Source organism: Aotus nancymaae, unplaced genomic scaffold (genome assembly GCF_030222135.1).
Source record: "Aotus nancymaae isolate 86718 unplaced genomic scaffold, 86718_ANA_hifiasm-v0.15.2.pri h1tg000011l, whole genome shotgun sequence".
Lineage (NCBI taxonomy): Eukaryota > Metazoa > Chordata > Mammalia > Primates > Aotidae > Aotus > Aotus nancymaae.
The window spans coordinates 24,896,861-24,968,949 of record NW_026988422.1 but is presented as its reverse complement, the minus strand read 5'-3'; the positions used below and the strand labels follow the sequence as shown (position 1 = coordinate 24,968,949).

Genomic DNA, 72,089 nt, shown 5'->3' with positions numbered 1-72,089 from the left:
TAAAATGTCAAGAAAGAACAAGAGTGGGTCAGGCATGGTGTCTCACTCCTGTGATGCCAGCACTTTGGGAGGCCAAGGTGGATAGATCGCTGAGGTCAAGAGTTTGAAAACAGCCTGGCCAACCTGGTGAAACTCCATCTCTACTAAAAATACAAAAACTAGCCAGGTGTGGAGGTACATGTCTGGCATCCCAGCTAATCTGGAGGCTGAGGCATGATGAGAGTTTCTTGAATGTGGGGAGGCAGAGGTTGCAGTGAGCCAAGATCATGCTACTGCACTCCAGTCTGGGTGACAGAGCAAGACTCCATTAAAAAAAAAAAAAAGAACAAGAATGGCCTAGACTTATCTTTTATATGGCCATCAATTCCACCTATGAGAGTAGAACCCTCATGGCCTAATCACCTCTCAAAGCTTTCACCTCTTAAAACTATTACAATGGGAATTAAATATCAACATGAGTTTTAAAGAGGACAAAATCAAACCAGAGCAGTAGCTAATATTATGAAAATAATATTCTCTACAATATGGAGAAATATATAACTGGAATTCTACATATTAATAAACAAAAATTATCTCTAGATGAGGACAACGGTGAAAGATTACAAAAATAATTTTAAAATTAGAAAATGTATTTGTGTCATAAAACTTCTTAAACAAAACTTCAAGAGTACAATGTATTAGGAAAAATCAATTAACTCAATTATACATATTTTTAAAGGATTTCTGTTTAATAAATCATGACAGAAAAATTAATAGGTTGTCTTTGTGTGGGTTCTTGCCACAAAGTAGAACTCGTGTACATGTAGTTTATTCTGTGAAGTGATGAAAAGGAATGAGTTCCTGGGAAGAGTAAAACAGGAAAGGAGTAGACATTCATACAAGCACATATTATCAGTCAGGCCACTGTCATGGCCTTCATTCTGTTGGGACCTTTTGAGGACCTGTGTAGAATGCATTTAAAGTTGTTTACACAAGAAAGATGTGATGATTAACTACATGCTTCAATTTGACAGGGTTAAGACGCCCAGATAGTTCATCAGACTTTTTTCTAGATGTTTCTCTTTCAGTGTTTTTTAAATGAGATTAACTTTAAATCTATAGATTGAGCAAAGCAGTTTGTCCTCCATAATGTGTGTGGTCTCCACCCAATCACTTGAAGGCCTGAATAGGACAAAAAGGCTAACCAGAATTCCCCTGAGTTAGAGAGGATTCCTACTGCCTGACAGCCTTCAAACTGAGATGCTATCTTTTTCTTCAAACCTGAATTAAAACATTGGCTATTCTGGGTCTCTAGACTGCTGACCTTTGGACTAGAACTGCACCATTGACTCTCCTGGTTCCTAGGCCTTCGCACTGGATTGGAACTATACTATTGGTTCTCTTTGGGGTCCAGCTTATCTAATCACCCTGAAGATTATGGGACTTGTCAGTCTCCATAACTGTGTGATCCAATTCCTTATAATAATATATATACTTAATAAAATATATAATGATATATATTTATAGATACATGCATCCTATACACATTCTATATCCTATTGGTTTTGTTTCTCTGGAGAACACTGGCTAACGCAGGTTTTTATGCCAAGAATGATTCTATAGGAACATAATTTTAGAAATGAGCCTACTGAATTGGTTCTAGAATTTCTGGAATTAGCTTTCTGATTAGATTTACATATTATTGCCATCACATGATATATGATTTGGCAATAGAGATACATAAAATATTACCCTCAGGCACTCTTAATCAAGTATTATAAGCAAATCTGAGCTACTGTAGACATGATATTTTCAAACATTTTCCTCAAACTAACTAATATAGTGAGATTAGCTGTTAGCTACTAATGTCATTAGATACAGTGGGAAAAGAAAAAGAGGAGCTCAGAGATTTGAATTTCTCCTGTAGCAACAGAGCTGAGATTAGCTAAAACCAAATTCAGAATCTCAGCCTGCAACTAGCTGAAATACAACACAGTTTCCTAGACTCACAAGGTGTCTGCTATTAAAGTGAGGGCAGTGATTGGCAAATAATGGGATCCTCAAAGTTGGATGAGGTTCTCTGGGAAGACCCTGATGAAGCTGAAGGCATTAGCCCCAAAATTGAGCGGAGTCTTCTTTGTCAATGGAAGCAGTCTCCCCACCTTGTGGAAGAGGGCTCTTCACCCAACTGGAAGCAGCCTCTCTACCTCCAGTAGAAGCAGCCTTTTCACCCCATCATAGGAGATTAATGCTGCATTGCCTGAGGAAACTGTGACCTCTCCTGATGCAGTTGCCACGAAAGACAATGCTGAATCTCCTCAGGACCCACTGTCTTCACCCATCCAGCTGCTCATACACCTCACACCTGGACATTTAACTAGACTCAAGTCCTACAAACCTCTAAAGGTGAGGTACAGAGCATGACTCAGGAGGAAGTACACTATGCTCCAAAAGAACGGAGTTTTCTAATTTAAACAAATAGGAATCTAGGGAACATTATTTGAAATGAATACTAAGGGTGTGGAATAATAGTGGAAGAAACACCAAGTTAAATCAAGCCAAATTTATTGATATAGGCTGCCCAAGCAAAGATTTTGCATTTAATATTGTAGCTCAAGGAGTTAGAAAGGGCTCTAACATTTTATTTGGTTGGTTGGCTAAGACAGGAACCACCAGTGAGAGAGTTACAAATGCCAGGCCCTCCTTGGTTAAATGTAAAGGAAGAGATTCAAAGGCTTAGGGAGATTGGAATGTTAAGAGTTGATTTGTCATTTAAAAGATCTACCTATGCACTCTAGAAGGGTCAGGAAGACACATCTTTCACCACGTCAGTGAGAAATAAATTTGTGGTGGGAGCCCCAGCAACCTGGAAGAGCTTTGTGATTACTCTTTTCTGTAGGCCAGACCTTCCAATAGGAACTATAGTTTGTAATGAATTGGGAAACTAAATGCTACCGAATTCATTAGATCCTGGGGAGGGTCAATGGAAGTAACTTGATCCTTAGGTCAAGTAGCAGCACGCAATTTCCAAAGGTGAAGCTATAGATGGAATGTTTGTGTCCCCCTCAAACATTTATATGTTGATCCCCTATCCCACAATGTGAGGGTATTTGGAGGTGGAGCGTTTGAGAGATAATTAGGTTTGGATGAGGTCACAAGGATAGAGTCCCTATGATGACATCAGTGTTCTCATAAGAAGAGAAAGAGACATAAGAGCTCTCTCTCTCAGGTACATGCACAGAGGAAAGGCCTTATGAGCACCCAATAAGAAAATGACCACCTAAAAGCAAGGAAAATGGCCACCACCAAGAGCCAAATATGCCAGCACCTGATCTTGGACTTCCCAGCCTCCACAACTATGGTAAATAAATGTCTGATGCTTAAGCCACCTAGTCTATGGTATTTTGTTACAGCAGCCCCAACAGATTGAGACAGACAAGGTGGGTATAGTTACTGTACTAGAGTTGAGTAGAGCCAAAGTGTCAATCAGAATACTTACTCATGCAGACTTACGGCATTGGCTAGTTGCTCACGGTCTTCCTCAACCTGACATAGGTAAGAATCCTACTAAAGTTTTCACTTGCTCTGTATAAGTGGAAAAGTTCTAGGTCAAGAGAACAAAAGTCTAATCTGAATCATTAAAACAGTCATGGCCTCTCAATTAATTCCCAGACTTGAGCCAGTTTGTAGACCTAGAACTCTTTGAATGAAGGGGTGGTCAGGTCCCTTGAGAAAAGACCCTGGGCACTGTCAAAAAATTATATCTTTCACTTGGCCATCCTCAAAGGTATCTATGGCCTTTTATCAGGGTCATCGTGCACTAGGGAAAAAAATAATCAGAGCTTTCATTGATTCTGAATTGACACTTATTTCAGGAAACCAAAATACCACTGTTGTCCATAACTCAGAGTAGCAGCTTATAGAGGTCAGAGTCAATGGAGTTTTAGCTCACAGAAGGTGCAGTGGGTTTCTTGAATCTATCCTGTGATTACTTACTCAGTCTGGACTGGGTAATTAGAATATATATATATATATATATATATGTATATGTGTGTATATATATATACACACACACACACACACACAACATTTGGCAGGATTCCCACATTGGTTCCCTAAACTGTTGAGTAAGGGCATTCTGGTGGGAAAGGCCAAATGGGAGCTGCTAGAACTGTGTCAATCTTGGCAAATAGGAATTTAAAAAACATAGTGCATTCCTGGAGAAATTGTAGAGATGAATGCCATTATACAGGACTTGAAAGGTGCAGAAATGATAATTCCCACCACATTTCCCTTTAACTCATCAATTTATTCTGTGCAGAAGACAGATTGATCTTGGAGAATGACAGTGGATTTTCATAAGCTTAACCAGGTGGTGACTCTAATTGTAGCTGCTGTGCCAGATGTGGTTTCACTGCTTGAACAAATTAGCACATCCCTTTACCTAGTATGCATCTATTGATCAGACAAGTGCCTTTTTCTTCATATTTGTTAAGAAAGATTACCAAAAGCAGTTTGCTTTCAGCTGGCAAGGCCAGAAATACACATTCACTGTCCAAACTCAGTGATATATCAACTCTGCAGCTTTATGTTATAATTTAGTTTACAGGGATCTTAATAACTTCTCCCTCCATATATTACACTTGTATATATATTTATGACATTATGCTGATTGGACCTAGTGAATAAGAAGCAGCAAATCTTCTAGATTTATTGGCAAGACACTTGTATGTGTTGGAAGGTGGGAAATAAATCCAATGAAAAATCAGATGCCTTCTACCTCAGTGAAATTTCTAGGGGTCCAGTGATATAAGGCATATTGAGGCTTCCCTTTTAAGGTGAGGGATAAACTATTGCATCTGGTCCTTCCTACAACCTAAAAAGAGTCACAATACATAATGGGCTTCTTTGGATTTTGGAGAAAATATATTGGGTGTGTTACTCCAGCCTATTTGCCAAATGACTCAAAAACTGCTAGTTTTTAAGGTCCAAAACAAAATAAAGGCTCCATAATATGTCCAGGCTGCTGTGCAAACTGCTTTGCAATTGAGCCATAATATCCAAAAAATACAAAGGTGTTTGAATTATCAGTGGCAGACAAAAACGCTTTTTGGAGCCTTTGGCAAGTCCCTACAGGTGACTCACAACTAAGTCTCATGGGATTTTGGAGCAAAGTCCCGGCATCCTTTGTGGATAACTATTCTCTTTTTGAAAAACAGCTCTTGGCCTGCTACTGGGCCTTGGTACAGACCAAATGCTTAACTATGGGCCACGAGTTAACATATAAACTGAGCTGTCCATTATGACCATCACCAAAAAGTGATTGCACATGGTTGTTCAATTTGCTTGAAAGGAGAAACAGCCAGACGTGCAATTATATATAGATTTGTGGGCTGTGGCCAATGTTCTGATTGGATAGTAAGAAATTTGAAAGAAACATAATTGGAGAATTGGTGCCAAAAAAGTTTGGGGCCAGATATACAGATAGACCTTTCTAAAAGCACAAGAAAAATCTGAAGTTATTTGTGTCTCAAGTTAATGCTCACCAAACCATTAACTCACTAGAAGGAGATTTTAATAATCAACTGTATAGGATAACCTGTTCTTTGGATACCAGTCAGCCTCTTCCCCAACAACCTCTATCATTGCTCAATGGGTTCATTAACAAAATAGACATGGTGGCTGGGATAGAGATTACATGTGGGCTCAGCAACATGGACTTCCACTTACCAAGGCCAACCTAGCTATGGCCACTGCTAGGTCCTTAAATTACCAGCAGCTGATATAAACAATGAGTACACAGTATGATAGCATTCCCCAGGGTGATCATATAGCTACTAAGCTTTCTTATCTACGGTCATGGTATTCTATGTAGCATTTCTTCTGGTCAAGAAACTTACTTCATAGCAAAAGCAGTTTGGCAATGAGCACATGCTTATGGAATTCACTGGTTTCACCATCTCCTCCACCATCATAAAGGGGCTGAATTGATAGAAAAGTGGAATGATCTTTCGATGACTCATTAGCAGCTCCAGTTAGGTAGCAATAAATTGCAGACCTGGGACAAGGTTCACCAGGAGGCTATATATGCTCAGAATCAGCATCCAATATATGGTGCTGTTTATCCCATAGCCAGGCTTCTTGGAGTCCAGGAATCAAGGGTTGGAAATGGGCATGGCACACCTGAGTGTTATCCTTATTGATGCAATAGCAAACCTTTGCCTTCTATCCCTATAATTGTAAACTATGCTGACCTAAAGATCTTAGTTCCAAAGGGAGGAATGCTCCTACTAGAAAAAAACAGTATTTCCATTGAACTGGAAGTTAAAACTGCCAACTTGCCACTTGGGGCTTCTCAAGCCTCTGAAACAAGAGGCAAAGCAGAGAATTACTTTGCTCGCTGGGGAAGTTGATCCTGACTACCCAGAGGAAACTGGACTACTTCTCCACAAGGGAGGTAAGAATGAGTATGTCAGGAATACAGGAGATCTCTTAGGGTCTCTTTGAATTATCATGCTCTGCAATTAAGTTCAATGAAAAACTACAATAACCCAATTCAGGCAGGACTACTAATGGCCCAGACCCTTTAGTAATAAAAGTTTGGCCACTTTCCAAGGTGAAGGACCACACTTGGCTGAAATGCTTTCTGAGGTAAAGGGAATACAGAACAGGTCATGGAAGAAGATGGCCAGCCAAGTTGACATGGGTAGGGGCCATGTACAAGTTAATTTTTTGTGTCCATTTGACAGAGCAATGGGGTGTTCAGATACTTGGTCAAACATTATTCTGGGTGTTTCTGTGAAGGTGTTTTCGATGAGATTAATATTTAAATTGACAAACTGAACAAAGCAGATTGCCCTTCACAATTTGAGGAGACCTCATCCAATTATTTGAAGGCCTGAATAGAACAAAACTGCTGATTAGCCTCTGAGTTGAGAGCATTCTTCCCACATGACAGGCTTTGAGCTGAGACACTGGCTTTTTTCTGCCTTGGGACTGGAACTACACCATCAGCTCTCCTAGGTCTCCAGACTGATGACTCACCCATGGATCTTGCAACTTACCAGTCAACATAATTTCACGAGCTAATTCTCTGGAGAACACCAACTGGTATGGCAGAGAAAAAAGATGGCTTTACCCTCCATCTCTGGTTCCCCATTGGTCAAGATTTGTCCATGAAATGTTAACTCACTCACACATTCAATTTGACACATGCATGTGCCCAGTGGATTCCCACAACCACACCACAGAAGGAATTGAGAAATCTTCAAGGCAGAAAGTGAAAACTACAGAGTGAAGTTGAGCTGACATGCTTTGAAACAGAGCTGCATAAACTTGCATGGTTGGTATAAAAGGTAGGCTGCATGGACAAACATGGCATGTATAAAAGGTAGACTGAGCAGGTGTGAGGCAGGGCCCACCCACCTCATGTGACACTCAGATAAACTCATGCCCTCCATTAAGTCCAATGCATTACAGAATCCTTCAAGCAGTGCCCTGTCAAATTCTTTACAAAAGACTTAATATAGAAAGAAGAAAGCTACCGTTCCTGCTATGGCTTCTGGTCCTTAGACCATAATTATTAGTCATCTTCCTGCTCACCACCTATGCTAAATGAAGTCTAGACTAAGGCTGCTGCAACTGACTATTTACAGCTCTCACTGAGAGTGGAAGTACCAAGAGATGCGTAAGTGAATCTTCTGGGTTCTACACATACTACTTCCTGTCTGCAGCAAAAGTGTTATTTGGTTCTTCATAGTGATGAGCATAAATTATCCCAATAATACAGTGACTACTTTCTTTGCCTGGTGTCAATAGATATTCCTCTATGTAACATAATCTTCTATTTTCTCCACTCGAAATTTCACTCTTATATTTGTCCACTGCTGCTGACTGCATATGTTAGTTGGATCTAGCTATTATTTGCAAATGTATTTCATTTCCTCATGGAGAATGTACTTTTCCCCTCAGGCTATTCTACAAGTTGATCCTTGTTAATGGTCTGGAGGCAGTGAAACAAAATGAGATCTTGAGAAGCATTAGTTTGCAAGAAACCTCCCTAAGGTGAGGTCTCTAATAGGCCTCCAAGTGACAAGAAGCTATGGAGAAAAAGCTGCTTCTGCCATTCTCGATGGTTCAGGAACATATGGAAGTTGGGAATTTTCTGACTTGTCCACTCAAATGTTCCCAAACGTTCCCATTTTGCATTAGATGGTCTCACTCAGTTTCTATTAGGGCCCTGACTTTAACACGGAAAACCTGTTAGGTCTCTGCATGGCAACTCTGCTACTCCTACAGTTTAATCCTGGGCCTGATTTTCATAACAGTCTGCCTTGTGGCTGCATGAAATAAGAATCTAACACCGATGTAGAGGACTTCTTTCAGCCCATACTTTGAGTTGAGAATTTGTGAATATGAGATTGTCAGTTTTTCAGGGACCTAAAGCCATTAATAAAGATTAACTAACTTCACCATATTTATAATTACCATTGCCCACCTCCCATCATACAAATGCCACAAGTGATAAGGCAGTGCTGGGCATTCTCCCTGAACTTTATTGAAACCAACTACCAGTGAAAGTGTAAGTAACTGGATGCTACCACATCTAATAACTATCACCCTGCATTTTTACTACTAGCAATTAGGTCCTTTTTGCTCTCTGATGAGTGATTCTGTTTCAGAATTCTTCTCTGAGAGTCAGCTTTCTTAGGAACCCCATGGCATCATATGTCTTAGCCTGGTTTCCCCTAAATATACAGATCCAGAGAGAAGGACTTAAGAATATTTTATTTGGGGAAGTAATCTCAGGGGACAGGTGTAGTGTCTGAGAAAAGTGAAACAGAGAAAAAGGGAAAATCAATTTTAGGGTGTGTAATCAAGCTAGTTGGTACTTCTCTGATCAACTTCCACATGATGCTTTCCAAGACCTATGAGTAGCCATGCAAAATGTGCCTCAGAATTGTCCACCGGGAGACAGAAGAGGAAAGCATTTATCCAGAGGTTTCTTCCCCGCAATGGACAAGGATGTCCTAGGGGATGTTTATCCATGTGCATTTTCATGTAGGTACAGGAGTGAGTGCTGGCCAATTACCTGCGAGTAATCCCATGCAACAGAGATGTCCTAGGATGGAAAGCAAGAGGCACTCAACGCAGTTAAGGTAAAATGCTGTCAGGTTGCACCTTCACAAATTTGACTGTTGCAATGATGGATGGAAGAAAGGTAGCCAAGAGGATGTGAGGCAGGGCACAAATGTTATCTGATATAGTGATAACCAGATGAAAGAAGAATTAATATCTTGCAAATGATTGATATCAGAACAATTAAGGAATTCCTGTAAATCAACAGCAACAACAAAGAAAGAACTCCCGTGGAATATTAGACAAATGTTATGAAAAATCCATTTGCAGAAAGATAAAAAGCATTTGAGGAATGATTCAAACCATGATGGAGAACTGATAAGCACTAAGACACAATAAGGTATCACTTAATACCGAGGACTGGTAAAAATGAAAATGCTTAATTTGCTGAGGGCTGTTGGTGAGGTGAGAACGAAGGAACTACCATGCTCTGCTGGTGGACATGTAGCCTGTTGTGGTCCCTGTGAAGATTGCCTCACGCTACTAAGATTAGTAAGTGTCTGTATACCCTAGGAACTGGCAAGTGCACTCTTGGTTTTACATTCCAAGGAATTTTTCGGACCAAGTCAAAGAGAAAATGCTAGCAACATTCTCTGCAGTTTATTTGTTATTTCCAGCAGTGGGAAAATAAACAGGTAAAGTGTGATTAACACCCTATGCAGTATTAAGTAGCAGTAGAAAGCAACAGATGAGGTGTACATAAAGTGACATAGAGCATAAAAACAGAGTACTTGGTCACAAAATGTAAAAAGTGAGCACAATGTCATTTAGATACATTAATGTACATGTACACTAACAATATACATTTTTAGAAGAACACATAAAAAAATAGATACATATAAATTATATAAGAATGACTGCTGAGGAAGACAATGGGAATTGAGTATAGGAAGAAAAGAACAAATAATTAAATAAGAGAAATGCCATGCATATATCCGTAATGATGATAATATTCCATGAACTAAGGAGTATTACTCAACCCACTGAAAATGAGCCCCAAAAATAAATTTTAAAGTTTTAAATTATAAACTGAAATGAGTAAGTCAGAAAAAGAACATTTTTTGTGACAAAAACTCTTCAACATAGAAGTTTCAGTGAGTGTGATGGAGTCCAAAAAATGATCAAAAGTGTTGAAAAATAATGAACATCAATAAAATGGAGATAATGAACATTGATCATTCAGTATCAAAGTTTGCCAGTGAAAAGAATAGACAATTTTAAGAAGGTTGATCAAAGAAAATATTTCAAATGAAAATATTTGCTTTACATAATATTTTCCTCTTTCTTTCTTTCTTTCTTTCTGTTTCTTTCTTTCTTTTTGAAGTATATTTGAGGGCAGAAAACATAAAACTAAAGGAGAATAAAAAACTGAATGTAGTTGGAATTGGTAAGCATGGAAGCAAATTTCTTGGGATTTATTCTTATTTTGTGCATCTTCCACGTTAGGATGTCTCTGATCCAGCACCCCAGTGAGACTACTTCTCTTTGGGCAGAAACTCTTGCACAGATTTCCCCTCCCATCGACTTCCCAGTCAAATCTATGATGGCTGAGCTGAAGCTTACTGACTTGTTCATATTTGAAGATATAAATTGAGTTTTAATTATTATTCAGTTAATATGTCCTTTTAAAAAATACTGTTTGTATTTTAAAGAGAGGCCAAAAAGTTTTGCTCTGAAAAAAAGATTCTCTAATGGGAATTTTAGGCCTTCAGGAAAGCAGGCCAGTATGAAGGGAACATGTTTCATTAGAAGGCAGAGAGTGAAGGAGGACTTCAAAAAGCTTCACAACACATGAGATGGGCAACTTCTTATTCTACAAGGCTCAGAAGCCTCATCTATTTTACCCCTTTACAGTTACCTGTTCCATATCATCTATTTTCTATGTCCTATTGCCTGGTTGTATCAGGAATTGGGTAGCCACAAATGAAAGAATATGTAGTATTAGAAGTCAGCCTAAATATATCAAGTCAAAAGAAAGACAATTAAAAGTCCTGTTTTTGTATTTAAGTTAAACTATGTATAAAATATTTTATCCCCTCTTAAACAGAAAAAGAAATTCCAGTCTTTGCCACATTTCCCCCAAAGCTTGATATAAAAGAAGGCAGAAGATTAAAAATAATGGTAGTTGATCTGGTTTCTGGCTTTATGTTATTTTATGTGCTTTACAATGTCTCAAACTCCCTTTGAATTAATATAGAATATGCAAATGAGAATTTAAAACTATGTGAAATTCAGAGTATAGTCAGCTGCATAAAAATCCCAATTAAATATAATTAGCATCTGCTTTGGTATATCAAGCAATACTGGAAAACAATATATTTTGCATTCCTACTTATTTTCTTACTTAAATATTTATTATCAAATAAAGAATAACAATGCTTTTTAATCCCAAGTAATTTAGTCCATGGAAACTGTTTTACTGGTGGTTTATTTTTCATGTTCTATCTTAATATTTTATTCTACTGCCTTGATTTTTAAAAGTTGCTCTTTGTGACAATATCTGGCTATGACTGTATGCATGAAAAGTTTGTCACAGCTTTTCCGCAATTCTCAACTCTTCTCCCTCAAATAAAACACAACAGGAGAAAGAACTGCTCAATTTGGTTGTCTGGGCTCTCACAACACCACATATATGGTGTTAATTCCTTAAACCCAGCAAACTGTTGCTGTATAAAAAACAATATTCTCCAAGTGTAAAGGGTCAAGTAGTGCAAAGATACTTAAAATGATACAGAAGGCCCACGTCTCTACTACCAAAAGAATTACCGAATTGCTGTTTGCAATGCTCTGTTTTTGTGTGTAACTTTTCTTGGCAACAGATGCAATATTTATAGTAAAGTCTATCACCGTTTATTAATGTTATACATTAGAGTTATTTGCTACTCTAAAAATGATATGCTAAAATATGCCAAAGCATTTTCAAATAAAACAAGAAAAATGAACTGATGATTTATTAATTGCATTTCATTGTTTCACAATAGAAAAGGATAAACCTTGAATAAAACAATGTAAATATATCAATTCCAGTTAGCATAATTGTGCCAACCACTTATAATGAAGTCTCCAGAGAGTTCTCTCAACTTAATTTCTCTGAAAATTTTGAGACTCCTTTTATCTTTTCTTTCCTTCCTTCTGTCATTTAAAAAGATAATTATTTTCCAATAATTCATAAACAGCAGAATAAGACACAGAAAAAAGACCTGAATGTGTATATGTCCAGAGTAATGATAAACAACTTGTTGATTGGGATCTACAATTAAATGTGATTTTAAAAACATATTGCAGGTATAGTTTATCTTGTATGGTAAATTCATTGCAAGACTAAATTAATTAAATGACTAGTCTCAAAGTTTTAATAACAGATTGTTAAAATAGGTGCATTATTAAACATATACCAATGATTCTTCTTGTCAAAAGAAGCAATTCCACCATGTTTTAGATACTATTTTTTTAATGATTGCATAATAATCCTTCAGCTTTGAGGCACTGATATATGTGAGAACACCCAACATCTCTGTAGCTGAGTTAAATATAGGACCTGTGGGTTTTATCTGTGTTAAAGACACACAGAGCAAGAGATGTACATTTACGTAAAAATGTATCTTTTAAAGGCCATACATTTTTGCACACCTGTTTGTGTTCCTGATAGTTCTGAAAGTGTTCAGCAGGTGCACTTCATCCTTAATGAGAAGGATTGGTCTATTTTAATACTAAGAAGAAGAGAGTAGAAACAGTGAGGAGAGGGCAAAAGAGGAAATAGATTTAACTGCTTATGAAAATGCAGTATATAAGAAATGAGTATCTCCTATAAGTAGTGAGAAGATGGAATGCTTAATTAAAAAGATGGCTAATCAAGAGTAGCCACATGGAAAACAATTAAAGTGAATTGACTCTTCACATCATACAACAGAATAAATTCCAAAAGGATCTGAGAGTTAAGTGTTAAAAAAAATTAAATAAAAAAGTGCTAAAAGAAAACATGGATTTATTGCCCTATACTTGTGTCTGGGGAAAACTTTTCTAACTGTAATTTTAAATACAGAAGCAGTAAGAGGGAAAATGAAAGATCTTATTAAATTTTTAAAAATGTTTCACAAGGAAAAAATCTAACTGAAAAAGAACAACTGGGAGAATTGTTTGCAATTATATTACAGGCAAAGGGTAATATCTTTAATATATAATGAACTTATAATAATAGAGGAGAAAAACACCAACAATCCTAAATATTCTGTGGCTATGAAAATGTTCAAATTTTCTTATAACAAGACGATATACTATAAAACCATTTCTTACCTATCAGAATGAGTATAATAGAAAAGTTTAATTATATAACCTATAAATGAGTCTGTTGAAAAACAGATACTCTAATACAAGGTAGGTGAGAATGCAAAATATAATAACTTACATGGATAGAAATTGGTAATATTTAATTGAATTTCAAATGTATTTACTTTTTGACCTAGCAATTTCACTTCCAGGAAACTATCCCAAAACATTCTGGTAAACATGCAAATAATGATTTATTAAAGCACTTTTTGCAATAGCAAAAAACTTAAAAAATATGTCCATCACCTTGGGAACTGCTTGAATAAACCATGTATATCAACACAATGAAGGAACTCAAAACTATGAAAACTAATGAGGACTATCTCAATATACTGTTATGGAGAGATGTCAGGTGAAAAAATATCAAGGTGGAAAACAATGAATACAGTATGCTACTAAGAAGGGGAATATATTAATATATACATATTTATATTATATTATAAAATTTACGTTATAATATCATAGAAATATAATATTTTTGTTATAAAATAATAAAAAATACATACTATAAAAATAAGCATCAAATTAAACATATAAAATTTCCCTAGAAGAGGAAGGGATAGAGCAGAGAGGGCAGGTTCTGAAACAGTGAACAGTATAGTAACAATGTGTGCTCTTAGACCCTTGTCCTTAACTGCAATTCCTGACTAAATAAAGAACCAGGACATCTTAGAGAAATGGCTATTTTCAGGTCTAGGATATGAAACATAGAAGATAAACCTAGATCATGTTGAATACCAAAAAGTAACTTACTATCAAAGCCTAGTCAGATGATATCCAATTGACTCAGGAAAAATACTAAATGGCTATCACTGGCCGAATGATATCCAGCGGATATCATTATCCACAAATATAATGTCTGCCATTAATTGAAACACATGATATATGTTTACATTCACCACTTTATGTTGATTCAAAGAAGGAAGGAAGGGAGGGAGGGAAAGAAGGAAGGAAGGGAGGGAGGGAGGGAGGGAAATGGGGGAAAAAACTTTTACTACTCTTTGGAGGACACTAATGAACCAATTCACTTTTTTGCTCTGTCACCCAGGCAATATCCAGGAGAGAGTGCAGTGGCACAATCTCAGCTCACTGAAACCTCCGCTGCCTGGGTTCAAGCAATTCTCCTGCCTCAGCCTCCTAAGTAGCTGGGATTACAGGTGCCAGCCACCACACACAGCTAATTTTTGTATTTTGGATAGAAATGGGGTTTCACCATGTTGGCCAGGCTGGTCTTGAACTCCTGACCTCAGGTCATCCACCCATCTCAGCCTCCGACGTTGCTGAGATCACAGGCATGAGCCACTGTGCCCAACACCAATTCATTTTTTAAAGCTGCTAAATAAGGAAAAGGACAAAGGAATTATCCTTCTTCATTTTCTTTTTCTTTTTTTTTAATTGTAATTTAGGTTCTGGGGTACATGTGCAAATCATGCAGGATTGTTGCATAGGTACACACACAGCAAGGTGGTTTGCTGCCTTCATCCCCCCATCACCTATATCTGGTATTTCTCCCCTCATTATCCCTCCCCACCCTCCCCACCCCTGCTGTCCCTTCCCCAGGCCCCCACTATTGACTACAGTGTGTGATGCTCCCCTCCTGTGTCCATGTGTTCTAATTGTTCAACACCCACCTATGAGTGATAACATACAGTGTTTGGTTTTCTGTTCTTGTGTCAGTTTGCTGAGAATGATGGCTTCCAGATTCATCCATGTCTCTATGAAGGACACGAACTCATTGTTTTTTATGGCTGCATAGTATTCCATGGTGTATATGTGCCACATTTTCTTTATCCAGTCTATCGATGATGGACATTTGGGTTGGTTCCAGGTCTTTGCTATTGTAAACAGTGCTGCAATGAATATACACATGCATGTGTCTTTATAATAGAACAATTTATAATTCTTTGGGTATATACCCAGTAATGGAATTGCTGGGTCAGATGGTATTTCTATTTCTAGGTCCTTGAGGAATCGCCACACTGTCTTCCACAATGGTTGAACTAATTTACACTCCCACCAACAGTGTAAAAGTGTTCCTATTTCTCCACATCCTCTCCAGCATCTGTTGTCTCCAGATTTTTTAATGATCGTCATTCTAACTGGCGTGAGATGGTAGCTCAATGTGGTTTTGATTTGCATTTCTCTGATGACCAGTGATGATGAGCATTTTTTCATATGTTTGTTGGCCTCATATGAGTATTCTCTGTTCATATCCCTCGCCCACTTTTGAATGGTTTTTTTTATTTTCTTGTAAATCTGTTTTAGTTCTTTGTAGTTTCTGGATATCAGCCCCTTTGTCAGATGGGTAGATTGCAAAAATTTTTTCCCATTCTATTGGTTACTGGTTCACTCTAATTATTGTTTCCTTTGCTGTACAGAAGCTCTGGAGTTTAATTAGATCTCATTTGTCTATTGTGGCTTTTGTTGCCACTGCTTTTGGTGTTTTAGCCATGAAGTCCTTGCCTATCCCTATGTCCTGAATGGTTTTGCCTAGGTTTTCTTCTAGGGTTTTTATGGTGCTAGGTCTTATGTTTAGATCTTTAATCCATCTGGAGTAATTTTAGTATCCTTCTTCATTTTCACTAAAGAAAGATATTTGTTAAATTGCAACATTGAAATTTTGGTTAAAAATCTACGGCCCTGAAGAAAAAAGGAGAATTAGTGACGTAAGCATGCCACTAACATTCAAAAAAGAAAAATTAAATGCATGGAGAGTTGAAGGAGATAATAAAGGTAAAAACCAAAGCCAAAAAAAAAAAAAAAAACCAACAAGATACATTAGCGATGATCTGAACTACAGGGACAAATCTAGCATATTTGAGATCTAGAGTAGCTATTTTCTTTTTATCATCCCCCTCCTCTTTTTGATAAAATAATTTTTAGTGATAATTATAAAATGAAAGGACTAATAATAATGGCCAGAAAAGGCAGTAAGTGTTTTATTTTAATGATATATATATAATCTGGCCAGTAGGAAAAAAAAGAGAAAATAAATATAATGGCATAAAAAAGGGAAAAGGTAGTGAAGTAATGCTTTTAAATTACATTGATATATTTTATTTAAAAAAAAGAAAACTTGTACCTATGGATTTTGTTGCAGTAATGAATAACATTACAGTTAATAACAAGAGGCAATTAAAATATACCATTAACAAATAATAAATTTTTACTTTAGAGATATTATCAAATTCCCTATAACGTTTCAGGTTTAAATGAAAACTTTTCACTTTACAAAAGCAATGTTACACCTAGCACGTCACGCTTTATTTCACTATTTAAACTTTTCAACAAAATAAGAACTTCAAGTGTAACTTAGAATGACAGAAATGAAATAACTTGAGCTCTATGTCTTATCATTATTTATCTTGAATCTGCTGTATAACAGGAATATGTAAACCATTGCAACTGGGAGCATAAACTGTCTGAAATAAGATCTAATAACTCTAAACTCCTATCAATTTACTCTCCAAATGAAGTCATTTCATATTTTATCTACGTGTGTCACAGGTAGACTATGCAGGAGTTCTCCCATTATCTTCCAGTCCAAATACAACGTTGAATGATGCGAATAGTAAGTACATAGTAATTTGAAATTTGTCTGTGTTTTTGAAATTCAACAGTAACCACAGTAATCATTTAGATGTTAGGACAACAAGGTAATTTTTAATAGAGGAGTATTTGATCACTGATATTCTTTAGGATTGCCAGTCCATGATGATAATAAAAAGCACACCAGCAGGCGCAGAGGCTCACACCTGTAATCCCAGCATTTTGAGAGACCGAAGTGGGTGAATCACGAGGTCAGGAGATGGAGACCATCCAGGCCAACGTGGTGAAACCCTGTCTCTACTAAAAATACAAAAATAAGCTGGGTGTGGTGGGGCACACCTATAGTCCCAGAGACTCAGGAGGCTAAGGCAGGAGAATCCCTTGAACCCGAGTGGCAGATGGTGCCACTGCACTCCAGCCTGGGTAACACAGCTAGACCCCATCAAAAAAAAAAATAGCACACCAATTTTTAATCAGTTTTATCTTTAATCCTCTATAACCATCCTTTTTCTTGTACTCAGGCAAGACCACTCCCACCATCCCATTTAGTGTATGCTGCTGCTGCACAGAATAATACTTTAAAAGACTAGTAAAATGGAAAAATCAAAAAAATTCACAAAGGCACAAATAAATAATGTTAGAAATTAAAAAGATAGATACAACTATGTATATATCATAGTACTTAAGAAGATAAGAATACTCTGAACTTCATGACAATAAATTTGAAAATTTAGTGAATTTTCACTAAATTACAGTAAAATACAGCTTCCAAAACCTAAGAAAGAAAGAGAATATTTTAATAGAAAATTAAATTAAATACTAATTTTTTCACACTAATCATCCAGGGTTAATGATAATTTATGCCAAACCTTCAAAGTGCTAGTCACTCCAGTCTTAAGCTAACTTTTAAAGAAGATTCAGAAGCAGCAGAAACCTCCCAGCTAATTCCCTGGGATCAGTACAAACTTGAAACCAAAATCATCAAGGATGAGAAAAATAAAAGGATAGAATTATTTGTGAATATAATTGCAAAATACTAACAAACTGAATATAGAGGTGTATAAGAAAATGTGTCATAACCAAGTACAATTTATCCCAATATAAGAGTTATTTGATACTGTAAAGAAAAAAATCCATAGTTATATGCAAAAATGTTTTAATAAACTTCAACATGCATTTGTGATTTTTAAAAATATGTTTAGCAAACTAAGAATAAGAGATAACTTTCTTAAAAGTTACTACTATGGTTTGGATATTTATCCCCTCCAAAACTCATGTTGAAATTTAATCCCCAATGTGACAGTATTGAGAGGTGGGGCCTTTAACAGAGACTGTTTCTTTGCTTTTGATTCTTAATTTTTGTGGGTACATACTTGGTGTATATATTAATCCATGTATAGATTAATTAATGGGTTAACCAAATAATTAATGGGAGTGACACTGGTGACTTTATAATAAGAGGAGATACCTGAGCCAGCACTCACAACCCCCTCACCATGTGATACCCTGCACTACTTCAGGACTTTGCAGAGTCCCATCAGCAAGAAGGCCCTCACCAATTATGGACGCTTGATGTTGGACTTCTCAGTCCCCATAATTGTTAAACATGCATTACTTATAAAATAAATTACCCAGTTTCTGGTATTCTGCTGTAAGCAAAAGAGAACAGAATAAAACAGCTACCTATGAAAGCCTATAGAAAATGTCATTTTTTAATATGGAAACTTTTAAAAAATACACTTAAAAATTAGATACAAGTCAAAAAGTGCATGCTATAACCACATTAACAGATCTTATTAGTAAAGATGATAGTAAAGTAATCAAATAAGAATTGAAGCTAAGTATCTGAGAATGGTGAAACAAAACTGTCATTATTAGCATATGGTATGATTGTCTACATTGAATCCCCCTCAAAAAAAAATTATGAACAGATTATTAAAAAATAAATTTAGCAAAGTGACAAGATACAAGGTAAATATTCCAAAATCAATTCAAATGTTTTGCATCTGTAACAAAATAATCATAATTAGCTATCATTTATAATAAAAATTATATATTAATAAGGGCAAAACAGCCAAACATATTTAAATCCTTTGTGGAGAAAATTAAAAATTTATTGAAAGATCTTAATGAAGACCTAATGAATGGAAAGGTATGTTATGTTTATGAATAGAAAAACTTAATATCATAAAGATACAGATTTTCCATATATATTCAGTATAATTCATATAAAAATCCCAACAATATTATTTAAAGAAACTTCACAAGATTATTTAAAATTTGTTGGAAGAGCAAAGCATCAAGTATAAGCAAAACATTCCTAAACAGGATTAATGTGGAAAATAAATCCACCAAGATTTCAAGAATTATCATAAATTTCAAGTATTTAGGACAGCTTGATGTTTAAATAATGATAGACAAAGAGATCAACGGGGCTAAATAAGAGCCAATGTATAGATACATACTTATACATGGAATTTTAATAGATGATAGATGTGTTATTATAGACTATGTGAATATAGGATAATACCCTAAGAAGTGCTCAGACAATTGGTTATTTGTGTGGGAGAAAAATATTGAATCCAATCTCACACTACACACACAAAAAATAATTCCAAGTGGAACAAGGATTTCAATATGAAAAGTGTAACTTTAACATTTCTGGATTTAAAACGAGGGGAAACAGCTTTGTGACTTCAGAATAGGGATAAAAATGAAAACTCAAAAATCCATGACCATGAAGAATAATACTGATATTACAACTACATTGAAAGTTTAAACTTACATTCATCAAAAGTCATTCCCAAAGGAGTTGTAAGATCAGCCACGAAATGGGAAAGAATAATTGCACCACATTTAATTGACAAAAAGCAGTATCTAAAATACATACCAGATTTTTTATTCCTCTAAAGAATAAACAAAAGTAGCAAAGATATGTGAATGGAAATTTCAGAAGAGTTGAAACATACATGGCAATAACCCATGGAAAATGAAATGCAACATCATTATCAATCAGTGCCATGTTAATTAAATCAACAATGAGATACTCTTCATACCCACTTTGTAAAACACAGTAATTCTGGTAGTCCCAAAAATTGAAGATGTTGATAGGTGGAAATGCTTATTTACTGTTAAGATGGCAAACTACTTTTGAGACAATTTTGTATTACTTTATAAAATTGAACATGTGCACATGATATTAAGCAGCAATTCTACCACTGAAGATTATCTCTAGAAACAGTTTAGGATATGCATACCAAGAAACAACTATAAGAATGTCTACAGTCTCACTTGGGAAACAGTAAAACACTGGAAACAACCAAAACGTTCAATGACAGAAGAGTGAATAAATGGCTAAATTAAAATATATATGGCAGGGAAAATAAATAAATTGAACAACACATGGATGAAACTTTAAAACAGTTTGAAGAAATACATTCAATCTCAGATAACTATTGTATATTGTATCATTTTTATAAAGCTTGAAAAAGTAAACCATAATATTACTTATGGATATTATACATGTATTAAAATTAATTTTTATAAAGCAAGAGACTAGCACTTGCATATGAGAAAGGAGGCAGTGAGATAGGATGGACTGGGAGTGAGGCCATATTCATGATGTTCTAGTTGTTACATTGGTGTTCTAGTGTAACACTCAATGTCACATCTAGAACATTGTCTTGTTTTATCTTTGTTTATTCATCTTTGTATTATCATCATGCTTTATAATCTTCATGTATGTAATTTAGTATTACACTGTTCAAATGGTGAAATACAGTTGAGATTGTTATATATATATATAATTAATAATTAGAAGAAGAAATAAATGAGGATGGAGAGAGAGCAACATAAGTACTCATCATACATCTGAACACTTACTGTTTCACTGGGGAGGAGGAGAGGCAATGAGTACAACTCAGTAATCCCTTCTTGGTCATAAATTAAATATATGGGAAAGTAGGTTTCAGAGTCTATGATGTCTGTTCTTGTTTAGTGAGTCACATGGGTTTGTCCCGATTTTTAAAAATTTAATAGAAATTGTAGGGGAAAGTTATTTGTAGAGAAAAAAATGTTGTTTAACAGAATAATATTAGGAATACAATTTTGGAATATGAGAAAAGTAATATATAAATTTTACTAAGGCTCTAGATATAGCAATAATTTACAAGAAAAATGGAAGACAGCACATGTTGACACCATGAGGAAGACAAATGAGTTGCTCCAACAAATAAAATGCATAGTGAATAAAAAAGGAGTGGAGTAACTCATAGTTTAAAATAACATTGACTTGCAATTTATGGATGAACTCTAATATTTGGACATTATTTGGATCTTGATTCAAAGTGTTGCAAAAACTTATCAGACAAGAGGAGGAATATGAGTGCTGTCTTTGATCAATGATTGATGTACTGTTTGATATATTAGATAATTACTTTTGATGTATTAAATTATACTATTTATTTTACCTGTGATAATGGTACTATCTTTTTCTTTTTCTTTTTTTTTTTTTTTTTTTTTTTTGAGATGAAGTCTTGCTCTGTGCCCAGGCTGGAGTGCAGTGGCATGATCTCAGCTCACTGCAACCTCTGCCTCCCGGGTTCAAGTAATTCTCCTTTCTCAGCCTCTCAAGTAGCTGGAATTATAGTTACGTGACACCACACCTGACTAATTTTTGTATGTTTAGTAGAGACAGGGTTTCACCATGGTGGCCAGGCTGGTCACAAACTCCTGACCTCGAGTCATCTGCCCGTCTTGGCCTCCCAAAGTGTTGGGATTACAGGTGTAAGCCATCGTGCCTGGCAGGTATTGTGACTTTTATGAGACCATAGTTTTTGGACATAAATGCTAATATATTTATGGATGAAATCATAAAATGTTGAGCATTTGCTTAAAAACAATTTTGAGAAGTAGATGCGAGCATAAATGCCACAAACTGGCCATGAATTGATGTTTGTGGAAGTTGGGGATGAGTGCATGGAGGTTCTTTATACTGTTCTCTCAACATGTGGATTTGTTAAAATTTTTCATGATAACCTGCTAAAATTAAAAGTAAAATATATATTTTCATGCATACTATCAATCCCATTCATTTGTTTCTCATAATAACACTGAAGAAAGCAGAGTACTGTTTACTATCTCTTTTTTTTTTTTAGAAGAAAACTTAAACCTAGAGAATCTAAGAAACTCATAAGTCATATTTAAACTAAGGCAGAACTGGGATCACAATTCAGAGGCTACAGATTTTATCCAATATCTCTCTACTACCCCTGAATGCATGGAATTTTATGTTGCTGTTTGGTGATGTTCGACATCTTCATTATTTATAAATGAGATAAGCACTCACTAAATGTAATGCATTCTTAGATACATAAATGGGAGTGTATCATACATTGTAAACAAGTTCTAAAAATGAACCTGCCTCTTGAGGGCTTTTTATCATCACTCTCCCCATGAGTGAAACACTTGTCAAAAATTAAATGAACTTCAGTGTTGCTTGGCTAATAATTTATCTAAATAAATAAATTAAAGTTACTATTTCTAAAAGGCATGTGCTATTTAAATTAATGTAGCAATTTTGGCACCATCTTCTGGTGCCAAGGTGAACCTTGGATTCTATGTAATTTCATCCACAGTTACAAAGAGGCTCATGTCCTAGTGGAGAAGAAAGGAAAAGGAGACCAGGGTAAGGCAAATTTGATGGGGATTGTGGAGTGGGGAGATGGAAATTAAGTGCTCAGTTTGAAATGGCTCAATGTGGCTTCTTTTGTGAAATACAAGATAACTTGGTATGAAAATTTATTTCTCTTTATTTGGCAAAAATAAATACCTCTATGTTTACAAAGTATGTCTATGCAGGACTGAAATTTTAATGTCAATAAAGGTACTAAAAGCCAGATACCTACAGAAATGTTATAGAAATGTAACAGAAAGCTCGACATAAAATAACAATAACTTAAAAAACAAAAACAAAATAAAACTGCTAACTGAACATTTGAGACTTTTCTTATTTTCTCTTATACATTAGTTGCTTCCTGAAAGCTTGGTTTCATGTGGCTTATCTTGCTCTTTCATTATAGTTTGGAAATATATCCTATTTTGTGGTTAAAACTAATAACCCTACTTTTCATCAACCCAAGCCTGGTTCTGTAAAGCATTTTTAAATTTCAAAGTTAATTGAGCTTCAGAACAAAGTCGTGCATAGAATTATAATTTGCAGTGGAGAATCTGCATCATGCCTGATGATGTCTCCCTGGAGACAAAGCATCAGGTAGTTTTGTCAATCAAATCAAAGTCATCATGTTCCCTTCTAATTTATTACAGTTATTTATATGTTTACTTATGTCTTCAAGGGAGATTTGATTATGAATTATTTACTGTTGTTATTCACTTGTAATGCACCAATCACTACATCGAGACCAATTTAGGAATAATGTCTGCAAATTTCCAGATAAAGAGTACTCGGCAATTTATGTGATAAACTAATGATACTGTGAAAAAAAAAGAAATTGTTCTACATGAAATTGTGATTATTATTTTTCTGAAACTATCAAGTTATTCTTTTAACAAGCCTTTCCTATGAAAAGCAAAGAAGGGGGGACACATAAAAGAGAGGTAATGTGAGTTGGAGGGTCATAAGATCATGGCAAACACAGAAAATAAGTGTGGTTAAATAAGTAGGTGAACTGGAAGTATGAGAGAAAAGTATTGGAATTAATAATTTTAAGGCTTTTACTATTCCAGGTGACACCAAACCCAAGGTATTGAAGAGGCTCACTGTAGTCTACAGTGCTGGAAGTTAATAAGTTGCTCACTGGGGTTCAAAAGTGTTATATGCATGGACAATAAGTTCAGATCATTGTGGAGGAAAAAGAGGGTGAATCAGTTGCCAGAATCCTTTCTCATGAACCTGTGCATTTACAAAGCCTGTTTCTTCTGCCTAGAATATCTTTACAACCACCTATTTGCCTGTCACACTCCTATGCTTTTTCAAGCACCAGCTCAGATCTCAACCAGTCTATGAATCATTGCCTATGAATCACGTCACATTAATTCTTCCAAGATCTCTGATCTTATAGCATTTTATTCTCACCTTGATTAAAGCATTTAACAGACTAAGTTGTATCTATATTTTTACAAATGCATCTCTGTATTACGCTGTGAACTTCTCAATGGTAGCCACCAGGTCACATTCTCTGTTGTAATCTTTATAGCATCCAAAGTGCCTGCCATGTAGTCAGTTCATTATATTATGTTTATTGAGTTAAATAAAGGATACATACATAACCACCAAGGGAACATACAGGAAGGCACAATCAATTCTTATGTAAGAAGGCTGGGAGAGTGCCACATAAAAAGAATCAGTCAAACCAGACCTTTAAGAGGTATAGATTTTCACTAATCACAGAATTAGAAAGGCAATCTAGGCTGAGCAAACTATACAAGTAAAATCACAGCATGTGGAAAGGTCAAATACATTTAAAACTGCTATGAATTCATCATTTATTAGTGCATTCAGTCAACAGATATTCATTGATTATTGCTCTATCCCAAGCATCGCACTAAGTAAAGAAAAAATCATAATAATAATACATTATTGTTGCCCTCAAGAAAGCATAGTCTTAACAAGGGAAAACAAACATGGAAGGAGAAAAAAATATTATACAGTATGGAGGTATTGTGAAAATATGAACTAAGCTATGGGGTAGCACAAAGAACAAGCAGGAAAATTAGCCAAGCTTGGGGGCTTATATGAGGTCACTGTAAGTATGACACTTCATTGAGTATTTCAAAGTGAGGAAATGAGAAATAGACCTTACAAATAAAGAACAGTACTTGCAAATTTTAAATAATTTTTATAAATTATAAAGAACAGTATGTGCAAATTTTTAAAATAATTTTTGATTTATAAGTATTACATATATAATAATACACACTTATAGGATCCATGTGATATTTTGATGCAATAATACGATGTGTGCTGATCAAATCACGGTATTTGGAATACCTCTCGTGCCTTTTCATTTTAGTGCATTTCCCATGGAACCGCCATGGAAAGTGTTACTTTGCATGAAATAAAATTTGATTATATTGCTTGTTAGTTTAAAGACTTTTATTGGCCTGCTATTGTTGAGAAAATAACATTTGTAATTTCCTACTTTGGAACAATTTTTTTTAGAGGGCTTTTTTTCAGAATTAAGATTGGTAAATGTTATTTTACAGACAATAGCAGGCCAATAAATTTTTTTAAACTAACAAGCAATATAATCAAATTTTATTATGGGAAGATAACATTGGCAATTCTGTGGAAAATGCACTAGAATGGAAAGGGACTGTCAACAGAGACAAGTTGAGGTTTGCAACAGTTCAAATGGTAAAGAGAAAGCAGAAATGGATAGAAGAAAGGATTGATCCAGAAAAATAATATTGGAAGTTTTTTATTCATTTAGCAAGTAATTAAAGATTCTGAAAAGAGAAAAAAAAATGGTGAGTTAACAGGCATTTTAGATAGATGCTTCTTGTGGCAATACAATTACTAGATTAGAAACACAAGAGACCAAAGGCCTAAGGATCTGTTAGAAACTTATTGCAAAGGCCTAAGGAAGAAATGTTAGTATTCACTAGAATTATGGGACATAAAATAGAAATAGTTCAAAGGAAGAGTGATAGAGCTGATGCGTGAAAAGTACAGGAGATGGCTCATTCATTTACTTATTTATTAATTCAACAAATAGTTTTTCAAGTATCATGTACCAAGCAATTTGCCTGGTACTGAGAATTCAGGAATGAACAAAATAAACATCCCTGCCCAGAGCATATGGCTTAATGTACAGACTTAATTTAAGCAAGTAATTATAAGAAGAGATGCTCAATGCTGTATTACAGTAAAGGATGCTATGGAAATACATATCCACAGCACTCAGTGTGGTCTAGAGGGCTAGGAGATGATGATGTTTAGGTTGAATTCTAAAGAATGGATAGGATTAGCCAGGCCAAATCATCCAGGGAAAGGTAATTTTGGAAAAGAGGAACAGCATATGGGTGGGGGATTATTGTAGTGAAATACTGTAGTGAATTACTGAGTTTAAAGTTGAGCAAAGGGAAGAAACTGGAGGATGCAAATAAAAGCAACCCATTCAGGAAGTCTGACTGTTGAAAGAGATGGATTTTGTCAGATCAATACGAAATAAAAACAGGACTGTGTTTTCTATTTTTTTAATTTTGTTACAATTTACATACAAGAAAATACACAGGTTTTACCTGTACAGTTCAAATAGTTTTTAAAATAATATGATCAAGTAACCACCAGCTCATCCAAGATATAAAACATTTCGATGACCCCAAAAATCTCCCTTATGATGCTTCTTTCAGATCAATGCCCCAAGGAAACATCTGTTATAATTTCCATCGTTATAACTTTGGCTTGCTGGCTCTAGAATTGTATGAAAATGGAAGCATACGGCACATTTTCTTTTCTGTCTGGCTGCTTTCATTTAACATAATATTCTTGAGATGTATCTATTGGTGGTGTGTTGTGGTCATCTGCTGCTTCCTATTGTTGAGTAGTGTTACACTGTATGAATATGCCACATGTTGTCACTCATCTGCTAGTGACTCTTGGGTCTATCATTCTTAAAAAAGTCTTTGTTTGACCATATCTTTTTATTTTTCAAGGACTGACTAAAGGATTTATATATATATATATATTTATAACATATATTTATTTATTTATTATATATATTTATTATATATATTATATATATATATTTAAATTTTTTTGAAAAATAATCTGTACAACAAATCCCTGTGACATGAACTTACTTATATAACAAAACTTCACATGTATCCTTGAGCTAAAGTTTTAAAAAAGAAAGGAAATGTAACTATTTCTCAATGTGACCTATCATTTAACTTTCCCACCAGCAGTTCACGAGTTCTAGTTGCTCCACATTTTTTCTAGCAGTTGATACTTTCCGCCTTTTTTAACTTTAGTAATCATAGAGTGAGCTTTGAGTTTTTAGTTTGCAATTTCCTGATGACTAATAAAATTAAGCATTTTTTCATGGACTTGTTAGTGGATTGTATAGGTTTGTGAAGTGTTTATTTAAGAGATTTTGAGTTTTGAAGACAAAAGGTGATATTTATTTATTTATATATTTTCAGAGATAAAAGTCTTGCTGTGTTGCCGAAGCTGGTCTTGAACTTCTGGGCTCAAGTGATCCTCCCACCTCATACTCCTGAGTAGTTGGGACTATGGCGTGGACCACCATACATAGCCAAGGAGAGAATATTTTGATGCACAAAGCCAAGAAGCAGTTGGAGGGAGGAGTTGAAAATATCAAAGAAAAAATTAAGAAAACAAGTTACTGTTGAGAGGCAGATAGCATATTCAAAGTTTATATCTTCTATTACAAATACTGAATCACTGATATATTTACTTTTCCAATCTTGTAGAATGGGACTTAGAAACATTCTGACTTTACTACTGATACAATTGCTTCGAGAACATCAAGAAAATCTTGGATGATAACTTATAATTATCCAAAATCACTTGTTCAACTACAGATTAACCTCTCCTGATTTTGGAATTGCATGGGATCTTGTATCTGATTCCAAAAGACACTGTTCTGTATTTAGTAGGAGCCATTGTGATAACATGAATTCAGAGTAATACATATGTGAAAACAGTACAAATGAGATTGGCCTTATTACGTAACTAAAACCAAATAAAGTAACTCTTCAAGAAAATTTGTTTTTTAAAAAGTTTAAGAAGAAGATATATATAATTGATGTTTAGTAAGACTATATTTAAGAAGACATTTATCAAAAGCTGGCAAAAGGATTAGCTATACTGTGAAGATAAGAGAATAAAAATGTTGAGTTTAACAATAATATAACACCTGTATTTTGCCACTTCAAAATTAACTGGTTTATAGTAAACATTTAAAATGAGAAGTCTTCTTTACGTAGAAACTTAGGAAATAAGACTTTGAATTTTTAACTTCTATGGATCGTTTTAATGACAATACACTATTTATGTAAAACCATCAGTAAGTGGTAGTAGTAGGCAAAACAGTAGAGAAGGATTTTTTTCAGTTAGAGTTTACCTTCCTTGACATGTTGATTTGCCCCAACCACTTGCCCACAGCCACATCATGGAATCAATGTTCAAGTGTTAGTTGTGGTGTCATTTTCAACTCTATGCAGTGGACCACAGAAAAGTAAAGTTTCTTAAGTACAAAGTTCAGCTGCTTTCTCATTCCCTCCTTCTGTTGCAAAGATTATTCCCAAAATCAAATGAATAAAGAAGAGAATTATAGTCTGTATTTTAGGATTGTTAAAGGTTTTTCTGTTTCTGACAGTTTGGCTTTCTTTTGTCATTTTCTCACTTAAATGTTGTAAACTCAGAAAGTGCTAAGCTAAGATTCTTTATGTAGTGTTACACATGCCGTAAGACAATATTATTTTACCATGTCAAAGTTGTTTGCACCATTTGGAGCACATCTATCATCAAAACTCAATTAAATGGAGTCTTTCTATCTTCAACTAAAACAAACTGTTTACTTAGATTTGCTCAGTGTTTACTTCGCAAGAGGTAGAAGACCCAAATAGCACAGTAACATAGGTGTCTGGGGATATACCAGGGGTCAAAAAATTTAACCCAAAGAAGGAGGCCTTCTTTTCTGGTTGCAACAAGAGACTTTCTTTTTCTTTTGCCAAGTAAATGGCAGCATTATAATGTTATTCATACCTCACTGGTGTCCTAACAATTCCTCTATTCAAACTGAAAAGGGATATATTCTCTTTGTTGCAAAGTATTAAATTTGTCCCTTGAGATTAGTGTGTAGGCAGTTTTAAAGGATGAAACAGGATTAGATAAGGTTTCTTTACTGAGAAAGAGTTCTGAAACAGTACAGCAGAAAACCCTCTTGCATTACCTGCATTGAAAAAAATCCTTTGTTTTAACACTTCAAATCACAAGTCAAATTTATTATATTATTAGTTGACAAAATGTTTCTTTGTGGGCTTTTGTGAAAGATAGGCAAATTACAAATAGAAAAGGAAATGACACTTGCATTAATTGTATTTGAAATTTTCTATCTTTGAAATCCCTCTATGGCATTTATAATTTAAATATGCTTTAAGAGATGATATTAAAAAGCTTATAGTAATTATAGTTATCTGCTTAAAGATTCAGAATGTTTCTGTCTCTCTTGATGGTGTTTAGAAAGGATAAAAATTATATTGTATATCTAGTGAACTGAGTCAACATCTGTCAAGTTTAAAAGTGTCAAAATTATGTTAAGGGCAGTTCTGGAAAACACATCAGTGGTTCATTTGTGTTCCATTTACCTGTTTATAGTTAATAATGTTATTCACCACAGGAAGAAATGATTGAATATCATCCAGCTTTCAAGTGAAATGACAAAATTTGTTTTCTTCAGAAAGAAAAAAATGACTTGTGATAATATATTGCTTCTCTAGTTACATAATTTTAATGTTATAGACCCTTTCTAATTACTAGTAAAGTTGCTATGGGATTTCTTGATTAAGAATTTGTGTTGGTCTTTTTTTTTTTTTATTTTACATGGAAGGGCAGAGATTGAGGAAGGCTTTCTAGAATGCAGTAGTTTCTTCGCTTTTGATGTTCACATTATTCTACATTCGTGCTTTTTTTTTTAATGTTAACCACAGGGAAAATTTTTTGGCAAAAGAGAAAGATTTTCAATGAGACCCCCCAATTTTTGTTTTTTGTGAACTCAATGTGAAAAAAAATTAGTTTAAGATTGAACATAATGTTTTTTGTCATGTGTGCATATTTTAAAGCCTAAAAGAAAACAAAATTAGGTTTATAAGATTTCTGCTAATAAAACTTGAAGAAAAGTCCCTTTGTGTCTTGATCGCACCTTGCAATATGAAAACCAGGAAACCTTCTGCATACACTTCTCTTTTTCACATTGCTGCTAGGTTATCAGTCTTCTCATGGCATCACTCTGCTTACATCAACCCCTGCTCACAAATTACCTTGGTTTCCTATTGTCTCCAGAAGAAAATTCAGACTCTGACTAGATATTCAAAGCCTTCTATAGTACTTCTCTAAGCCTTCCACCATCACTTTTCTGAGTAATTGTATGCCAGCCTCATTAACATCCCCAACCTAGATTCCCTCTAAACTGTACTCTTAGCCAGTCCCATAAGTATTACTATGCCTTTGGTCTTTCATTTGCATCACTCATACTATTCTAGTTCCCTGTCCATCCTTTCCGTTTTTGCTTTGTCTGTTTGCCTTTCACCTGCTGTTACCTTAGGAGAGTAAATATTTGCTGGTCTGTTTCTGATAGATACCACTGTGTTGGTCCACAATGCAAAGACATCCTGATGTAATGTCCCTTGCCTTGCATGGAAAGTTTTAAGTCATTTTTAGAAGTCTTCGTTATTTGGAGGCCAATAAACTTACCATTTTTTCAGGTTTCTGCATGCTCAGTCACACTGGAATGTCTTTAATGTTTCTTCTGATTTCCACTTATTCCTTCTAGTTCAAAATAAAAATAAAAGTGTTAATGTTTTCAAAATATAACTGACATAAAAAGTTTTAAGCGTGCATTCGTTATACAAAAACAAACATCTGGATGTTTACAAACACTCAGATCTTAAACTAAATGTGTTTTACTATTTTCATTCTGATGTTCAAGGTCATAAAATACGTACCTGAGGTTTGATGGCATTATAAAACTAAAACTGAAACAAATATCCATATCTTACATTTTTATGGATGTCTGAAGCATTTCTATACATCTTCTTTAAATCACATTTTTCCCTTATGTCCCATTTTGAATACTCTCTATTTAAGTTGGGCTTTATTTCTGTGAAAGGTGCTCTTTGCAAGTAATTTGAGAACTTTTGGGAAAACACAACACAAATAATGGGGGAAAATGAACAAATATTGGATGGTGTTAAAATGAGAAATGAAAGATTTGAATAAATTAATACTATTGTTGAAAAGTGATTGTTTTTTCCTACTTTAGTGCTCACATTAAAACATTCGCTATAATTAGGAAGAACTAGGCTGGCAAGTGGGATTGTTTAGTTGTCATTGTTTATGGTGATGCTGGTGTCACTTACTCTGAATTTACTTAAGAACTTCAAAAATCATAAAAGCCATGCAAGGTATAGTCCTAGCTTATTGGCACTTTTCGAAAGTCACTTATATTTGATAGTTTCCGCCCAGTTCTATATTTGAAGAGAAAACTATGCTAAACTTATGTGACAAAAAACTACCTTTTTACTACCTCAGGGCATTGGAAATCAGATATACAGTGTCTCCTAATTCAGTCATTGTCTATGATCCGTAACGAAGTAAGCTTAATGATGAGAAAACTTGCACCCATAAGCCTTTGCCCAAGTTCACAGAGCCTGTTGATGTAAATCAAGACTATAAACCAGGTAGGTTCACTTTGTTGTCTGTTCTTTTTCTCTCAGCGAACACTTGAAGTCCTCTTTGACTAGGTCAGATAAATGATTACATTTTGTTCAACATGGTTTAATTATTCAAAGAGATTTTTGGTCAGATCAAAGGTGATTCTCACAGTCTTGCTACACGAAATTTGTGCATAAAATCAGAGTTGACTCATCAGGTTGATTTAGCAGTTTAGCAGCAGATTTTAAAGCAATAAATAGAAAATCTAATATCCAGAGAAGATGGCCAAATATGGCCACCAAAGTACCTTCCCATCATTCAGAATCTTTTTAAAGTGGGCACTATTGATTTTTAATCATGATAACAGCGTCATTTCTTGAGTGTTTCCAATGTGCCATGCATTGTGTTCCCTATACATACAAACTTATTTCATTGTCTCAGTGATACAATAGTTAGGGATTCTTATCCTCACTTTGTAGGCGAATAAACAAAGGCTCAGAAAACTCATGTTATGAATACAAATTCTGATACTGAGAGTATCAGAATTGAGAGTTGAATCCAGGTATTTCTTAGTTAAAACCCAAATTCTTTACTGCTATAATCTCTGCTTAAAACTACTAACGTTAATACTAGTTCTAAAAATAATAGCTGGTTTGTATTGAAAATGTTCTATGTATTAGCAGGCATCAAATATTACATACAATGTATCATTCAATCTTCATAACAACTATTTAATGCTGGATACTATTATCTCCATTTTCCTTGGAGGATAAGAACCTACAAAAGTTATGCAATGTCCTCAAGATTACTTGATTAGAAAGAGGCAAGAAGAGGGTTTTAGCCTATGGAGACTGGCTTCATCCACTTCTCCACGTTGCCTCTCAAGATCTCTGTATTTCTATGAATACATTGCTATTCTTTAAATGTATTAGTCAGGAGAATATCAGCAATGTGTCATAACAAATGAATCCAGAATTTCAGTACCTTACAAGAGCAGAATGTTATTTCTCACTCATCCTTTGTCCATTGTAGCTGTGGCTGTATTCCAAATGTACATTACAGGAGGCAGACTGATAGGGCAGCCTCTATCCAGACACATTCTCCTGACAAAGGGCGTAAAAAAGACACAGTCACTCATATACTGACTTTCACACTTTTGTCTGGAGGTTACATGGCCGTTCCTGAGTCCAGCTGTGTGGAGACAGGTAATTCTTTCACAGTAGTTGGCTCACAGGGACAGAAATCAGACTATTTTGGGAATGGTTGAGCTGGTGTCTGGCACAGTGCTGCCAGAATGTGAATATCCATGCATAAGGTGACAGGATACAATTGGGATTTTTTGAGTTTGTGCCTCTTCGAAAAATTCAGCTCTTTGATTACTAGGGAAAGATACACAAGGCAGTAGTGCAGGCTTCAAGAGTTAAAACAAATCCATTGAGCTAGGATAATATTATCTACTAGTGTATGAGTGGCACAGTTTGTAGTTTAATACTTTCATCTGCTTAGGAAAGGAGACTCATTTATAGGAATGTCTTGATTGAAGAAGATATATATTATTGTATCCTGCTAACAGGTATATTTAAAACATCTTAGGTACATTCAAAAACATACCTATGAGAATACATGTCCACTGGCATTTCTTAGAATAGGAAAGAAGAATGAAAATAATCTACATACCTAGTGGTAGAATATGGGTTAAATGAATTACATGTCCATTAATGAAATTCTATATGGCAATGAAAATAAAATTTAAAGATATAGAAACTGTTTATTATATAGTAGAAAAATCAGATTATAAAACAATATTATTTTATTTTTATATAATATGAATACATTTTTATATAAAAGACATATTTTAGAAAAATAACTAAAATATTAAAAGTTATCTCAAAGTGATAATTTGTGGAATTTTGCTTTATTTTATTTTGTGTAAGAATTTGAGGGAAAGGGGACCTTGTCAAGAGTTTCCAAATTTTCTTCAATGAATACTTAATAAATTTTAAAATAAATAAATAAATATTAATAAAATAAAGGATGAGGAATAATGTGCAAAGTCCAAGAAACTTTTAAAATCTCTATTTTTTAAATAATAAGGAAAACAAAGAACTAAATTCAGATAACTCTTGATCAATTGTTAGATCAGTCACAAAATAATAATGATCTTTTCTTGACTATTTCCCACTCAAAATTAGATTCACATTTTATTTCCTCTTTAGACTTATCTTCTGCACAAAGCCTTGCTTGTGCCTCTGACTTCCACCACTCGGAGTTCCACATTAGGTTGGAAACTATTCATTTCTCTCTCCCACTAAATATCTGAAACTTGGTATGCTATAGCTAATATTTCTAACTCTGGGCTTCTCCAGGCCCACCTGTTCTCCACATTGCAAGCAGAGTTTCTTTCATGTAATAAAAATTGAAATGATATCTTTAGGTTTTTTCATATCTTGGGTTATACTGGTTCCCCTTAATATTCCCAACACTTTAAATATAATATTAACACAGCAAAACTTAAATTTTACTGATTATGCTCCTTGGTTCTATAGTATAATTAATGTGTATTTACTGAATGTTAAGCCAGAGAACTTCATAACTCGTACATTGATGGAAAACTATTTTAGAAAACTTTACTAACGTATGTATTTAAAAAGACTAAATTATTAGAAAACTAAGCGTGGAATCTTTTTAAGATTGTGGTCTTACTTAATTTAACTAAAGCAATTTGATCTAGGTTGAGGCTAGAAGACATCTTTAGAAACTATTTTTAAAGAATGGATGAAATTTATTTGTAATTACCATATCATTATTTGTTTATGTACATACTGCCAAAGTATTTAAGAGTGCTTGGGAACAGTTTCTTGTCTTAAAAATATTTATTTTATGGTTTTATTTACATTTACTAGCCTGGCAAATCCTTTCATCATAGATCCATGAGAGACACTGGTTTTCATGTAATTGAAAAAATATAAGCAAAGCTGTTATTTTGCATCACACAGACAAAAGAAAAAATACTCAGTTGCTTTTTAGAATCTAAACATTATAAACAGAAACCAATTTAAGATATGCTGCTTATATGTAGAGAGCAAGTCTTTCTGTATTCCTTGGTAAAATAGTTGCAAGGAATGAAGATTTATATATATATCTTGATATGAGATGGATAAATAGAGATATATCCTATAGATATATCTATATAGGATTTTACATGTATAATTATATACCATTATAGATATATAATTGTAAATATATATAAGCATGTGTATAAGCATTTATGTAAATATATAGATACATAGGATTTTTTCCCTTATATTTAAACATTAGAGACATCACTTTAGAGAATAGTAAAATACAGGTTGCATAGTGCTCAGAGAAGACCACTTATCCTAGGTAAATGCAGGTAGACCAAATAGCTCTACTGGCATTTGTGGACAACGCCAAAGAGGAATACTAGCCTCTAAAAGCCTTGACTAAGCTCATAAAAGTTATTCACTGTTAGAATGTAAAATTTACAAAATATCAAAAATTGGTTGCAGTCTTACATGTTGACAACTTTATTTGTATATTGGAGATAAAAGCAGTAGGAGTTCTTCCTATAAGCAACACTATATTCTAAGCTCATTGAGCCCACGATGTCTGTCTCTCACATAGTGATGCTATCTATAAGTGTGCTGTCACATTACTTTGTAAAATTTACTGATATATACAAAACAAAGAGAGTGCTTTTAATAATCCTGAATGATGTCATGCTTCCACATTTCAACGGAGACCTTAAAGTTGAAGGTAGGCCTCAATTCTGATTCAATGTACAAAATACTTTTTAATTTCTGTTGTGAATAATTAAAGTAATACTTGAAGCACTCAGATTAACTCAGAGTTTTGTTTCAGCTTCTATTTTGGTTTCAAAAGTATGTCAGTTCTAAGTGTACCAAACTCATATGTGTTTGCTAACTTGGTTCAATGGATGATGCTGCCTAGAATGATCACTTTGAATTGAAATATGCTTAACCACACTTGAAGTTTTAAAACAGCAGTGTTTTTTAGGCAAGGTGAACACATGATAACAGTCATTGCATAGTTGTAAATTTCTTAAGTTAATAGTTGCATGTTACAAACAGTATCAAGTACAAGCCAAACTTTTTATATTTTTTGCATTAAACATGAACTGGGTTACTGTATAATCTCAACATATGACATCCCATTTCAAAAATTATTTTCCATAGGCAGTTATTTATACTTTTAGGCATTTTAATTTCTTGAATTAAAGGATGCAATGTAGGTAAAGATATTCCTATATTTTCAAGTTCTCTTTTGATTGGTAAGGGACAGTGCAGGCCCATCTGTTTTGCAGCAAAGAAAGCCCCAAACCATCTGTGTAGAACCACATGCCAGCTAAAACACAGAGATATGCACAGTTTTTTTGTTATGAAAAATTTTGCAGTATTTTTTCTGTATTAGTGTGAATAAATTAGCAACAACTAAATTAAAGAAATCTTTAGAGAACATATTAACTTTCTAGTGCCTACAGTAAATTATATTCATTTACAAATTATTAAAGTTGCATTGTCCCCATATGAATTTTTCCTTACAGTTCTGAATTTGATATGAAAATTCACCATCATCTACAAAGTAAATAGCTTCATTGTTGGTAATGTAAGTTCATTTTTATAAACTTCTTTTTGATTGGGCAATACTTTGGCTTTCAAATAGCAAATAATTGTGATTTTTAAAATTCAGCTATAGCTAGTAGCATAGTAAGATGAATAATATTGTTATGATTAATATATATTGAAATAGTTACACGATATTGGCAGACTATAGTGCATGAGAATGTTTTATGACATTTATTGAAGAAATTTTTGTTTTCCCATTTTCCAATGAAGTAAGTAACTGTGAAACTATTTTTTAGATTCTGCTAGAGTAATTGAATGTATAAATTAATTGCTGGTTCTTTGGAAATTAATTAAGAATGTTGAATAATAGATGATATATTAATTGTATTTTATAATTCTTTCTTTCTGAAAAAATAAATTAACATTTTTAAATAGATTTAAAATGTTTTATACAATATTCAATAATGAGCTTTTGCCTAAACCAAGTTGGCTATCCAAGCCGTTTTTCTCAAAATCAGAAAAACACATATGGGCCAACAATCTCTGAAAGCATCATAAATATCACATTTTCTGATTTTCTAGCAAGTCTTTTATCTTCATCTTCCTTTACTTTATAGGTGATTGGTATTTGATAAATTAGAAAATAATGAATAACAGACATATGTGAATGCATATCAGCTCTTTAATGCTTAGTAAGTATTGACGAAATATGTCACTGTTTGAGGGAGACCTTTTCTATTATGTTTTACGTTGGTATTGAAAATGCTCATTATCTGTTTGAAAAACATTAAAAGCTTTAAATTCAAGCAGCTCATTTTTCATTTTGTTAATTGCATAACATACTAATGTTGCACTAGGTTGTTTTTTTCAGTGGTATAATGATGCAACAATATTTACATACCAACTCTGGTTTTCCTTTAATGGTTTCTATAACAAGATCATAATTTCCTTTAGCGTAATCACTGGCAGATTTATTTGGCGTCCCATCTTCGCTCCGCTCTGGCTTTGGGGGCCTGGGAGAGAGCGCATACTACTTTCTCTCCCTTTTACCCTTAAGTACAGTCTACTCAAGAGCAGTTGCTGCAGGTCTGAGTTATGCTCTCAACAAACATCCATGTTTCAAAGCTTTGAGAATGGGGTATCAGTAGAAATTAACAAGTTTTTAAAAATTCTGCCCAAAAGCTTTCACAAATTGGTTTACCCACATAACTTTACTGCACAGTAGAAATCTGAATATGTGAAAGTGGGTGGTTGGAGGAAAATTTCATTGAACTAATTGCAATAGTTTCATAGGAGAGGTGACATTATGAAAAAGAATATTATGATATTAAGGTTTTTCTCTGATGCACTTACTGTTAATTTAAATGTTGATGATAAAAATGCTGATTTCAATCCAGATCTCTATCATATCGCCTGAGAAGTCCTTGTGACTTGTCCTCCACCCACCATGATCAAGAAAGGCTTTATATTGCTGTGGCCCATGTCACAAAGGACTGTAAGTTTATACTGTGGATTTTTTGTTTTCCCACATATAACAATAACAAGGTGTTAGAATTTGTCTGGTAACTGTGCTTAACAAGCCTTGGGAGCAGATGAAAGCATTGTAATATGACATTCCAAATTTAGCCCCATTTGTCCTGCATAGAGAAATAAATTCAAAAAACAAAAATCAACTTCAAGCTGTCTCCTGAATTGAGTTGATTTCAGAGAAAAATACCATTAATCGGAGTACTGCAGATTGGTGTGACTCGTTCTTTGGATGACATTCTATGAGATAACTTTACAAACCTCTCATTATGTTTCAGAGATAGTTTGTTAAATGTCTAGATTCTTTTCAGTCAAGGAGCAAGTGACCTGTTTTAAACCACAGTAACAGCAGAGTTTTGAAAAGAAAAACTCTTCACACATGACGGAGCTGGGCAAAGCTGTGATTTTCTGCTTGGCTGGAGCACAGTCTATGATTCAGTTATAAGGTTAATCAATTTGAACTAAAATGTAAAGGGATACTCATAAAAGATACACATAAAATGGAATCCTTAATGTCTCAGAGGAACATGTATCTATATGTCCTCACAGTGGAGACTCAAGCCAATTTCAAACCTATCATGAGATCTCTAATGGCTACCTTAAGTGTTAATTCACTTTGCTGGGAAAGACCCCTTTGAGGAAAAATTAGGAATATGCACCAAAAACTATGACATAGTTTTGAAAGATATCCTCAGCAAATTAAAAGCTGACATAATTACTTACTGAAAGCAATAAATGAAACACATTTCATATTTTATTAAAATGTTCTTAAAATAATTGAAACCCAAAACAGAGTTTATTTCAATTAACTTGTGACTCAAATTAAATATTTAGCATATTTAGCATTCTGCAATTAAGATCTATAATTTCAGTGATATGCAATTAGTTTTCTTTCTTAAACAAAGCTATTCTTGACATAGTGTGGGTCAAAGCTTTATTTCTTTGAAGGACCCATTTGCTTTTGAAAGTTTATCTTTTTTCTGCATTTAATCTGCTCAAAAAATGTCAAACTTAACTGCTCCAATACCTGCACAGTCAAGACTTTCTACTATTTTATAATGTATGCCTGCTTATTAAAGTCTTCAAGACATCCTAGACTTAGGCAAACAGTGTCCAAATGTACCATATTTAGCTTCTATCTCAAAATCTCCCGAGCTGTCAATTTAGGTGTTAAAGAGACCATTTGTAAAGCTTGGCTGGGAATTGCCATTATTGACTGGAATGTGTGTTTATCATTACATTCAATGATGAAAGTGGAACATGTAGCATATGAATAAATGTCAGCAGATGTTTCTTTTAAATGGCCTGATTTCAACCTCCTGTTGTTTGTCTTGAATACAAATATTAAAAAAGGGAAAAAGGCAGAATTTTTTATGACATAAGTGCAAGGGTAGTTAGATTTTTTGAAAAACAACAAAAATAATGGCTGGAATATCAGACTGAGGAGTAAAGTAGAATTAAGTGTTGGTTGTGCTTGGCTACTCTTACGAGCTTCTAAATAGGTCTAGCAAAAGGAGAGATTTTCAGTATTTAATTACAGCAAAATTTAATCTCATAGATTTTTGTGTTTAACAGCTGTTATTTTTTTTAATCATTGAATTTGATTACTGCATGGAGGACATTTAACTTGCATCAGTGTCTTAAAAGTCTTTAGATCTTATTTGAGACATTGAATGAAGACACTCAGTAGCAAATGGACACTGTTTTCTTCCTAACTCTTACTTTGAAAGATAGGCATTGAACACAGAAAGCATATTTTACATATTACAGTGAGAAAAACACAACTTAAATTCAGTGGTATACTAACAAAATAGACATTTTAGATGGAAAGACACAGAATCATCCTTTGTTCATTTCTATGACAGCTTTTTGTGAATGTAATGTATTTCATGTAATTCCTGTGGTGCTTTTGGGGCTGTAAATATTTGGGTGTCATTTGAAGAGGTGTAAAGTGACTAGAGACAAATTCTGGGTGGGCTTTAAGAGCAGGAAATGTAACTTTAAAAATCAGGCACTCATATTAACATAAATTTCCAACATGATTGGTGTAAAATACTCCAGAGAAAATTTTCAAATATAATATATCTTTATAATAAAATTGTTCAGAATTTGTCACCATTTCCACTTTATTTAAATGATAATAATTTGTACTTCAGACTGTAAGGAGCACTACAGGCTAATGCTTATGTCTGTCAAAAACAGAACTTTCAAAGCCACTGAAGTTATGAGCAAAGCATGTTCCAGGCTTCAAAAAGGGCAATGACTCGGGGCGGCTTTTTATCCCTGGCTTTCATTTTGGTAGCAGGATTGTTTGTAGCCACTGTTAGTTGTGGGCACAGATATTGCATACACAATCAGACATTTTCTCTTAATTTTAGAGTGTAAATGCCTAATTGCTTGTGCAATTACAGGAAGCACAAATTTTCTGCCTGTAAAATAGAAGGATGGGGTTGAATGTAAATCAAAACCATTAGTGTAATTTTCTGACTTGTATATGAACAAATTATGTATGTTTTTCCGATATGTGATATTTCTGTAGTATTGATCAAAAAGCTACTCTTGAAAATGGGATATACTTTCACATAATGTTTAATTACCCCTAAGACAGAGAACATTTTGACAGTCATGCTAATCAAATGTCAAGTGTAAAATTTAACAATCAAGCCTTTAATTTTAAAAAAGAAGTAAAGTACTCTGTTTACTGAGCATTCCTGGTGGAATAATGCAGTGGTTATTTTGATAACCCCTCTGAAATTTAATATTGAACATACATCTGCTTTTGCATTAGTTGGCACATATACACTATTCATCTTTGCAGGTCAGAGCAGCAAAAAATATACTTACCTGCCTTTCTGTCACTTAGACTGAAAACATGCCCCAGCCATTGCTCCATTCCCACCAGATACTTTCAATACCAAACTCCCATCTTTCATCACTATGTACATTTTACACATTCCTTCAGTTCAGCACTTTACATGATCTCTTCCAATCACAGATACAAATTGTAGTCCTCCCTCTAAAGAAACACCACTCTCGGTCAGGTTAGAGTCACCTTCCTTCACATTCTTATCTTTTTTCTGTCTCTTTTTACCCAGTCTTCATTTGTTCCTTCCTGATCTAGGCACACACGTACCTCCACAATAACATCTCTATGACACCTATTCCAGGGCTCATCCTCATCTACAAAAATACTTGGCATACAAAACATGAAATGCCTATTAATTAACTCTGCTTGACTTAACTGTGCTTAACTATGATCGAAATTATGCTCTAAGGATCTATTAGGATGAAAAGGAATTATTAACTAAACTAAAGAGTTCTTCGGATGATTAGAATGTGAAAGGACCTGAGAAATGCCGAATTTAGTTATACCTCATTTGTCACAATAAGGAATGGGACACTAAGCAGGCAAAGGGCCTGTGCCATGTTCGGCAGAGAAAGGTCAAGAATCCCTTCAGTCACTCTACCTCTACTCTTGTGCCAGAGCATGACTTTACTTCCCAGGCTCTTCAACACATTCTAGGCCAAAGGGAATGTCATTTAATCTTTCTAAACCTCTATTTGCCATTTGACCTAACAAACCTGAAGCCTAAATGGTTAGAAAGTGTAAACCATTTTCTAAGAGCATCCTAAGTGAAGGAAAGAGTTGAAAAACCAAATGTGTATTGAAAATACCCATGTGTATTGTGCTTGGCCACAAAAGTGGGAGAGGCACAGCAGGCATTCCAGCACAATGCGTTATAATGGAAGACATAAAATAGATTACTAGAATTGAACTGAACTAATATTGACTGATAAAAACTACATTTAATCCACAAAAAGAAAAAAATAATTGTTAATAGCAATAATCTTTTTGTAATCATACATCTTATATTTCAGGATTAGGTCAAAAAAATAGGTGCTCTCTATGATGACAGGCTGCCATCAACTCCCTGATGTTTTTAACTGCCAACAATAACTAATGACACTTTAGGACTTTAAGTCAAAAAGGTCAGAAAAATGATACCTTCTTTAGGGAAACAGAATCAATAGCAAATTTGAGGATATGATCATGTATATTCCTCTTATACCAAGAAGAACAGCCAGTTAAGATATGAGGAGTGCCATATTCTTAAAGTTAGGTTTCTCAGCATGTCATCCAGAATGAAGAGTTTAGGAAACAATTTGGTGGGGGGTGGCACTTAAATAGATCATCTTAAGCAAATTTCACTTTCAAGGAATTTGCAGGCTTTGTAATGTCACTTTGCAACTCTCTATGTTCAGGGGTATGGAAGGAGGGCATAGCACACAGCAGTTTTCAAATATATTTGACTATATTTTCTTAGAGGATCTCCTAGTACTATTATTCCAGAAAGAACTTTGCACCTGATTTAACTTAATGTTCTAATACTGTAATTGATTACAAAATGTTTAAGTACCCTACTAGCATGTGCTACTTAAAACTAGGAAAGAGAAAGGGGCTCTGATCACTTAGGCAAGAGCTCTTTTCACTCTTCCATGGTAATTTCTGTGGTCCTTATGGTTCTCACACTAACATTATTTATTTGGTTTTTCAATTCTTTCCTTCACTTAGGATGCTCTTAGAAAATGGTTTACACTTTCTAACCATTTAGGTTTCAGGTTTGTTAGGTCAAATGGCAAGAAATATACAGGAGAAGCTTGAGAGGAAAGGAGTTTAAGGTGACCAACAGGGAAGTTTACCAAGGGTAGGCAGTCATCTACGTGGCATGGTTCAGTAGCATGCAACACCACTGGCTCCAAAATCTCTGGTTGCCTAGGGTACCAGCAATTCTCATCATACAGGGCAGAGTGTAGGGGGAAAGAATAGCTGGGAAAAGAGTCATAATTTATTAGCACCTTCTATGTACAAGGCACTGAGCTGAGCACTTTCACAAATATTATTTCATTCATTACCCCCAATCCCTTTGGATGGTAGGTAGTGTCATCCATATTTTACAGAAGAAAAAATAGTCATCATTTCTAGGAATCACTAGTCAAAGTACGAATTTCTTCTCAGAGATGACACACTGGGAAGGTTGGGGAAGAAAAGCTGAAATAATAGCTACCAAAGAACTGGGGGAGGGGAAGGATAGAGGCTAAAAATGCACAGTCTTATATAAAGCTTATTGTAATTACTGAAACCAGGTAGCAGCAAGAATCTTTTAATCCTGCAGTGAATTATCATTGATACTAAAGATAGGATTTTAACATTTAGAGATGCTCAATTTTTAAGCAAATAAAAGAACAGATGCTGAGTTTCCAAGTATCCTGAAGTCTCAGCATTGGGCTACTCAGGAACTGATGTAAGTCCGAGATCATAAGGAGAATGCTTGATGTCTCTCCATATAATTTAACTCCACTCTCAAACCCGGCACTTACAGAGATCCTCAGTTCAGTACACTCCTATCTTTTGTTGAGAAGGTTTGTTTCTTTGTTGCTGATCTAAACTACCAATTAAGAGCATGAAGAGTTTCTGTGGGAAATGGATTCCAGAGGCTTCTTTTCTCTCTCAGTAACTCAACCTTTTGGTATTCAGATATTCTTAAAAGCAGTATTTTCTATATTGTTATATATGTTTTAAAAAGTTTTTATCAGAAATAGAAATTTATTTTGCTTAAAGAGCTTTCCAAGTGATTTATCATAAAAAAGTTTTACTCAGACATGCATAATATTGCTTTAGAAAACCATTTAAGTTATTATCACGTTATTTATATCTAAATATTTATGATTTATGAGACTACAAAATACAAAGTTCAGGTTTTCCACTCTATTAAAGTGTCTAATAAAAGAAAAAAGTCCACCTAATAATGTTAAACCCTGTAAAATAAAACTGTCAACATATATATTAAAATTCTACTCTTCCACTAGTTACTATCTGCTTGTTATCTTTATATACTAACATTGTCACAGTTAAATCACTCTCTATCAAATATAGGAACAGAATGATACAACATGGGATGAGCCAAATATGATCAGATAACTTTTAATCTATGCAATTGTGAATCTCATATTAATGAGAGGATCCACATCAGAAATTAGTAACAGGAGGTATCTTACAGATGGATGGTGATAAAAAATTCCAATTTAAAATGAAAGTAGCAGCAATGCAAATTACTGCAAAGTGGAACTTTTGTTCACAAAAAAAATTAAGGTCAAATTGCACAGATTTAGAATTAAGTGTGTTAATTCCAGACATTGTCAGCAGTCAGTTTCTTTAAGAACCTTAGTCATTCATCTTTCTGAGAGTAATATTAAAATTGTCTTAGGCAAATGCCATATTCTAATTGGCACTTTACAAGTCCCTCCCCCTTGACCTGTGTACTTACATGCCCTTTCAACTGTTTCCAAATGAGAAGCTACAATCTAAAAGCCTATTTTTAAAGAGAAAACATTTGGAAAATAAAGTTCAATGCCTGAAGAGCTGAAATATTCTGTGTGAATACCAGCCTGGACAGAAGATTTTCACTGAGGAAATGAGAGTTTTGAAGCATTTGGGACCAAAGGAAAAGAATATTTCCTCTCAAACATTTCCAGCTTAAAATATGTGGCGAGGAAACTGGAATTTTCAAAACTGGAAAAAAAAAGAGAAAACATTTTGGCTGATAAGATGCTCCTGAATAAAATATTATCTGAAACAAATGTTTAAGTCAGAAAACACCTGCCAATGTAGATGTGCCCTTCAATAAATATGGTGTCTCCATCCTCGCTTAACATGTTTCTTAGCAATGAAATGTTGGCATTAAAGTTAAACATAAGTGCAGTATAAAAGAGGCATATAGCTATATCTTATGGACATGGTGTTACTACAGCTAGACCAGGGATTTTCAATGTTTTGCAGTTACAACAGTTTTATATTAATAGCGCTTAGTGATTATAATTAAGTAGTAAGATGTTTAATGACAGAGATAAGAGAATAATAATATAACCAGAGTTACATCAGTCTGTTGCTGCTAATTTATATAAAAGTAATAATCTAAATATAAGACTTATGATAGGATAGTAAAGTTTGCAGATAAAGGCCACCAATAATATAATAATATTTTCATTTTGCTTTTTATGGTTTGTTTTCTGGATTATGTGAAACACCTTCAAAATTGTTTTGATATACAAGTGGCAACATATGTATGTTTTGTTTTCTAATGCCTCCTTGAACATCATTAAGACAAATATCATGATAGAATGGAGGTGATAAAATAATTTGGAGATTTGAATGAAAATTTGTTGTTCTTTCATAAACTTACAGATCATATCTCTCCTAAAAGCATACTATTAAATAAAAACCTGTAATTTCCAATAAAAATATCCAATGGATATTACACTTGCAAACTGTGAAACCTGGCAGACACTCATACATACAATGCTAATTTGAAGGAAAATGTAAAATTTCCTGAAACTGGGAAATTGCAATTGTCAAAATAAAGAAAACCAGATGCTACTTTGGTTGGAAGAAAAGTTTCAAAGTATAAGAATAGCTTAATTACTATGACAGTTGTTCTACCATATCCCTCAGGTTGGAATTGGTTGGAGGGAGAAAAATTCTTTCGAATCTACTAAATCTATATATTTATAAACAAAAAGTATAATATGAAGACTCATTTAAATGCTTAATGTAAAAAAAGCAATGTTTTTCTTACATTTTCTTACATTTTCATACATTGAAAATATATGTTTAACATAATAACATGAAGATTATTTTATTCAAGACCTAGCATAATGAAATATTTGATTGAAATACTTTTAAAGCTTTCCACTTGAAACATGCATCTTATTAACTATCAGTTTATCAGATCAACTATTTGATAATATGCACCTGAACTCATCATGCAAGAAGATGAGTTCAGGAATATACCCACCTTCAGTTTAAAAAAAAAAAAGAGAGAGACATAGGGGTGAGGTAAGATTACATGAGAGAATGGGAAGATGGGAAGGAGGGGTAAGCATGGAATTAAGCCTTCCTGAGAATCAAGGTACTAAAATATAGAGTAAAAATCAATCATAGTTTTTAATGAAGGATTCAAAATGGGCCTTTGGTACAAACAGTGACAGTGTAAGATCAGAAAGGAAATAGGTGCTGCACATAGCAGTTCCAAAACTAGTTAATTTAACAGAGTTGACTCAATTTCTGCTTCTTAAGAGATTCCAGAATTCACCTCACTTGCAAAATATTTTTGATTCAGCATGTATAATAATTAATTTTATATAAATTCTTAGCACATAATTGAAAGCTAAGATTATAAGAACTCATTCTAACAACATTCATTGTTCATTATATTACCAAGAGAATCTAATTATTGTGACTCTTTTTAAAGCTTCCATGTGAGCTTGTACCCCAATAACCAAATATACTATGATGATATGCTGTGTTTTTATTTTCTCCTATGTTGTTATAATTTGATATAGTTTACATATTTTTCCTGCCGAAGTCTCATGTTGAATTGTAATCCTCAGTATTGGAGGTGTGGCCTGGTGGGAGGTGATCTGATCATGTGGGTGGATTTCTCATGACTGGTTTAGCACCATCCTCTTGGTGTTGCCCTCACAAGAGTGAGTAAGTGCTCATGATATCTGTTTGTTTAAAATTGTGTGGTACCTCCTTCTCTCATGTGAAATGTTCGTTCCTGCTTCACCTTCTGCCATGAGTGAAAGCTTCCTGAGGACTTCCCGGAAGCAGATGCTACCGCCATGCTTCCTGTATAGCCTGTAGAACCATGAGGCAATTAAACCTCTTTTCTTATAAATTACCATCTTGGGTATTTATTTATAGTAAGGCAAGAACGGCCTAATACATCACTTTATAACTAAAGTATTAGGTATTAAAGTTCTAACAATATCTCAAAACATAACTAAGCTTAAAGCATATAATACATACATTTTAAGAGATATTGGCAGGTTATTTGAATTCAGATGTACAATTTGCATACTCAAGAAAGGATACTGCCAGGTGTGGTGGCTCACGCCTGTAATCCCAGCACTTTGGGAGGCCAAGGGGGGCAGATCACCTGAGGTCAGGAGGTTGAGATCAGTCTGGCCAACATCGTGAAATCCCATCTCTATTAAAAATATAAAAAAATTAGCTGGGCTTGGTGGCACGCACCTCCAGCTACTCAGGAGGCTGAGGCAGAAGAATCACTTGAACCCAGGAGGCAGAGGTTGCAGTGAGCCAAGATGGTGCCATCGCATTCCAGCCTCGGCAAAAAATGCAAACTTCCATCTCAAAAAAAAAAAAAAAAAGAAAGAAACTCAGAAGGTTATACATTGGAATGCCTTGTAATACAAGAGGATATTGAGGATTAAGTGATTTATTTTCAAACAATTTAACATGCAAAATATCTCTCAACATTTTCTAACAGAATCATTTTAAAAAGAAAATATTCATAGGAAGTCATTTCCACTTCCAAATATCATGGAGCAGTTTATAGTAGATTAAAAATAGTCAAATAGACTTTTTAAAAAACCTGAAATAAATAAATTTATGTATTTTATATTATATATAGAGATATGTATGTAAGTGTATTTCTCTCTATATATAAACAAAAAGCAGATGATTATTTATCCAAAGTTAATAGATTTCATCACTGGATGTTGAGCCCTGCTTCATCAACAAAATAATAATAATAAGCTGTAGCTGTAAGCAATTAGGAAAAGCTGGACAACATGCAAAGACACAAGATTGAAGGCAAAGGAGGGCTTCTGAAACAGCCAAGACCTGAGGAGCAAACTTGTGGAGAAAAGGGAGCTATCCATGGCAATTCCAATTTTTTTTAAATACTTCTTTTCCCTTTATGGCATCTGCCAATTCTTGACTTACAGCAAGAAGATGGGAAGGCAGATGAAGGCCAGCTGCTAATAGGGAAGTTTTAGGCAATCTCAAGAGACTAAGCCTGTAATCCCAGCACTTTGGGAGGCCGAGGCAGGTGGATCACGAGGTCAAGAGGTCGAGACCATCCTGGTCAACATGGTGAAACCCTGTCTCTACTAAAAATACAAAAAATTAGCTGGGCATGGTGGTGCGTGCCTGTAATCCCAGCTACTCAGGAGGCTGAGGCAGGAGAATTGCCTGAACCCAGGAGGCAGAGGTCGCGGTGAGCCGAGATCGCGCCATTGCACTCCAGCCCGGGTAACAAGAGCGAAACTCCATTTCAAAAAAAAAAAAAAAAAATTGGAGTTTTGTGCTATCAAAGAGATAGAAATTTGAGAGACCCAGAATCCAAAGAAAAATGAAGAATCAGGCTTTGTAACACTCTACTCTTCAAGGAAGTTACCAGTTAAGCCACATTGAGCAATAGGCTAAGAAGCCACTCGGAAAAAAAAAAAAAAGATAAAAGCAAGACAGAATACTGGCCTTCTCATGGTCCTGTGAGGACTCTCAACTAGGAAATCTAGAAAGCTATACCCTTGAAAACAGGTGAATAAGAGGAATACTAAGACTTACAAAGACAGAAAAACATCTACAGTTAGCTCATTCCATCATTAGATTGATATGTTCCATTCTTTTGCTGCCTGTTAGAAATAATCGTATGAATCCTCTCTGGAATGAGATAACAGACTGGTTCTTACAATCAAACAAAATGTCTGTGATTCAATGAATGGAAAAAAAAACCAAAACGATACAGTCTTATGGAAGAAGGAGTCTCAAAAGAACAAACAGACAATAGAAACAAACCAATAGGTGACACAAATATTAGAGATAACAGACATATAATTTAAGATAAATTAATCAATATCTTCAAGAAATTAAACAAGACAGAGAAATTTACCACACAACTGGAACCTAAACAAAATCAAATAAAAAATATAAATCTAAAAAATACAGTCACTTAAACACATATGTTAAAAGACAAGCTTAATAGTAGTTTGGAAAGAGCTAAAGTAGGGATTACAACACTGGAAGACAGGTCAGTAGAAAATATTGAGACTGAAGCATGTAGAATAAAATGAATGTAAAGTACAGAAAAGAGCATAAGACAATACGTGGGTCATGATAAAAAGGTCTAATATATATGCAACCTTAGTCCTAGAAAAAGAGCAGAGGGAGAATGTGGCAAATGCAATATTGCAGAGACTTTTACCAAGAATTTCTCAATGCTGAAGAAAAACAGCAAGGACAAATTCAGAACATCCTGTGTTCCTGAAGTAGAATAGATATAAAGAAAACTATACAAAGAAAATTATGGTGAGTTTCTTCAGCACAAAACTAGCAAAATTGATAGATATAGAAAAATCTTAAGAGCACCCACAGGGTGAATATATCATTTCTTTCAAAGAAGTGAAAGAGACAATGGAAACCAGAAGGTAATGCCATATCTTTAAAGTGATTAAAGGGGAAAAAAGTAGAATTTTAGACCCAGATAATATGCTCTCCAAAAATGAAAGAAGAATATAAAAACTAAGATTATTAGCAGTAGACCCAGATTAAAGAAAATAGTAAAGCATTTATTTGAGTAAAATAAAAATGAACCCAGAAGCAAATAGAAAAATGCAGAGAGAAGTGAAGAGCAATGAAAATGGTAAATATGCATGTACACCTGAAAGGACATAACATCTACTATATAAAAAGAAATAAAGTACTTTGTGGTTTAAAGTACATCTAGAATTGACCGGGGGCAGTAGCTCATGCCTGCATTCCCAGCACTTTGGGAGGCCAAGGTGGATGGATGACTGGAGGTCAGGCGTTTGAGACCAGCCTGGCCAACACGGCGAAACCCCATCTCTACTAAAAATACAAAAATTATCTGGGCATGGTGGCATGCAGCTGTAGTACCAGCTACTCAGGAGGCTGAGGCAGGAGAATTACTTGAACACAGGAGACGGAGTTTGCAGTGAGCCAAGATCATGCCACTGCACTCCAGCCTGGGTGACAGAGCGAGACTTTGTCTCAAAATAATAATAATAACAAATACAGCTAGAACTAAAATGCATGACAATAGTAATACAAACATCAAGAAATGGATAAATAAAGTATTTAATGGGTTTTGTATTTTCTGAAAATTAGTAAGAGTGCAAATTTAAGATAGATGCTCTGGGGCTGGGTATGGTGGTATGTGCCTGTAGTTCCAGCCACTTTGGAGGCTGAGGTTGAAGGATCATTTGAAACCAAAAGTTTGATACCAGCCTGAGCAACATAGCAAGACTCCATTTCTAAAAAAAAAAAAAAAAAAATTAACTGGGCATGGTGGCTCAAAACTATAATGTCAGCTACTCAGGAGGCTAAAGTGGGAGGATCACTTGAGCCCAAGAGTCTGAGCTCAAGAGTATGATCATGACTCTGCACTTCAACCTGGGTGACAGAGATCCTGTATCAAAAAAAGAAAAAAAAAAAACCCACAAATAAAATAAATCATCTTAAATTAGAGTGTGAGTTACAATCTCATGAAAAATCAATCAAAAATCTGTGAAGTATAATTATCAAACTAGCCAGATATGAGAGTGGATTGATGGAAATATTTAATTAGTTCAAAAGAATGAAACAAAGAACAGAAACATAAAACAAGTAAAACCAATAGAAAATGTAATTGTAGCATGACAAATATAAATTCAAATGTATCAGCAGCTACATTAAATATAAATGGACTAAATACAACGTTGTGAAAACAAAGATGTGAGATTATTGTTGAAAGCCCAACTTTATGCTATAAACACACACACACACACACACACACCCTTAAATACAACAGAGAAGGTGAAAGTAAAGGATGGAAAAACATATCTCAAAAATATGAATCAAAATAAAACTGATGTTGCTACACTAATATCAAACAAGGTAAATATTCAGGCAACCTAATTTTATTAGAGATAAAGGGAGCATATTTTAATGATAAAAGGGTTAGTAAATCAGAAAAATACAGCAGTTTAAAATTCATACATCTATATATCTAATAACATTGCTTCAAAATATATGAAACAAAAGAAATTGATGGAAATAGAAAATGTACAAATCAACAATCATGGTACAAGATTTTTTTTTTTTTTTTTTTTGAGACAAAGTTTCCCTCTTGTTACCCAGGTTGGAGTGCAATGGCGCGATCTCGGCTCACCACAACCTCCGCCTCCTGGGTTCAGGCAATTCTCCTGCCTCAGCCTCCTCAGTAGCTGGGATTACAGGCACGCGCCACCATGCCCAGCTATTTTTTGTATTTTTAGTAGAGGCGGGGTTTCACCATGTTGACCAACATGGTCTCAATCTCTTGACCTCGTGATCCACCCTCCTCGGCCTCCCAAAGTGCTGAGATTACAGGCGTGAGCCACGGTGCCCGGCCAGTACAAGATTTTAACATATTTCTCTAAGTAATAATAAAAGTGGACAAAATATCGGTAAGGATACAGATAATTTTAACAAGAAAGTAAACACTCATGATGTAACTGACTTACTTAGAACATTGTGTTCAAAGTTTATAGGTATTCTTTCAAGTGCATGTGGAGTACATGCTAAAACAGATGATGTTTTGGTCAATGTTGTTATAGGTTCAACACATTTTTGAGAATTAAAATCATAGAGCATTCTCTGATCTTATTGCTGTTGATTAGAAACCGAATTTTTAAATTAGAAAATCCACAGATGTTTCAAAATTAATCAATACACTTCTAGAAATAGGATAAAACTTCCTGATAGTATATATATATATATATATACTTCCTGATAGTATATATAGACGTTTAATCTACATAAAATCTACAATTAGTATCATATGTAAACACAGAAACTTTTCTCCATAAGGTTGGAAAAAGACAGAGATGTCCGTTAATGCTTTTTTGTTCAACACCTAGCCAGAGTTAAGCAAGAAAAATAACTGGAAGATATAAAGATTAGAAAAAAATGAAAAAATTACATTATTGATAGATGATCTAATTCTATGTGTATAAAATTCAAAGGCTTCTACAATAAATCAATTAATATTTATAAATGAGTTTAGCAAGGGAACTGAATGATCAATATTTACAAATCAATTGTGCTTTATATACCACTTACAATTAGAAAGTGAAATTATAAAAAAATACAATTTGCAACAACATCCAAAGAAAGCAAATACCAAAAGAAAAAAAACACTAATAAAATATGCATAAGATCTGCACATGTAAAACCAAAAAACATTATTGAGAGAAATTAAACACTATAAAATCTACAAATGAAAGGATTTACCATGTTTCTGAACAGAATACAATGTGGAAAAGATAGCATTTCTTTCAAAAATGATATCTAGATTCAATCAAAATTCTAGCAGATATTTTTAAATATGGAAATCCACAAGATAATTTTAAAATCCATATGGAAATGTAAAGGGATAAGAATAACCAAGATCATCTTGAAGAAGAACAAATTCAACAGAGATACATTACCAGAAATCAAGACTTAATACAATATATAATAATTAAGACAGTGCATACACAGAGAAAGGAGACAGGGTACACATGGAGAACCTAAAGATAAATCTTCACAAATATGTAGTCACTTGCTTTATGACAAAAGTGAAAATGCCTGAAGAATTTTCTTCTCATTAAACGTTGCTGAGCCAATTGATTACACATAAAGAAAAATATATAAAGGATCTTACCTTTTGGCATACACACAAATCAATTCTAGTGCTTTGTAGATATAAAAATAATAAATGGTAAAAATAGATTTCCAAAAAATAAGCATATATTGTTATGCTTTTGGATAAGTAAAGCCATCTTTAAGAGTACACAAAATACATTAACCATTAAGGAAGATCACATTAAAATTAGGAGATTATATTCATCCAAAGACATCATTAAGAAAGTGAAAAAGGCAAACCATAGACTGGAAAGAGATGTTTGCAAGGCACATGTTTCGAAAGAACACATATCCAGAATATACCAACTACTATACCACCAGAAGAAAAAAGACAAAAGAGAAATGGGCAACAGAGTTGATCAGATATTTCACAAAAGATAATATCCATGGCCAATAAATGTAGGTAAAGTGGTTAAATTTTATTAGTTGTCAAAGGGTGCAAATTAAAATTGCAATGAGACATCACTATATGCCCACCAAAATAGATAAAGTTAAAGAGAACGACAACACCAATCCCTGGTAAGGATATACAGCAACATCAGGTATTGATGGTACAAGCATTAAACAGTACATCCGCTTCAGAAAATTATTTGATCAAATCTGCCAGAGTTGAAGAAACATATACCTTATTACACAGCATTTCCACTCCCAGGAATATATTCAACAGAAATGTGTACTTCTGTGCCCAAAACACATACAAGAAAATTAACAGCAGCTAACAATTAGAGACAGCCCATATCTATCAAAAGTCAGGATTAATGAATTTTAGTATATTCATGTGATGAAATATTCTACAGTAATGGAAATGAATGAACTGCGATTATACAACACAAAATAGGTACAACAAAGTGCATGTGATATGTTACTACTTATATAAAGGTCAGCAACATAAAACTAATTGGAAGATAAAAGAATCAAGACAGTGATAATGACAAAATATGACAAAGGGGGAAGTTCTTATATGCTAATAATGTTCTATTCCTTGAACTTACTATTACACAGATATGTTCATGTTTTAAAAGTATTTAATAATATGTACATTTTTATTTGTGCGTTTTAAATGTCTTATTTCAACAAAAAAACTACTTAACACAAAACAAACTGCAGGACTGATGAAAATATAGTTCAGAAGAAAACTTTTAGCTTCATTTCCTCCTCTTCACTGACTTGTTATACCAGTAAAGATATTGTCCCATAATTTTGAGTTCTATATTGGCTTCATGGAGGCTTTAGTCTTCAATTTTACTTATAGTAAAGAGAGGTTAAGGACATGGGTTCACATATATCACTACAATAATTTCAAATGAAAGGCACTATAAACCACAATAGAACGCTTACATGTCTATTTTTTATATGGTTGTCCTTTTCCCCCCTTAAATCTCTAAGCTATTATATTGAGAACAGTCATGTATTTTTAGTGACAGACATCCGATCAGAGAACTGCATCATTAGGCAATTTCATTGTTATGGGAACATCGTAGTGTGTACTTATAGAAACCTAGATGGTATAACCTGCTACTCACCTGGGCTATATGCCATAGAGTGTTGCTCCTAAACGACAAACATGTGCAGCATGTTTCTGTACTAAATACTATAGGTAACTGTAACACAGCAGTAAGTATGTGTGTATCTAAACATAGGAAGGTACAGGAAACATGCCTATGAAGTGAATAGAGGAAGATATTATCCATCTCACAAGATAAGACAGAATGAACCAAAACCACCACAAAACCCATTTGTAATTTTACTAAAAAGAGGGTGATTGATTGATTCTGCACTTGTTTTATGGCCTTACCAACTCACACCTAATTTCTACTTTGACCTAATCTACTAATCACAGGCTCATCTAGTCATGCTCAGAGACTAGTTTCTAGCATCTTATTCAGTGAAGAATTCTATGAATGTTTGTTTGAAAGACAAAATGCTATGGACAGCTGTCCACACTTCTCTCCAGAGTTGTTTTTCAAGCCTCCTTCATTTCTCCTAATCACATCAAGTGGACCGAATGACATGCTAATCAGCATTCAACACCTTACATACTTATATCTGTAGCTTTACTCTCTCTCACTAGGAGAGTACCTTTCTTTTTTCTAAAGAGAGAGGATATGTCCTGCTTCCTGATTCAGAATTCTTACAGCTGAATCAGTGAAAAAGAGAAGTGAACTACTTCTTGTTCTTCAAGGAACTGACGATTGTTACATTCATACTGAATTGCCATGCAATGCAAGAAAAACTAGTAACAACTATTCAAAAATCTAGGGGTATCCTGATAACAGTAACCTCAGCCTCCCCTGAACAGAAAAGCTGAGGCATTTCTGAAATGATTAATGGGACCAATTTGCCTTGTCTCAAGACACTGATGTAGTCTCTCTGATTATGTTACACTAAACTGAGAATTGACTTCTCTAAAGGGTAGTTTCAGGAGTGATCTGCATCTATGATTCTGTCTTATAAAATTCTACAGGTTTTCTTTAAAAGGTTATTAATTCTTTGGCTCCAAGAAGGGAAATTCTCATTTTCTAACATATCTATAAACCACATCATTAGTACAATCATCTATTTCTCCCCAATTTTAGGTACCAAAACTGGGGAAAAATAGAGCAACATGGTGCTCTATTACATCTAAATTAAATCACATTTCCATTAAGGAAATGAAATTCAGTTCAATGTAATGGCTGTCATGAAATCTAGGCCGGGAAGTGTAATCAAACTTACTTTTCCTAATTTTAAGTCCAACATGTTCATCCCAGTGTTTTCTAAATTATATGATATTAACAAGAATATCAGTTGTGACACAGGAATTACAAATGAGATTGTGCAAGCTCAGAGCTTGAGAACTTTGACCACCTGGTCTTCTTGGTTTGTTTCACTTCTATACCTCCCTACCATCCATCCTGCATGCCCCCTAAGAAAATGTCCTTAAGACTCATGTTACTGATATTCTAAGAAAAGCATAATCTTCTGCTATACTTTCAGAATTGAGTTCAAATTTCACAGCGGAAGATCATGGTGAACTAACTTCTCTCATTATCTCATCTTTGCCTATCATGGTTGTCCTTGTTTCCATTATCTAGTTTTGGCTCTACCAACGATTTCACTCAACTGGAAGAAATATTGAGGAAAATATTCAAAGATATTAGATGTGTTTAATTAGGATTCCACATGCATCTATTATTTTAGATGATAAATAAAATGCTTTGTGAGGCCTAATCTAAAGTTTGAATGGAATTTCTAAGTTAGTCTGTTTGGGTTATTATGGGAGTTCAATGTTGTGGAAAATATTACAAATTCTGTTTTGCCTCTATAAAGAAAGATCGGATCTTGAAATGAATGAATAGATCTTCCAGAATTTAACTTCTTAGACCTTCAACTTTTACTCATAAAATCCATTGTTATAAATAATATACATGAACAATCAAACAGCACTATAGTCTTTCATCCCAGAATTTATTTCAAGCATGTCATTGTTAATAGAAATACCCTTATATACTCAAAATACTTTTTGAAGGAATCTCATAACCAACCTGAAGAAGGAATGAATTATTTACTAGTATCTTTCCCTTGAGATTTTAAAAATGACCTTTGAAAGATATTTCAAAGTCATCCAAGACCAATATATGAGAAATAACTAGACGTAAATTGATTTCTGTCACCCAAATTCTTTTTGTACTTAAAATAACTTCTCACTCACCTACATATCAAGGTTTTCCTCATGTTGTGGATCTTGAATATTTATTTTCATTTAAAAATTTTAAAGGAATAATGTTGCAAATTGTAAGAAGCATAAATTCTTTAGGTATTTGAAATTGAAAAGAGTTGAGAAGAGTTGCTTTTAGAAAGAGCAAAGAGGACAAGTGAAAAATTTAAAAATGGAATGAATGGAATTTAAAAATGCAAATGAGTGAATCATATTTTTCAGAGAAGCCAGATGTCCACTTACTTCCATGTTACAAATCAGTCTAAGGACTTATTTGTAAGGAAAGGTTTACACAATAAAAACAAAATGATGTATTTAGAAAAACAGTCTATTGATCCATCTGGTTTCAATGTCTATATAAGAAAGAAGGAAAAAGATGGCATTTTGTTTAACGTTACCTCAATTATCAAGATCAGAGTTACTGAATCTTCCTTCAAGAAGATCGCGAACAGGCACTACTTTGTATGCAAAATTTCTTTGTGTGTACTTCATAAACATTTTCTATAAAGAAGGACCATAGCGTTGATAAAGAATCATATTTTCAAAAGGCTTTAAGAATTACTGGTCCTCTAGCCCAAATATCTACATTATGAGATCGCATTCTTTTCACCTTTTTTTTTAGATAGATACTACCTAAAGACACAAGTATGGTGTTTTTGAAAAAGTCAAACATCCTGCAAGTAAAACCTTTTTCTTGTAATAGTTCAACCTGGTGAGTGGATCACAGATTAATACCCTTTGGAAATGAGAAGAAGGAGTAGAAATGACAAAGTACTTAATTATAAATTATTGCTATAAGGATAATCATTTATCCGCATAAATGATCATATAAAAAGCCACATACACCAGGCAAAAAGAAATCTTAAAATTTTTATAATACTTTAAAATATTTTTACAATTATATGGCTAATGGCTTTAGCATTTGCATTGACAAATACTCAAATCAGTTACCCATATTTGTTCCAGTTCAGTCAAGTAAATAAATACACAAATAAGCAGAATAGAGATATTTACTGCTAACCATGCAAACATCATTTTGAGTCACTGAATTACAGAATTTAACAGTATCATATCACTTGAAAATTTGTGAATGAGAGGGGCTTAAGAGAAAAAAAGTATGCATCCCCAGGGTTCTTCAAACTGTTCAAAGTTGGCCAGAATGTATACTACAGATTCTATTCCTTGTATTTTTTTATTTAAATGTTCTGTTAGAAATTTCTATTTCAAATTTCTTAACGTATTATCATTACCATGATTTCGCTATTCTATTTTTTAAAAGGTTTACGTAGCAGAGAAGAAATGGAGAATTATCAATTACTGAGAAAATGTGGGTTGAAGACAGCCAACACTTATTAATGAGGCTCTCTCACACCCACACACATATAATCCACCAGGAACTGTTATCTCATCAAAATTAAGTATATATTGCAGCTCATATGACTAGATTTAGTTCAACTTTTGCTTTATATCAATAGACTTTGTCTAACTAAATAAAAATTTTAAATAAGAAGGCTAGATAATGCTCCTTGCCTGATGTAGTATTTAAAAAATCTTTTTTTTTTTTTTTGAGTTGAGATATTAGAACAGTCCTTTTTGACATTTTTACTAATACACAATTTATTAGAATCAGGGAAATTTACAAATTTAATAAATGACCAATCTGGGTAGTGTTTCATTTCTAAGGTTTCAGAGTAGTTATGGAAGCTAAGTAAAAGAAGAAACCCACTTTTCACTTAATTAGTAACTAGGACAGTCATTTCATACAGGAAGCAGGAGCTCAGTAAATGCTTCTCTCAATGGAATGATAATATTTATTCATACTGTATACAAGAAACAGTGATTCTTTGATCCTTTATTAGATCTTGTTGGTAAGGATATAATCTTATTTGGCCAGGAAATAAACTAGAAAGCTTTATTTGGACCTGTTATTTTCTGAAATCGCCAAACCATGTCATAGGACTTGGGCTTGTAATAGAGGATCATCTAAATCATTGCTTCCCACAATGGGTCTGTGGAGAACAGAATAAGCATCACCTTTGAGCTGGTTTGAAATGCAAATACTCCCACCCACCTGAGGCCTACTGAAGTATCTTCAATATAACAAGATTGAGGGGATTTGTACAGACTAAATATCAGAAGCACTCGTCTAGATAAGTGATTCTTAAAGTGTGTTTCTTAACCAACAGCATCAGTATCATCTATGAATCTGTAAAAATTGAAAATTAATCGGTCCTGCCCCAGGCTTACTACTTTAACAAGTTCTTCAGGTAGTTCTTAAGCACATTATAGTTTGAGAATCACTGACCTAGATCATTAAATTCTGATTTCGTTTCAAATATTTTCTGTGCACCAAGCTCTCCTGCTACCTGCTTCTTGTTCACACCTGCTAGAAAAAGAATCCTTCTAACAAATTGAATAATAGGAAAAAAAAATGTTTGAGTATTTAGCTATTCTTGGAAAGCCTTAGAATTACTCAACTATTTAAAATAATTTGAGTAGCGCTTGGGCTTATTAATATTCCATTATCTTCTCTGTTATGTCTTAAAAATATAATAATTTACATATATTTACTTTACTTTTTCATACACATACACATGGTGACATATTATTCTTTAAATGGTGGTATTGATTGAGTGGAAAGTAGTCATGATATTAACCACAACTCTGTATTTAGTATTTTTTTGCCCTTCCCTCCCCATATAATGTCAAAGATGACAAGAAAGCAAGCCAATACCAAAAGAAACTGGTAGAAGCAGAACTTTACAATAATGTGCATTTTTGTAGCCATGAAAAATATTTAAGCTAAAGATCGTCTAAAAAACATCAATTAATTTAAGCCTTCCTGTGGCAATCTCAATCTATTGACAAGAGTTTGAAGTGGCCCCATCTTCATTGTCAATCTAGTTCAGCGATCATCTCCTGTATGGAGCCTTCTAGCCTCTTTGAGGCAAGTTAGAAGCAACTCCTCCAACTTCCCACAAAAATGTTGGCACAATTTTTATGATAGCCCCTGCTGTGTTGTGTTGTTGCTTTTGTTGTATATCTTCATTCACCAAATGATCAGTATTTTGAAGGTTTGAAATTTCATCTTAGTGTTTTCTGAATTGCTGACAGACAGCATAGACATGCCCTTTAGTTTACTATTAATTACTGAATACTCAGTAATTATTTTTGAGTAAACAAATGAGTAAACGAATGAAATCATCCTAGTAAATATAGTATATCTTCTTGGAGAATAAGAGCTCAAATAACAATGAAAAAAATCGGGTATCAGCAATAATCTTGCATCACTTGTTATGTTAACAGTGTTAGAATATCCTTTGTCTTGTACCCATGTAGGCACTTTTGACAACTATAGCTGTGACTCAGAATCATCCAATATTAGTATTTCAAAAGACTTGAAGTATAATCAAATGGATGCTATGAATTTTTGCTAATTAAGCAATACAAAGCCCTAATTAAATGACTTGCTCAAATTTGTATAACATGTTATTGAAAAACAGAGAAATTTCCTCTTTGTTTTCCCATTGTCCAACACTGCCACTTGAAAGATTGTGAAATAACTTAATTTACCAATTATTTGCCTCCCACACTTAAATAACTATGAAAATTATGTTGTATTTCACCCAGTGTTTTATATCTGTAAAAAGAAATTGTCCTTCTCCATCATTACTATCCTGCTCCATCTTACTATTTAGAATGGACTTGTTCCTTGTCTGTTTCAAGGTATCTTTGAGAAATTTCAAGGCCCCATTTCACTTTATAAAGCCCCTTCCTCTCTCAGTACCCATGCCTAAATCACCTTAGTGTTAAAGAAGTTGTGCACACATGCCAAGAAGGGAACAGACAACTTAACACTGCCGGGGAGGATTTCCTTTCAATGCTTTGGTCTCGGGCAAGCATGTATAATGTCGGATGACCACTTGCTCCAGACTACTCAGCCTATTGTAGAGTGGCTTCCTTTTCTTGTATATAGAATGAAGAGATCAGGCTTCAAATCTGTGAGGTGGAGCATCAGAAATTTACCATATAAAAAATCCCAAAGTTCTCTGGAGCCGGAGAATCAACATCATTAGCAGTGCCATGTCTTACCCAACAATTACCTCCTTCCACATTTTAGTTTTCCAAACATATTTTAGTTGCAGAAGGCTAGTAAAATGCCATGTTTGAAGAAATGTAGATAAATAGGAAAACAAGAAAAAGAGAAATGTGGTCACAGTAAAGAAAATAATGAATACAAACTCATCTTTATGCATATAATCAGTCATTAATTTGATTATACACTTATTCTTTTGGCTTCCTAGACCTTCTTAGTGGTAATGTTTATATAATTCTTTTGCACAAGTGATAAAATTAGTTCAAGAAACAGTATCCCTGGGACTGGAAAAGTATTTCAGGTTAAATATATTCAAAGTGTTTCTCATTGAGCCAAAGGTAATGCAGTGTGTGTGTGTGTGTGTGTGTGTGTGTGTGTGTGTGCGCGCGCGCGCGCGCCTAAAAACCCTGTGCTAGAAACTAAAAACATGATTTTGAGATATTGAAAGGCAAACTATATTTCTGTATGTCTTTCTCCAACTACACATACTGCAAAATGATTGCATAGATGTAATGTCAAAGTCATAATAGTTTCTTAAAGACGTGGAAGGAGATATTTTAAAAATGAGTATTGAAAGATGCCCTAAACTTCAGTGACAGCAAATATTGATTTATAGCAAATTCTCCAGCAGAACAAATCTGAAACAAACAGAGATTAATTTTAGAACATAATTGGTTAAAATATCTAATTATTTCAGATCATAGAAAATATAATTTCTAAAATAAGAAATCTAGACTATATGAACTTGTAAGTCTTTGATTCCACAAATGTGTTAATGAGTACTCAGGTTCTTACCTAAAATGAAACAATGACACTGGAATTTAAGAGGAAAACAAGTATCTGTAATATTGTGAATGACATCCCTGTAATATCAGACTTTTTGGGAGAGATTTAAATACTGATACTCATTTATTTTGCTGATCCAAAAATACTGTTAGCCATACCTATGTTCAATTAGAAGGAAAAACTGGAGACGCTTAATAATTGACTTAAAAGCTCTATGTGCTAAATTTAATTCAGGCTTAATTTGTGAACAGAAATCTTTTAATGTATATTTGGTTGAGGATATACAATCTACTCACCAATGATGAATGACTTGGAATATAAGGAGGAGCATAAACCAGCTGTGAGTTTTTATACTAAAATATAGATAATTAAATTTATTTTCATCTATGATTTTATGGTGATATTATAATCTGTCTTAACAACAGCACATGCTTTTTTACTATTTTGTAAATTCTCAATCCCCTCCTCCAAAAAATTAGATGCCAGAAGTTCTTACACCGTCAAAACCCTCCAACATGAAATTTATAATCAAGAATTCGGCCCAGAAACACATCTAAATTCTGTTAAAAAAAAAAAAAAATCTCCTCCCTTAAATGTTCTCACATATCAAATCACTGTATTCATCCCTATGTATTATTCGTACCATGAAAAGTACCCATGTGCTTTAGAAAAGGCTTTTAGTCTTGCAAAATTATTAATATGTCTATCTGAAAAATCAATGGTAGTTTTGGTGACATAATTACTCTAATTCTCAAAAGCCAGGCATTTGTAAATGTGGAGCTATGTCTTTTTCTGGTGGTAAAGTTCAGGATTTCCTAATTGGTACAATCAGAGAGCACTGGTTTCAAGGCTGCTGCAGCAATATACTTACCTAAATTGAAGCGCAAGCTAAATCCATAGTGAGAAGCACTCATTTACTTGTAAAAACTGAGAAATTATACTGCCGAGTAATCAGTTTGCATAGGCAGTGGTTCATAGACGTGTCTCTGCTCCATCCATGCACTAAAAAGCCATGTAGGGTCTCACTTCTTCACCCTCCAAAGGACAAGTCACAAATCACAGAGAAGGGAGTCAGAAAATACAGAAGCCCTATCTTCAGCCCACATACCATTTATAACAGTAAAATTAGAATTATGTCAGTATAATGGTAGAGCACTGAAATAAAGACTTTTCATTTGAGAGTAAAGAAATATAGAGACATAATGAAAATAAAGACTGAAAGCCAGTGTTAGCATTCCGACTTCAAAGTTCATGAAGTAGTCTGTAAATAGCATGCACTTTTTAACAAGCACGTTCTATAGCTTTCAAAAATAATACTATATAGAAGGTATGTTGCATTTATTTAGTTATTGCTTACAACAGAATAGACATCTGCCATTTATTTATTTTGCTACCTATAACCAGGAACCTATGGTAACCCTACCCCCCACTGTATATGTATTATTAAGAATTTTGTAAGGATACCGTAGCTGTATTTACATATATACAACTTGAGGTGCATGAAAAAAGCAAGTAATCAGGAACTTCAATCTGGTGTCTTAAGAATCGTCCTGTATTCTTATTATCCTGCGATTGTGCTCAGAGCTAGAGAATTTAAAATGAAAAAAAAAAAAAAAAAGAAACACCTAATACTAGCAATCATCATTTTTCCTGTAATCAAGTCCATACTTCTTTTCATATTCTTTCACTGGATTGCTTTTCTCTGTTTATTGTTGTTGCTAAACAAGGTGAGAGTTTAGGTGACATTTTTCAATGATGACTTCTTTTGCAATAACAAAATGCTTAAATGTAGTCTCTCTTTTCCTCCTGCTATGTGCTATCAAATTCATCTTTGTATGGGAGGCACAAACTAAAATGAGTAAATTGCCTTTAGTAGGTAGGACTCTTTTCCTGACACTAGGAAGTAAATTGTCAAAGAGTTACACAGGGTTTTAGCTGCATGATTCCCATTGACTTTAATGGGAGTTGCAAGGAAAACACCCCATGCGAAGCTTAGAAAAGTAGGGGTTAGTTTTCTTTATGGTCTCCACTGTATTTTGTACTCTCTAGCCTTAAACACTCTCTCTTCACTCACCTCTCTGTTCTCCCCTTTCTTTGCAGCTTATCCCTCAAAGAATATAAATCTTAGGCCTTTTCACTTAACCATCCATGTGCATAGTTAGTCAACACACTCCACCTAGCACCATTCCCACAGGGCCACAATTAAACACCTCATTATCTAACCTGCCAACCCCCAGCCATTCACCATTGTCCAGTTTATGTGGGTAGGTAGGGAAAACATTTTTATGGAATATTGTTACAATATTAGCTTGATAATTTTTGAAACATGTATTGGATTTCAAATAATATCAAAATTGCCTAAATTATATTCATTCTTACTTCTTAAAAAATGCCTATTAATATTACTACTCTCACTATTATTTAACTCTTAAGTAATTTTGGGATTTCCTAAAAGTTTGCATGGCGTGCAAATAAGTATCTTATAAACACACCAGGCATGGCTAGGCAGTTAATATAGCGACTTAAACAGCAGCTAGCTAAATGCTTCATGGGACAACTAGTGAACAACATAATAGATACCATGATGTTAGCTCCTGGCAGAATGGGTACAAGATTCCATCATGTCTGGGGAATGAAGGACACCCTTGTCTGTTTAATGGAGACAGCAATACCACAGTTGCCTGATGTCACTCTTATATAATACATTGTAACATACACACACACACACACACACACACACACACACACACCCCCCTATGGGATTGTTCTAATTCTCCAGCAAGTTTTGATTGTGGAGAAAGCCAAACTAGGGTAGCTTTGAGCTAGATTTTTATGAGTGTTTGGTTCTGTATAGAATGCACAAAAGGCCCAATCTTCGTGCCTACCACTTTTTTCATTACTGTGGCATTAATTACAAAGTAAGATGCCAAGTAATTGGCAAGGGGAACACTACTTGCTTATTTATCAGATACCTTTATCCTATGCTCCTGGCTTCTCTCCTTTACTGCACTTTTATAATAGATTACCAGGATAGCAATGTAAAGAGTAAAAGGTCTTTCCTTTGCAAATTTTTAACTCACCTTACATTCTTTGTCTTACTTCAAATCAGACAAATAAGAAAGGATTTGTACCCAGCAACATATTATTAATCAAACACCATATACAATCACACAAAGTCTAAAACAAAGCAAAGAGTACCGTTTGTCTAAAGCAAATGGTTTAATACTACCAAAAATCTTCCCAATTCATTCTGCACCTATGGATTAATTATCCCTGTGAAACCCTGTGGGAGCGTGCCATAAAATATCAGACAGATCAAGCAAATATCCTGAAATTCTCTCAACAGTCAGGGTACTTAAAAAACATACAAGGGCATATTTTTCTCAATTTTTTATCTCATTTGTCCCCAGTTATTATCAATTACTACTGTTCTATCTCTATGTTGATTATGACAAAAGATATGTTTTTCATAAAATAACACATTTGGACATAATAACGAGAACCTTGGTTCCCATCTTCCCGTTGCCGAATAGCACGTCTCGTGCTGTACAGGCGCAGTTGGCTGTCCAAGGACCCTGATGCCAAATTGCGGAGGATATTCTTGTCGCAGTGACAAATTGCTTGCTGGTGGGCTGTGCAGAGTGTTATTCTGGCAGCATCGGAGTTGTCTACGTGTCTGTCACTTGGTTAGGCTGCTTCAATGCTAGGTGATTCCACCCCATTCCCCACCCCCTTTTCTTTTTTCAACGCATTTTTCAGACTTACCTTTGCTTCTCAGTGAATGGGGATTTTAACATTCACTTGACAATGAGCCTATGAAAATGCCTCCCAAGTTCTCCGTACAGGTATCTGTCGGGTGAGAGAAGGATTTTTTCACAGTGCCATACTTGTTTTCCATACAAACCTACAGGCTGCCATTATAGCCACCCACATTCCGGTTGGCAACGCACTTATGCAGTGAGCGCTTTAATGAATCCAGACAAAACTGCAGAGCATTCCTGACACACAAGAAAATCATGCATTTTCATGATATTCCAGGGTAATTTATTTCTTCAATCTGTAAAATATTGATGGTCAATATTATTCGATAACATTTCAGCAGAGATTATTCTACTTTTGATCTGACGTGTATTTTTTAAACTAACAAGATTTATTTTATAAGTTCCTTACATTAAGTATGTTTGTTCAGAGAGGATCTGCTAGAATAAAAAAAGCAGAAATGTAAACGAGTAGACCACATTCAGTAAACAAATTAGCTTGCAAACATACTGTAGACAATCTCAACAGTGTCTGTTGACTACCTATGAAGGTATATAATTTAATGCCTTCAGATAATTTGTGGGTAAAGTCTAGCCAGCTGACATTTTGAGATAAATAATAAATAACACTCCTATTTCATTACTGAGTTTATAATTAAGTATTAATGTAAAGGCATTTTAAAAACTATAACTACAGGAGATACGGTATTTCAAAATTGTTTTGTGAAACTGAAAAGGATAATGTAATGAATACAAAAGATGTAGGAGGCCTTTTTTAATTCTATGGGATGACAGTAGATTTTCTCCATAAAACACATTCTGCAGGAGTGGTGTATTATTTAAGACTCAAGGATGTATAAAAGAAGCTAATGGATTTTTTCACAAAAGATAATATACAATGGAATAATTCTTAAAGGAAATGAACAGGCTTTTAATCTTGTAGAAAAAAATGTTTGTTTTTGCTCCTCTCATATATAAATGTATTTGTTGGTTTTATTGTTCAAACTGTAGCCCTGAATTAAGTGGACTGTAAAGTTCTCCTAAATACTTTAGATTTGCTTTCAAAGAAATATTTGTAATTTTTATACATAATACATACATATATGTATATATACACCCCAAAGATTTCACTTACACTAATCAGAAGAAATAATAAGAAGGCTCTAAGTAGGGGAACTTTGAGAGATTATAAAGGATATTTTAACAGTTCCATTTGCAGGATACATAGGTAAAGTTTTCAGCCCAATGTGATGTTTTCATTAGTTTGTTTTCATTGTGACTACTGATAGGACTTATGTTCGCCCTCTAAACTGCATAGGTATTTCCAAACTAAACTTACGAACTTATCTTTTCTCAACATTTTTTTGTGTTTTGTGTTTTCTCTAAAACCTGGCAGCACAAATTTTCTAGCTTTCATCACTTAGGAGCATCTAGTGTGAGGCTATTGATCCTAAAATTGCTAGGATTTTCTAAGAAGGCTCCTTGTTGGTTCTGCACTGTTGTCCCTGAAGTGGTTAAAGCTTTGTTTGTTTGTTTTGTTCTGAATGGCTCTTAATGGATTAAGCTTTAGGCTTTCACCAAAGCAGTAACTGATTGTTCAAGTAGCAAGGAATAAACTAACCACAGGGTGTGTGTGTGTGTATGTATGTATGTGTGTGTGTACACGAGTGAGTGCTTGTGTATGTGTGTGTGTGTGCATGCACTAGCAGAGAAAAGTAAATTATGATCTTTAAGTTCTGAAACTAAACTAGTATAAATATATGTTAAATAAAATATTTCTTACTATATATCGTTAACATATCTATCCTCTGTAAATTGCCAGAATTATGTTACTGAATCCCTACAATGGATTAACTCTGTCTAATAAAGAATAATTTAATTAAATTGTGTAATAACCCACAGCTATTGAAATGGATAACATTAAATTTAGTTGCAAGGTCACATTTACCTATGAATTTAACATGCCATTGTGTCTCAATCGTAAAACTGTTTTTCATAATTTCACAATAATATTCAAAATGGTTATTTCAAGTTATATAAACCTTTAAAGCTCTCACTAGAGCATTAAGCAACATATATGCACTTGTCTTCATAATATTATGCTGTGGTTCTGAACTCATATAATTAGGCTTTGGCTTAAGTGTGATATTAAGTAGAAGATTAATGACTTGACGAGTAAAGAAACACCCTTATCTGGAGAAACAGATGGAAATGCATGAATTTATATGACTATTTAACACAGTGCCAGCTTCTCTATAAGAGGAGGACTTTATTCAAGGTCTCAGTACCAATACATGGTGACTCCAAGAGCTAAATACTCAAATTAAAAAAAAAAATGTTATTCCATCACACAATTCTCTTAATGGGTGTGATGGACAAAACACTAGATTGTTTTCAAGTTGCCCCTCCTGTTGCCCAGGAATGCAACATACACTGCCATTCTTGAGTATCCCCTAGGCATTGGTAATGGATGGCGACTACCTCTGGCAGAGAATGGCTAACTGCTTTTGGATTTGCTGGAGAGTAGTTACATTTCTTTTTTCCAATGGGAAAGTCATGAAAGTCCAGAAGAAATGGATTAAAATAAAAATGGCCTCTGCTTCAGCTTCATGTAACCTGATTTCCTAGACAAAATCCACAAGGTGACAGTCCCTTGGTAAATTTTTAAAGAGGATGATCCAGAGAGATGCAGCACAGCATTTAGGTACCTCTGAATGTTGTATTTGAAATGTTGTATTTAGAGAGTACAGTTGTCCCTCAGCATCCACCAGGGATTGGTTCCAGAACTTCTGCCTTTACCCAAATCTGTGGATGCTCAAGTTTCTTATATAGAATGGCACAGTGTTTGCATATAACCTCTGCATATGGATATCCTCTGGTACACTTTCAATCATGTCTAGATTACTTATAATACCTAATACAATGTTAATGCTATACAAATCATTGTTATACTGTATTCATTGTATTATTTTATTGTCATATTGTTATTTCTTACTGAGTTTTTCCCCAAATATTTTCCTTCTGAGTTTGGTTGAATCCTTGAATGCTGAATCCATGGATACAGAGAGCAAATTGTAAATCTCGTTAAAATTAAGTTACCTTAAACTTGGGAATTAAAATGGATATTGTGCCATTGTGTTTTGCTTCTAAAACTACTTTTCATAATTTTACCAATAATATTCAAAATGGTGATTTTAAGTTATATAAACCTTTAAAGCTCTCACTGGCACATTATGGAATATATATGCACTTGTCTTCATAATATTATGCTTTGATTCTGGACGCATATAATTAGGTTTTGGCTTAAGCGTGATATTAAGTAGAAGATTAATGACATGGATATTGTGTTTCATACATGCACATGTACAAATGAACAGATTGTTTTATGTCTTCGGATATTAGCTAAATTCGCTAAATTTTATAAATAAAAGAACAGCAAAAATTTTTCTTCCTCAAAAATCTTGCACACAAAAGATCTGAAGCCTTGAAGGAACTTTCTAATTTCCATCTCATACTTGTAATAAATGCGATGAATTGAATTGAAAGGGAGGGCATATTAAGGGGAATGCATAAGATTCAAATGAGGGTGCATTTAGCATATAGAGGGAATGATCGATTCTGATATATATATATATATATATATATATATATATATGTATGCCTGTGCAGTCTTTGTAATTTTCAAAATTCAATTCAATGTGCTGATATTCTAATGACAGAACTAACTATAACTTTAAAGCCTACCATTAAGAGAAGGGATTTCAATGAATGCAATAAAAAAGAAGGCAATTTTTCCCCTTGCATGTAATATTTTAAAATTAAGGTGGGGAAAGTGTTATAAAACCTAGATGAATACCTTTAGTCAATGACTAATTTGCTAATTGTGTGACACCCAAAAAGCCAAATGTAGTTAATATTTATATAAAAAAGATGATGCATTTATAGAAAGCAAGGTCACTGTGTCATAATCCCTTCCTGAGGCATTGTTCCAAAATAAAGAGGGCAGGGGGTGGCTACTAAGCAGAGTTATGCCTCTGCCTTTGTTTTCCTTTGTAAGATCTGGGATACATCTAATTGATCCACTGTACTTTGTTCCTAACACCTTTTCAAAAGCAAAACAAACAAGCTGTATGTATAAAGGCTTAGAGCCTCTTTTTGCTTGTGCCATTTTTTTATTGTATATTCCAGCATTCCCTCATTTCACTTTCCTATTTTTGTTTTATCGTCCCTGCTCACATCATCCCTGTCATGGTCCATATTCTCTTGCACTAACATGCCTCAAGTCTCCTCTGCTCTTGTCACTCCTTTGTCATAGAGAAAGGGGGAGAGGCACTAAGGAAGGACATGGCCCAGGACACACCGTGATCTTTTCTGTTTACACCACCACCTGCAAAAGAGGAGCAAACTTTCCATAGTTAGAATGAAAAGCTTTGGCCTCTCCTATAGACTGGGATAAACAAGGCAGAAATAGTGTTTGTTAACCAGGCTGCATTATTATAAAAATCATATACAACATAGTAGCTTTAGAAACTCTGAGGAATTTAGGCCATACCGGATTAACTATATGAGAACTCACTAAATCAGGTGAAATGTTTTGACCCCCAGACATCCAAAAGCTCAAGTTTAAATAATTGAATTAAGACTTTAAAAAATTATGAGTATGAAAGAGTACTTGGCACACTGGCAGTACTCCATTTAAGAACAGAAATATGTTTTTGTTTTGTAAATAAAATTCAAAACCTTCCAGAACTGATCATCAAAGAATTGATTTCAATAGCGCTTGGGTTTTAGATACTACAGTAGCAAGATGAAGCATAATTTAAAAGTATTTTCTTAAAATATATCTCCTCAAGTTTTCATTAAATTCTTTCTCAGAGTAGAAATAAGTACATGTTTGGAAGTAAAACATAAAAGAATTCTATTACAGGCTAAAAACTGGGAAAGTAGTCCAAAGCTGATATACTGACTGGTCCCACTTTACATAGTTTATCTCCTAGAAGACATTGGGTAAAGATGAAAAGGATTATAAATTGGTTTGGGTATCATAGAAATGTTCTACACCTATAGATAGGCTCAAGTAACTTGAAAAAATATCATTTGCAATAAGAACCTTCTCTTTTTAGGATGGTGAAATACAAAGAAGGAATTTCAGAGGAGATATTCATTTGTATGCCTATTGCCAGAAGATTTTGCCTTTTCATTTAACCCTCAATGATTTGAATAAAAATGCTTACTTTCCTCCAAGAGGTTGTAAAGACTTACCCCTTTATATCTATGTATACAGAATATTTGAAGTGCTAGAAATATATTAGCATTTCCAAATGTCAGTAGTAATATTGCCAGTTTGCATTTGTCAGTGTATGGACATATACATACCACATACTGAGTGATTACAATCTATAATTATGCTTGATGAAGAGTGCATTTTATTGTATTATTGTTCATATGGGGTATATTTTTATTATAAGCAGATAAATGGATAGGTAGGTAGCCAGGCAGATATACTAGATAGATAGATAGATAGATAGATAGATAGATAGATAGATAGATAGATAGATAGATAGATAGAACTTTGGTAGAATGAATTTTGGCATAGAATTATTTTTGGTCCTTAGGTAACTATCTCAGGTGTTATTTTCCTCTGGATCAATGGCATATAATGATTGTTATCTATTTTTAAGTATTTATAAATCAAAGAAATCAGTTTTTCATGATGGATTCAAACACCAACTTGCAGCATAAACTGATGGTCAGAATGTCCTTGAATTATCTTAATAAGCAGAAAAATTGTTAAGGAATATGATACAAATGTCCTATGGTATTAATATTTCAGACCCCAGGTTCTGAATTCTTTCAGAAGAAAATTTCAATCATGCTTGTATCTCAAACGTCTTCATCTCTTCCAATGGTATCAAGAGTCTTTTTTTGGTCTCATAGACGCTCAGCAACATGGGTGTTGACTGACTGGTCTCAAAAGAGAAATTGTATCTAGTCTAGCTTCCATTGCTACCAATTCTGCTATTTTTTCCTTGAAGAGCCAACATTTCTAACAACTTTTGGGAGACTCCAGTTTATTCAGATGTATAATACAAGCACACACAAACACACACATAAACTCATTTAAACTCTAATTTTAAAAATACATAAATACTAAGCTGTCTCCCGACATCTCTCATCCACTCTACCTTACATGCACTGCCTCCCCCACTTCTTTTCAAAATGAACATTACAGAAAGAATAAGGAAAACATGTTTTGAAATTTTAAAAAAATCACTGTCATAGATGGCAATGTGACAAGTGTGGAGCTAAACCATGACGGTGGTCAGTGGATTCCTTTTTGCTTGACCATTTTGCACTCACAAAAAATCAACTAGGGTTGGAATATAGAGAAAATAACAGAGCATCCTATCTGAAGCACCTACTATGTGTCGGGTGCCAGACATAAATTAAACATGGTGAAGAATTGTACAGTCTGAGAAAAGTAAATTTTTTTGGTAAGCGCTTTCTCTATAAATTGCCTTAACTCATTTAAAGTTAAGACATCTCCAATAAAAGAATGTTAGGCAGTTTGTACTATTTGACTTTGATAATGTACTTAGGAAAGAATGCCTGGCATATAGTGGAAACTTAAATATTTGTTGAATGAGTGAATGGTTGTAAGTACTTTTCAAAGACAAAATAAATCATCTGCCACTTCTAATGCATTTGGAAAGACATCAATAAATAGCTATTATAAGGAAGATTGCAGATGCTAGTTAAGATAATCTAACTGTGTAGTAGTTTATTTATTCTACTATAGAATTTTTGTTCAGAACCCCTGGGGGGAAACTTTTGTTGTGATTACTTCTAGGCTGGCAGTCAGTGACTCTACTTCAGAACAAGATCTCAAACCAAGCCCATGTCCTTTCTTTATGTCCCTGCCATTTAACCATCCAGTTGTTAACACATTTTAAAATTTGACAGGTTATTTCACTTCCAAAATGATACTAAGAGTCACACATGTCAGAACTCTACTTGATAAGTTGTGTTCATTTCAAATGTGGTATGTGAGCACTGAATCCTTACTCTTTAAATCCTGCAAAGTGTATCAATAATTATGCCAAATCCATCCAACAGTTGATTGAGGTGTTTTCAGTTTGATATTGGTGTCAAAATGCGAACATTAACTTTATTCAGATCTTTGCCTGATGTGTTGAATGGGGGAAAAATCCATTCATACATCACAGATTCATCCTTAATACTCGAAATTAGGGAAAGGAATCTCAGCTTCCATGCACATTTTCTTTGTGGTTACAGAGGTGACTTTGCCACCTGGCATCAAGTTCATCCTCATTATGCCCAATTATATCTGTCATAAGTAAAAGTTTTAAGAATGATATAAATTTATATAATTCTCATGTGATGCTTACAAAGAAATCTTTTTTGTAACTCTAATTTGTTATATATTTTGGAAACATTAATTATCCCTCAATTATAAAGGAAATGTTAAAAGGCTATCCACCACAATCTCTTCTTATTCAGGCCTTTCCTGATTTAACCTTACATGTTCTTGCTATATCATCAGTGGCTGAGCTCCAATCAGAAAAAATTCAATGATGGCAACTCTTTACTCAGGCTTCCCACTATTTATGTGTGGTATTCCCAATTTGTAGCTGTTTTTGTGCTGGAGCAGACAGA

General features: G+C 34.2%; 1 long non-coding RNA gene across 1 annotated transcript; it reads right to left on the bottom strand.

Moving 5' to 3' along the window:
- Positions 1 to 26,975: 26,975 nt before the first annotated feature.
- On the bottom strand, positions 26,976 to 61,681 carry LOC105728034 (uncharacterized). Its single transcript, XR_010341946.1, has 4 exons — positions 61,526 to 61,681; positions 32,396 to 32,514; positions 30,452 to 30,526; positions 26,976 to 27,244 (listed from the first exon to the last, which is right to left on the bottom strand). It is a non-coding gene; the product is annotated as an uncharacterized LOC105728034 (long non-coding RNA).
- Between the last annotated feature and the right edge of the window lie 10,408 nt (positions 61,682 to 72,089).